Source organism: Erigeron canadensis, chromosome 2, assembly GCF_010389155.1.
Source record: "Erigeron canadensis isolate Cc75 chromosome 2, C_canadensis_v1, whole genome shotgun sequence".
Classification (NCBI taxonomy): Eukaryota; Viridiplantae; Streptophyta; class Magnoliopsida; order Asterales; family Asteraceae; genus Erigeron; species Erigeron canadensis.
In genome coordinates, this window is record NC_057762.1 from 9,691,074 (window position 1) to 9,763,162 (window position 72,089).

A 72,089-nucleotide genomic window follows, 5' to 3' on the forward strand; every position below is an offset into this window, starting at 1 on the left:
GTTTTAGCATAAAGGAGCTTGGGACTTTGAAGTATTTCTTGGGTATAGAAGTTGCTTATACTGGAGATGGAGTTGTTCTCAATCAACACAAATATTCCATGGACATTTTATCTGATTGTGGACAGCTTGGATGTCGTCCTAGTGATTTTCCTATGGAAAAAAACTTCAAACTTGATCAATGTAGTGAGAGCCATAAGGTTGATGCCTCCCTTTATCGACGTCTAATTGGAAGATTGCTTTATCTTCAAGTCACAAGACCTGACATTGCCTATGTGGTAAACATTCTTAGTCAGTTCGTTGCTGATCCTAGAGACGATCATATGAATGCTGCCATTCGTGTGCTTAGGTATGTTAAGTCCACACTCGGTCAAGGGGTGTCTATACCAAAAACTGGGGGTTTTGATGTGGTTGCTTTTTGTGATGCTGATTGGTTGGGATGTCCTTACACTAGACGGTCTAGGACGGGTTATTTGTTGTTGTTGGGGGGTGCTCCAATGTCTTGGAAAACAAAGAAACAGTCGGTGGTGTCACGTTCATCGGCAGAGACAGAATTTCGAGCCATGGCAACCACGGTTAGTGAGATTCTTTGGATGCGGTGGCTGCTCAAAGATTTCGCAGTCAACTTAGATCAAGCTACACCTCTTTATTGTGATAATGAAGCTGCATGACACATTCCAAATAATCCAGTTTTCCACGAAAGAACGAAACATGTTGAGATGGATTGTTTTTTTGTTCGGGAAAGAGTTGAGTCTTAAGAGATCTTGCCGATACATGTCTCAAGCAAACAACAAGTTGCAGACATTTTTACTAAACCTCTGGAAACACAAGCTCTACGTGATTTGCTTAGCAAGCTGGGTGTTTGGAATCTTCACACTCTAGCTTGAGGGAGAGTAAAAGTCGATATTATGTTTCCTAGTTTATATTATTCTATTTCCTAGTTTATGTGATGTATCTTTGGGGTTAAGTTAGCTTTGTCCCCAAGCAACTTTTCGGCTATATATAGCCTTATTATGAATGAGAATAATATACGGAAACATTAAGAAACCATAACCATTGTTTTCATCATGTTATTGTGTAGAGGTGACATAACTCAGTGAAAGGAGTACATTTTAATCCACAATGCACGCACGAGAAATTTCGTCGGCTTCTTTGCAATCTTTTCGCTGAGTGTTGAAAGCAATAGTTACTACGTGTTAGTTACCGAGGAACATTGAAGATAGTAGATAACATTAAAGGAGAATATCGAGGTAGCTTCTGGATTTGAATTGGATGATAAGTCATCGGTTCAAGTTGTTGGACCATCTAGATATCCATGTGTACACATAGAACCTCTTATAATCCATACATCCTTAAACTGGATGGCTGAAAACTTCACGGTTTGGATGGATTTTATCATATTCAGGGTCAAGGGTGACAAATATCACTGGAACTGACAGGGGTATTGCCGAGAAAAGAGCAACCTTTTGAAAGAAGACAAAGCGTAAGAGAGTGAGAAAATTCCGATTTGTATATTATCCGGACTGTCAAACTTGAGAAACGAAGTGGCAAAAAGGTTCGAGTAGGAGGGTAAAATGATTAATCTAATATACAGGGCAGAAACAGCGATCTGATACTCATTTATATGGATGTGGTGTCTGCTTTGGATGCTTCGGCAGTAAAAGCACTATTAACTAGATAAGAGGCATGCCGCTTAGTCCAATCACCACTGCTGTTAAAAAAAAAAACTAGATTTGTTGAATTGAGGCATGATGGTTAACTAACGGGAACCTCATCAATCCTTTTGAAGTTTATGCATAAAGATGGTGCACATACGGTTGCTGGATAAATGTTTTTAGACTACTCAGATCAGTGAACCAATTCATCCCAATCTTTAATTAAAAACTAATATCTCTGTTCCACCTATACAACCCAATCTAACTAAAACTTTTATGCATATTCATAACCCAACCTAAACTAATTTTTTATTATATTAAATTATTAATATGTTTTATTAGGTGAGCATGTGCCATGTGAATCTAATGAGAGGTGAGCATGTGCCATGTGAATCTAATGAGAGATGGGCATGTGGCAAGTGTGCAGGCACAATCTTAGACAATCTCAGATTGTTGTGTAAACTAGTTCATCTATGTGGGTGGTCTTAGATCGATAATCGTCACTAGGGGGATCTGGTTGGTGGCTAGGTGAGGGTCAGTTCCAACTTGTGTAAAGTTTTTTGGCTTAACAAATGCACAATATAATTTGATAATGGATATATAGATTGTCACTGCATGACATGAAAGGAAATATATGTTGTTTGATGTAGCAATAACTTATACAGTAATACTTTACGGAAAGACTTTAGGATGCTGTGTATTTTTCTTCTTTTTCTCCTTGTATACTTTTAATGAATCTGTAACACATCAGATGCGTCACAAAACTTGCAGAACACAAATTTGATTTTACAAGTCACAAAACAACCAGTACGGTCTCAAATATAATAGAGATCAACATAATTCCAGAGATGATAGATGCACTATTTGATCTGTCACTTCTCTTTTGATATTACTGCATTAATTAATACACAAAACTATTGCACATCTTCAACTCCAAACATGGACAAAAGAGTCTTGAGTATTTCGGTACATAGAATGGGTAGGTCGAAAAGTGTCATTACTAGATCTGTTCTTTTTGTTGAACTTTCACTCCTTCACACCCTGATCCCTGAATCTGAACTTTAAAAATCTTTATTGACAGCACTAGGGTTTGGAAAATCTAAAAAAAGTTATAGATAGTGTATGTAGACAGCCTTTTCTCCCACATTTGCCTTGTGTCACATTGACACAATACACCTAGACATTCAAAAGAAGCCTAAGAATCAGGGCATTGATCAGGAACCATGTGAACATATAGTTTAACCACCGGCTTAGAGTCTACATAAATAGAAGGATCCAATATTGCCGCTAAGTCTTCAACATAAGTGATCATAATGTTCTCACCATTTCTATACACATATTTGAGTCTAAAGCTTCCAAGCTTCAGCTGGAACCTTGTTGCAACCATCTCGTTTAACTTGAGCAATCCATCTAATGTGTTGAATGGAAACTTTATAGTATTCTTATCATATGTTACTTTTATTATCATGTTTGTAGGTTCGGCCTCATTAGGCATAGTTGTTTGTATACCATTTTTGGTAAGTGTAGCCTGATCATTACCTAATGGTTCATTGGAAGCCTCAAAAACTGGGGTAATTGCTCCTTCAGACTTATGGACAGCTACATCTGTTTCATCAATCTTCGTAAGGGGGTCACTCATGTCAAGCCCGTTCCTATATGGCCACCTTGCTATACCAAGATTCCTGCAAATGCGCTTTAATGTAGACCTGCTTACTACATAGATACAACATACGAAGTAAATATGAGAATGAAAAACAAAATACATAAATATGAACACCACCTACAAACTACAAAATCACCTTTAAGGTCGGCTGCGGCTTGATCCATCGTCTTCCCAAAGTGTTTCTTGATTTCCTTAGAAGTAAACAAACTCTCAGATCTCTTCCTTTTTCTCGTTGATCCCTTGGAAAGATGACTTTGTATTCTTTGTGTGTTCCCAGCATTATTGTCAAAGTTGTCGATCCCTTTCTCCCTACTAGGAACAGCACTCGCACCAGAGTTAGATGGCTTATTTTCCACGTTGTCATCCTTCGCCATAACTTCCGTATCTGGTTGTACCTTCCCTTTTCCAGTCAATAAGGTTATACGAGAAGGTGGAGACTCGTGGTTCCAATCTAAAGGAACTCCTCCGATGACTTGGAGAGGAAACTTGACATTTACTTCCATCCAAAAAGGACTTTTAAACTGTTGCTTTACTAATTTCATCAATCTTTTTATACCTGATGCGTTTGCACTGATAGTTGGTAAATAGAACTCTATGACATATTCAGCATTCAGTTCAAGACTCTTTAGATAGATAGCTATACAGCTGGCCAACCCACTTATACGGGCAGAGGGAACTAAAGGGTAGTCCTCTTCATCGAGTTCTGTTACATTTCTACAAAAACATGTACCACAAGACGATAATGATCTCCCTGCAACTCCTTGAGATTTTTGCAGGTGTCTCTCCCTGCAAGCTTCACGGAATCCCCACTTGCTCAAGTCGCGAACATAGAACGGCAGTTCAGCTGATGACATGCAGACTTTCCCTATACAACATTTATTAAAGCTACTGCAGCTCTGCTCCAGAATTCCAGATCTAGCCACAGAACTACTATATCCAGATAGAGCCCAAGTTTGTGCTAAAGGTAAACATTCAGAGTCACAAACAGTCTTCAAAGCACCAAAGATTCTATCAAGTTCACGTTGTCTTCTTTCATCTGCAACCTGAACATATAAAGATAGACCGACCGTAAGTATATACCTCAAGATCTATTTAACAACCCACTCACAAAAGCACACTCATACAAACAAGAGGTGGCAATATGCACGGTGTATGGTTTTGGAAAACTTGGTAGAAAGTCAAATCGGGTCATCCTTTGAAACATGGCGAACGGGCAATGCCAGGTTCACCTGTAGACATTTTAGTGGAAATGTGACCTTCAATCTTCATCAGTACATCGATGGACCAACTCATCTTAAATCCAAAATAAATGGACCTACTTTTTTAATGTGATCATTTAAGCCACAATCTGGTAAATGCAGAGTAGCAGAAACTTGATTTACTTCCAATTAAAAGCAACCAAACCCGAGGCCCTCTTTGACATTATCGTTTAAATGTCTTACAATTGGATAAAGATTATAAGTAGAATATGTAGAGTTAGGTGATCGGATTGGATGGTCAATTCCCTTTTGTTCCTTCTAATTAACTTCAAACGAATCTTGATAGTTTTTCCCTTTTTCTTTTTTAAATGGCCAGCAAATGCTAAAGTCCAGAACTCCATCCGGGGTGACCCAATGACAAAAGGTCACTACATAGCTGGCTCAACCCAACCATAAAGAGTTCATGCCAGTTGCACGATATCCAGAAAACCTGACAATAGCCAAGCTGCGGCTTAAAACTCCGGCCTCGTAGGCAAAACCTAGAAGCGTCACCACGCAGACCATGGATCATGGGCATCTTGACAGTAGTTATGATATAAAGCATGATGTTCAAAAGAAAAAACCTCTACACTTTTTGGTCAATTTTTCAGAAGAAATATATAAGTAATTAATGTATTTAAGAGTGACTACAAAAGTTGGACCTAACTCAGATTTGAGTTTAAATCACAAGTACAGAAATATGTACAAAAAACTACAAATTTGATGGTCCAGAGTTTTCTAATCACATGTGATTAGAATCAAACTAGATCCTAGATCATCCATAATTATTTTTTCTAATCAATGGGCTCTTATTGGTTTCATGAGTCATCTTTTTTAGTGGTTTCAGCCTTTCAGGTATAATCTAATTTCCGAATTAATACAATTTTGGAGGTTCTATACCTTAGAAACACGCTTCAGCATTTGACCCGTTCCCCTTTAACTTGGATATCTATTTGACCCGTTTTTGAGAATACATGAAACCTTTTCATAATTAACGAGTAGAAATAGCCACCTGGAATACATAAAACACTGGAGATTGAGATTCAGTTACTTGTAACACAACTCACATAAAAGCTTGGATCCTCAAACGCAATTGGAGACTTCAGATTCTGTTTCTGCCAAGTTGGAAAAAACTAATTAGTAAATCAACCAATAGTATGTATCACATTAAAAGGTTCACTTGTAGATTCTAAACACTAATATTGCAAACACAAGATATACATATATATATATTGAAAAGTTATTTTGAGAACTCTTTTTTTTGCAAGAACCTTTGAGAACTTTCAAATCAAGCCCAACCGATAATTATTCTTTACATGAAAATTGTTTTTTATTGTTTTCTGAAAAACTTATGTGTAATTTTGAAGTTTATAATTGTGTGGAGGCATGGATTATCATCCGTTATACAATTATGTGGAGATTTGGAATCTTGATCGTGCACATGTGATCAAGATTCCAAATCTCCACATAATTGTATAACGGATGATAATCCATGCCTCCACACAATTATAAACTTCAAAATTACACATAAGTTTTTCAGAAAACAATAAAAAACAATTTTCATGTAAAGAACAATCACTGGTTGGGCTTGATTTGAAAAGTTCTCAAAGGTTTTTACAAAAAAAAGTTCTCAAAATAACTTTACCCTATATATATATATATATATGTATTATTGCTAGTGCATCAACCTTTAGGGCTCTTGAGATTTCTTGAACCTCAAAAGCATAATCAACATAACTTGATGATGTTATGATTTCAAGAACCCCTACGCATGAATCACCGCTAGATTGAAATACTGGTAAATCAATATATCCATAGATATCGTAGCAACTATTCCCATCATTTATATCCAAACTCCATTCTGGCAATTTTTGGCTATAAACACGACCTGGTGGACCTAATTCTTCTTTGAACTCCCCATCCACAATGATTGCACGCAGTTCAGACTTGCGCCTGTGCAAATAAAGCCCTTCATCAGCCATACCAACACCGAAAGGTTGGTCCCAAGTCGTTAGCAACCACCGGTTCCGGACAGAAACAGGTGACCAAAACTGAACTAGCACGTGTCGCTCACGGAATCTTAAGACCTTGAGTGCAGATGTAATCTTTTCTCTTATCAGGTGCGGGTCTATGATACTTTGATCGAACATCATATTGGAGAAACCTATATATTATTAAAACAAGGTTTAGAACTAGGTTATCTATTGATATTACATCAATGAGAGATAAAGAAGAGCTCATTTGTTTATATATTAACATTTGCTTCTTACCTTTATCGATGTAGGAAATGGAATTACACCTAACATTACACTAACACACCAATTTTAAAAAAAATTAAAACAAAAAGTTGAAAACAAAACATTGAAAAAACTCGGAATTATCCTTAAACTAATCATTCTAATTACAAGATCATGCCACGTGGCAAAATTAAGGGATGAGATTAGGAAACAAAGTTAATGAAATCACATGTCATGTTTTGGTGATTTCTGGAGAATCTTTAGGAAAAAATTATTTTCTCTAATTTATTTAAGCATAAAATTTCTCCAGATTTCTTGTATCATTTGATAATTAACTTTTTCCCCTAAAATAAGCAATCAAAAATTAGGGAATTGTATCTAATGTTTGAATAAAAAAGAATTAAATTACTAGATTCAGTGTTTTCTTTTTCCTCTTTTATATAAGATCAACCTCGAATTATTTTTATATACAAAAAGAAATGGATGCCTATTTATTTTCCTCGGAGGATAAGTTTAAAAACATCAGGATGCTCTATGAATCTATTCATTTGTTACGAAAAAATACATAAAATTAATGAAAATAAAAGCAATCCATTAAAAAAATGAAAATACAGATCATAGATATATGGATGGAAAAATTCTAAAGTCAAACATGGACTTACTAGAGGGTAGAGGGGATTCTGGTCCATCCACTTGACGGGGTCCAAAAACCCAAAGAGACGGCAAGTATCTATTATCATCATCATCAAGTGTTGGATCAAAAGCAGCAGCAGGTAGAGTTAAAGGGTCATGAAAACAAGGGTATCTTGTTTTCAAAGTGTTTAATGATAATAACTCTGAATGACTACCTCCAACAGACATGTCTTTCCTTTCTTTTGGGAATTAAAACTTGAATTTAAACCGGTTAAATTATAGACCAAGGAGTAGCAGTTCATTTTTATTATATAGACCAAGGAGGCCATGAGAGTTACGTTTTGCTTAATTTCCTAACTTCTTCCTCAATCCTCATAGGAAGACTTAAACAAGTTCCTGGAAACTTCAACGAATGAACAAGGTGCAACGACTTGTATCATTGTGTCATGCTTTGAACCCACTCTCAACTACATGTATCATGACTTTGAACCCACTCTCAAATAATAGTGTCGTGAATTTTGTTTCGATTAATAAACACTTATATAACTCGAATCTTTTAAATATCTTGTCATTCAAATATCGAAAATGTTGGTAACATTTTGTTAAGTTAGTAGATTTTAGGCCCGTGTCAAATACACGGGTTTACATTATTATAAAGATTAGATTTTTATCAATGTTTAATTATATGCAAGCTAAAATGTCCTATTAATCCAAAAGAAAATTGGCCAAAAAATAATCATGAAATATATTAAGAAAGTAATTACAAATAAAAATAGATGTTTCGTACAAAAAGTTGAGCTTACATGCATGTTTAACTAGCAGAAACATTGAGTGGGTGGATTTTACTTGAAAGTTTGAGATTAATCAAAATGCTTCTTCTTCAAGTAGATGTCCAAAGTTTGGAATTAATGAATAGTAAAGTAAGGGTATATAGTTTTACCCTGTTAATAAATAAATTTAAAGTCAATTTTTAAGATAAATACATGTTATGAATAATATATTAATGAAAGTGGATTACCTGTTCATCTACCAATACTTCAAAAAAGGATAATAGTACAATTACTTTTAAAAATCTTAATATATTTAGATTAGATTTTAGTTATTTTTTAGTAATTAATTTTATATTTATATGATAGAACGTATAATTAAAATATATAATAGTTATTATCCTATTGATTATATATTAGCTATAATTTTATTAGATATAATTCAGTTATTATTCATTACCAATTATATTGGAATTAATGATTAAAAAGTATAAATTTGTGATTGAAAACAAAAAAGTATAGATTAAAATAAATATAAATTAAGTATTTAGTGAGGGTAAAAAGTGTAAATTATCGATGAAAAACAAAAAAGTGTAAACTAGTGAGATTTTTTCTACAAACATTAATATAAAAATAATATATTGATATATTTTGATAATGATTATTAAAATTTTTAAATTATAATTAAATTAATAATGACATCATCAATTTTCAATTTGATAAAATCGAGAGCTATGATTGGTTAATAAGCTATTAGGTCAGTTGTCTTTTAATATACAAATATATATATATAAAGATATAAAGGGCTATAAACGAATCAATTATGCTCGACAACTATTCAAATTCGATTAGTCAAAAACTCGTTTCACGAGTTCGAGCTTAACTGTTGAGTCGTGACTAATCGAGCCCGAACCTTAAATAATTACTCGATTAAGCTTAGGATCCTAAACAAGCTTAGGTTAATGCGAAAACTAAAAGTTTATCGAGAATCGCAAGAACCATAGTCACATAAAGGTAGTTTTGTATTTTGGATAAAATCTCATAAATCTTTCTATGTTTGGCAAAAGTTGTAACATCCGTGAATTTTGACCCGTTGACTTTAAGTGTAACTTAATGGATTATTGAAATTAATGATATCTTTAGGTCTATCTTGTGATTAAATGACTAACTTTATACTCGTTGGGTCGATTGACGGTGTGCTAGATGATATGTTGCGGGTTATGAATTAACTAGTTTTATGTTGATGGGTCAATCCATGGGTAAAAACTAAGACCCAAGACTTAAGCAAGTCAACCCATTTTCCCCCACCCACCTTATCTCTTTCCCTTTCCCTCATTTTTCTTATCTCTCTCTCTCTACTTTAACCACAAGAACACCCACACACTCTTTTTCCTCTCTCTCTAGATTAATTCTTAGTTTATGGTAATCCAAGCTTGGAAATTGCAAGAATAATAAACCTTATCATTATAATAACACCATATCAAAGATTTGGGCTCCAAGGTGCAAGAAAACATCCCATACGGGTCAAGATTCGGGTTTGAGTGCTAGGTGAAGATTTGGTAAGCTAAACTTGTTTCATAACCTTTATTTTATCTTGGTTTACTTCTTTCTAGTTGATGTCGAATGGATTCGGGTCTTGAATCGAGTCGAAAAGCTTGCAAGTGTCATTTAGGGTTTTAGGAAGTTAATTCAAGAATTTGAGTTTGATTTGAGTTATGGAATGGATTTGTAAGGTGGGTTATGTTTATTTATGTTAAGGTATGTTTAATTATGCTTCAAAATGAGTCTCGAAGCCTCCTAAATCGATTTCTAGGTCAAAAATTGAGTTTGGGTCGAGTTTGGTTCGTGTTTGGATGATCTGGAACTAAACTGGGCATAGGTGCATCGCACCACCTCTTTGGTGCGTCGCACCAGGGTCTGAGTGAGTTTTCTGAACAAAAAATGCATCGCACCACCCTTCTGGTGCGTCGCACCTGACCCCTGAACATCGCAAACTCACTTGTTTCTTAAAATAGTCGTATCTCTCAAACCGTAAGTCCAATCGAGACGTGTGACCTATCGTTGGATTCGTGAAAGAGTCTAGTTTCTTGTAATAACCCTCATTTGGGATGAAACCTCCCCCTTTTCAAAAAAGGTCGAGTCTTTTGTGTCTAAGTCCTTACACGGGAGAAGTTACTAACGCTTTGGTACGTGGTGGCTGACTTAAACTTGGTTTAGACCTCACCTAGACTTTCTAACAACTTTATCAAGTTCCGGGAGTCGCTTAGAATTGTAATCCTTCTTGATAACCTAGCTAGGATTGTTTTCGTTATGTGTTAAGACGTGAATGAATCGTGTTGATAATCAAATATGATACTAATGATAGGTGGTGGACGTGAAGTGAACGCAAGACAACTTTAGTTGGTTTTAATTCGTATTAACCTCTCTTAGCCAATCAAGGTGAGTTCGTATCTCCCTACTCTATTGAGATTCGGGCTGAAAAGTGTACATTGTGTGTTTATTTGTTTGAATTAGTTGTTTGTTGATTGAATGATGATTGATGGATGAATTGAATTGTTTTGTGTATGTTGGTATTGAGAAAGGTTATATTTAGGTTAAATGTACATACATGGAAGTCGACTTCGCTTTCAAAAGGTTTGAGATGTGGAGGGTTAGCCGCTGGTACACCCTGTATACAAACATCGAGGACTTTTTGAAAGCAAGCCCTCTCAAGTGTATTGTAACATCCGTGACTTTTGGCCCGTTTGACTATTTATGTAATGTGATTAGCGATATTAATGAAATGACGAGATTAAGTGAAGTTGTGAAATTTAAGACTAGTTATGCTTATCGGGTCGTGTGACCACGTGTTCGTTAATGTGAAACTAGATGATACAAGTCGATAAACATTTAGTTAGTGATTCAATTGAGTCAACCCATGGACTTAAACCATGACCCACAAGATTACCCAACCCCCCCCCCCATTCATTCTATCCACTCACTCTCTAACTCTCTTGCAAGAAAAACACACACAAACACTTATCTCCCTCCTTCTCATGAAATTCTTGCATCAAATAAGGTTAGTGGGTTAGATTAATCATAGAAACATCACCTCCCTTGTGAAATCACTTCATATCTCGAATTTGGAGTTTATAGTGCAAGGAAACTCACTCTTGTGGGTCAAACTCGGATTTGACTTTTGGAAGGTTATTTGGTAAGTCAAATTCATCTTAAATTCATCATTGTAGGTGTATAAATGTATTTTTAAGCTAAACCCATGAGCCTTGGTCGAATTTGAGTCCGAAAATGCATTAAAACGATTTAGGGTTATACTAGGGTTTTGGTTTGGGTTGAAATGATTTGGGAATGATTTTGATGTTGTGGGTCGAAATTTTGGTATGGGTTAAGTGTAAGTAGGTGTAATAATGTTTAAGTATGCTTCAAAACAAGTTTCAAGCCTTTCTAGTCGAATGGAAGGTCATAGTATGGGTTTTGGTTGTGTTTTGGGTGTATGAGCTCAAAAATCTGTTGCTGAACTGATCTGGGCTGGAGTGCGACGCAGTGGCCAGGCTGCGACGCAGTGGGCTGAACTGGATGGGCCGCGACGCATCAGAAACGCACTGCGAAGCAGTTAAAACCACGGAATCTGAAACTGCGACGCAGTTTTCTTGATGAGACGCATTGGGACCCCTCCAGCCAAAATACTTTCCTAGCTTCTTTTCTAATGTCCTAGGATCATCCCGACCTTTCCAGAATGTCCTTTTAAGACCTTATTGGTGCTCTGTACGCTGCAGACGAGCTGTTCAAAGTCACGAGTCGCTTTGAACCTAAAACTAGACATTAACATAAACTATATAAGAGTATAACTTATGGTTGAGAACGAGGTGACCTTGGGACGACTTCATATGGATTTCAAACTATTTTGTGACCTATTTAATGACCATGCTGACTCTAGGGAGTCCTTCAAAGCCATAAACCAAAACTAAAACCTAGTTAGAAAGTCGTCTTGATGAATGATGCACGTTTCGTATACATTATTAGGTTGTAGGGGCGTGGAGCACATTAATCACTTATAATCTCATCTTAGTGTGATCTTAACTCCTTTTTCCAATCAAGGTGAGTTCGTATCCCCCTACTCTATTGAGATTCGGGCTGAAAAGTGTATATTGCGTGTTTACTTGCTAAGTTTAGTTGTTTGTTGATTTAATGTCGATTGATGGATGAATTGAATTGTTATGTGTGTGTTGGTATTGAGAATGTTATATTAAGATAGATGTACATTCATGGAAGTCGACTTCGTTTTCAAGGGGTTTGAGATGCGGAGGGTTAGCCGCTGGTACACCCTGTATACAAACATCAAGGACTCCTTGAAAACAAGCCCTCTTAAGTGAATGTGCGTATAGTTTGGTTAATTGGAATTGATGGTTGTTGGAATCGCATTGGTGATGGTCTCGCCCTTGAAATGATTTGGTTGATGATGAGACGTTCATAACCCCGGGTATATAGACGTATATACACCGATGTTTTTGAGATGCCACATTGGTCATGGTGATGACATGTGAGTATCGTTGCATTGATGGCATGATGGCCCTACATATCATACGTATTTTGGTTTGGCATGCTTATCATTCGCGTCATGGCATTAGCATTGCATTTGTCTTTCTTTTACGCATAGTATGTTGTGATGCATTTGTTGGATGGCGTGTAAGATTACTTGTATGCGATGAATCGTTCTTGTTTTATGATATGTGGTTATTGTCGGTGGTTCCTCTTGGACCACCACTACGAACTCACCAACCTTGTGTTGACTTGTTAGTACATTTTCAGGTAATCTGGTGAACCAAGGACGTGATGTATGATCTTGTATAGCTTTTGGACTCGGGCATGGACTTCATGGATCAAGGATTCATTCGCCCACTTTTGATTAATGTTTAGGATCGATAGCCATCTCTAGAATTCCCTTTTGTAAACTTTGATGGTCATTTGCTCCTTGTGCATTATTTGAATATTTGACTTGTTATGGATTCACCAAATTCATTATTTTTCATTTAGTTGCCTACGATAATCCCTCCTTGTGCTATGTGATTTCCGTAATATCTCGAGCCCTAGCTCGGGGTGTTACATGTATGTATGTATAGTTTGATCATATTGTTGGTTATTGGATGTTGGATTGATGGATTGTTGGGCTTGTATTGTGTTGGTTGCTTTGAGATGATTTGGTTGTCTGTTGAGACAAATGTGTTTATCCAGGTATAGACGTATACACTGGTGTTGGTCATCCGGGTTTATAGACGTATATTCGCCGATGTTTTTGAGATGCCACATTGGTCATGGTGATGACCTGTGAGTATCGTTGCATAGATGGCATGATGGCCACACTTATCACTCGCATTTCGGTTTGGCGTACATATCATTTGCATCATGACATTGACATTGACATTGGCATTGACATTGCATTGGTTATTTTTATACGCTCATTATATTGTGATGCATTGATTGGATGACGTGTAAGTCTACTCGTATGCGATGACTGCTCTTGCTTTTATGATATGTGGTTATTGTCGGTGGCCCCTCTAGGACCACCACTACGAACTCACCAACCTCGTGTTGACTTGTAGAACACTTTTCAGGTAATCAGATGGTTCAAGGATGTGATGCATGATCTGGTGTAGCTTTTAGATTCGGGCATGGACTTTATGGATCAAGGATTCATTCGCCCACTTTTGACTAATGCTTAGGATCGATAGCCATCTCTAGAATTCTCTTTTGTAAACTTTGATGGTCATTTGCTCCTTGTGCATTGTATGAATATTTGACTTGTTGTGGATTCACCGAATTCATTATTTTCATTTAGTTGCCTACGATAATCTCTCCTTGTGCTATATGATTTCCGTAATATTTCGAGCCCTAGCTCGGGGTGTTACAAAAGTAACTTTAGCTAGTATGTTTGGCAAAAGTAACTATAGCTAGTAACTTAGCTTGTATTTGTAGCTTTTAGTTATAGCTGTAAGTTGTAGCTTTTAAAGCTGTTAGCTAGAGTTTTTATTTTTTAGAGGTATTTGGTTGGTAACTATAACTGCAACTTCAAAAGGTATATGTGTATTTGTAACAACTAAGAACTTCATCGAAAAGTTAAAGCTCCTGAAAGTCTTAAACGCTACTTCAAGTAGTGTTTTTAGAGCTTTTTCTTCTAAACAAAACTTTTAATATAATAGGAGCTTTTTGTTCAAAATTAAAAACTAAAGCTCCCCAAAAGCTCTTGTCAAACGATTAACTATCTTCGGGTATAACCATTCATCGATATATTATATTGTTATATAACGTATGAGAGTGATTATAGAGACCTAATTTCTCATAATCTTATAATCTCTCAAAAATAAAATATAAAGTTCATGTATTTAAGGAATAGGAATGAGTTTATATTTAAAGGTGAATTATGTAATAAGTAAATAGACAACTACCTTAGTAAAAGAAATAATAACACATATAACAGCTCCTTAAAAGAACCGCATTTTGTATCCTACAAAACAAAACATAATTTTTATCAACGAAAGTTGAAAATTTTATTAAATAATAAATCTTTTTTTAGAATATTAGAGAAAAAATAATAAAAATGAAAAAGAAAGTTAAATAAATATTGAAATCTTAAGATAAAAAATTAAAAAAAAAACATATATTTGTTTTTGATTTATTGATGATTAGGATTAAAATAGGATTAGTTGGATCATAACTAGTTTTTCAGATAAGTTCGGATAGTTTAGGATATTTTCGAATAGTTTCGGGTAATTTCGGATATTTTAGGATATTAAAAAATAAAATATTGAAACTTTTTTTAAAAAATAAGGTTTGGATTTTTTTCGGATATCCGAAATATCCAAAATTTTCAAAAATCACTATCCAAATCCGAAATTTCTGATATCCGAACTTAAGATAAAATCGGATCAGATTTTCAGATATTTGGATAACGGATTCGGATACGGATAACTTTGAACACCCCTAACGATGAATATGTGAATGATTAAAAAGGGTTGGTGAAGATAGTAAATGAAAGAGTATAGGTTAATGTTTTCACCTACATGAAAGAGAAAAAGATGGGGTCCATTTCAATTATTATTTATATTATATGTTTTATAGATCGATATTCATTAAAGTTATAAACAACTTTACTAGTAAAATTAAGAAATTTGAACATTGGATTAAAATTAATAGTCAAGATCAAAAATTAATAATTGGATCTTAACCATGGATTTTAATCAAAAGGTTATAATATATCTTACTTACTAAGAAAGTTATTGTTAACTTTATCTTCATCCATGTTTTACTTTAATTGGATATATTAGGGTATTGATGAAGCTTATAAATCTATAATATAACTAAAAGAGAAAGTTGATGATACATTTGACACCCCTAAAATCTTTTTTTAGGTCTAATATTTTCTCCTAATTACTCTAGAATTTATATTAATATTTATAGAAAAAGTATTATTAAATTACTTTTTTTTTGTTTTTCATCAATAATTTACACTTTTTAGCTCTGAATACTTAATTTACATTCATCTTAGCCATCAACTTGAGAAAATTTTAATCATTTAATTAATTAAAAAAATTTCAACATATGAAATATTGTCTACAAAAAATTATTCCAAAAGATGAAATACAATACATGTATTCAATGTAATTTTGACTTTTTATCATATAAATATATATAGATTACACATATAAATATCAATGTCAATGACTAAAGATAAATATTAGCTTATAAGTAAACATTATAAAATATTATTAATAGATACATATACATGTCGTACATTGGTATGTCAATACAATTTTGATAATTTCGTTCAATTTAAATATATTTTAAATTATATATTTATATATTATAAATATTAATAAATTAAATATTTAGTATAAACACAATATGAATTCTAGATACTTGTCACAAACACAATAACAGATGATGATATATAACGTCCTTATCCTAAACACAATAGATTTCACAAAACATGGGACGATTACTAAACATAACACGATTTATAATAGATGGTTACTTAAATGTTAAATCCAAATCAATATGAACTTCATTCAAATATCATTTTATCTCTCAATCAAAAAGGTATAAAATTTTCTCCAATTTTATAAAGATTAGTTTTGCGTATTAATATTTAAAGTTACAATTATCACTCAAATCAAGGGTTTTAAGTGTTATCAAAGAATATGAAAACAATACTATTTGTTGTCTATTTATCATAGTACAAGTAATTAAAAATAAACATATTCGTGTTATTGGCTCATATCATGAACAAAGACATATACTTGAATGTCAAGTACATGATCACAAGTATGTTTATATTTTAATTTACAATTATCTTTCATAATAATATCACATTGTAAATATATATATATATATACTACAACTAAAAAAAAATGTTGGGGGTACACTTGACACATCTTAAAACTCCTTTTAAGTTTAAACATCTTTCCTAATTACTCTAGAGTTCTCCTTTTTTATAGATTGTTTTAATTTTTATTTGCTAATTAAATAGATAACTATAATTTAAAACTCTATCATAAATCTTTTTCTATCAAAACAAATCTTTTTATATTTTAAAGCTATATAATATTCTTAAAGCTCCCCTAATAAATTATTATATAACACAAGCTAAATTTTTATTAATTATCCTCACTCATATTATTTTTTCTCCTTGCTATCTTTAATAAACAAATCAAGTTAAAAAAGTTTATCAACAAAAGAAACATACAGTTTTTTCTATATCACTTTAAATTTAGTTTTGGTATTTTGTTCGTGTTTGTTTATTATTTGATATTTGTTACATCGTTATTATGTTTCATTTTCTTTTAAATTAGTTTGTTGTCAATTATAGTTTGATTATGACTTTTTTTTTTCTACTACAAAAAAGGTTTATTATTTTAAATTTGTTTTATTCATATTTTGTTATTTTTTACATGTTTTGTTATTTATTATTTTTATATTTATCTTTGATATATATATATATATAGACTATCCATCTATCGGACGAGCTTGAAGAATAGTATTGATGAAGCTTAGTAATCTATAATATAACTAAAAGAGGAGGTTGAGGGTACACTTGACACCCTTAATCCCCCTCTTAGAACCTAATCCTCTATCCTTATTAATCCTCTAATTTTTTAATATTTATTTAATAGTTATATTTATTAAGGTTGGCCTTTATATTATTAATAAAAAAAGACTCCCAATAATTATTGTTATTTTATTATCTATATACATGTATACAACCTAGGAAAAAACTCTTGCATATTCTCACAAAAAAAAAACCTACGACCAAACAAATAAAAAGTTGACTACCAAAAGGTTCGACCTCCTCCTATACCAGGTAACATGTTTTTAATTTTTAAAGATTATCACTTTTATGAAAATCAATATATAATGAAACTAAATTATTATTATCATTATTAATATTATCATTAGTATTGTAGTTATTGTTATTAATATTAATATTAATATTATTATTATTATTATTATTATTATTATTATTATTATTATTATTATTATTATTATTATATCTCTTTTAATTTAGTTTGTTGTCAATTATAGGTTCATTATGGTTTCTTCTTCAACAACAAAAAATAAGACCACATTAGTTCATCTTGAAGATCTTAAGCCAACACATGTTAACCATCATCTACGACTCCGTGTTGTGCATGTATGGACTGTTTCGGAGTGGAACAACCCGAAGAAAATTAAAACGTTCGAGATGGTCTTTGTTGATGAATTGGTATTCAAGTTATATATTGTACACTTTTTGTTTCTTTTTTTTTGTTGTTGAGCTTAACTCTAAATTGTTTAGTCTAAAACTGTTGTTTGTTTTTGTAGTAAGTTTAAATATAACAAACTGCAAATTTTTTATTTAACTAAAGTTGAAAAAAAAAAAGTAAATTGAAATCAATATTTATATGGAGTTACTTTTTATATGTCCTCTTCTTTAGTTTTCGTATTGATTAAATTGTGATATTGGTCATAAGGATTTAATATACTTGAATTCTAATATTTTAGATTTTGATTAATATATTTTGAGACTACCCGTCCATTGAACGGACCTAGACACTAGTAAAAAAAGATATAAGTGAAAAAGGTACAAATGGTCTAATGATGAAGTCTAATACGTTTAATAAGAATGTTGGAGATAAACTTACATTGTTACCACAACCATTTAAAACCTTCCCCTATTCCCGAGACTAAGCTTAATAAGTAAAAAAGTAATCGTTATGTGAATTGCAGATAAACTTACTTTGTTACTCGAAAATATGAAAGACCTTGTGACCACAACCATTTAAAACCTTCCCCTATTGCCTATAGTGCCCACAAATATTATTTCCATATATATTGGGTCTTGGTGAATTTTTATTTTTAAGATTTCTAGATAATATGAATTTTTTTTATCAAAAGATTTAAGTTGTGAATTTATTATATGAGGATATTTTTTAACATAGACTCAATTAAATCAATGTACGTATATCTCGCTATTCACATCTTTAAAATAAACTAAACCTTATATCATTACCGACAAACCCAAAAACCTAATAAGATTACTAGGTGTTCGACATTAGGGGAATGCGCCTACTCCACTCACAATATGCTATGTGGCATTTACTAATGATGAGGGGCATTCCCGCATTTCCTTGGAGTGGGGGAATGCCCTTTTAAGTTTTAAGGCATTCCTTTTTTTCTTTTAAGTTAAAACATAATACTTTTTATTCAATTAAAAAACACACCACACTAAAACTAAAACATAATTAAAACTAAATAAATAAACTAGGTAAATTCATATTTTTCGCGAATGGTACGTTTCATTTGTTCTGTCATAAATTGCTCAACCGGTGGGAGATGAGATAAGTCGGTTGCTAAGAGTTTCAAGTCTTTAGCATATCGTTTTTGTTTTTTGAGTTCAAGTTTCTCTCGTTCGATCTCTTGCCGTTGCTGACCTTCGACTCACCATGCTCGTCGAATCCCAATTTTCCACTACATATCACTGCGAAAGTGCCCCTATGAACTGTCATTCTTTTAAAAATACAAACTCCCAATTGGTTAACTCGTACTCGCTCTTAGCACGACTAATTAAATTAGTGTCATACGAACCACTTTGATAGTTCGAACCAATAATCCGGGTGTATTTTTGGTCAAACTTTTGAACAGGATTTCGAATTTTGAACCACTTCCCCTGCAACGACTCGAGACTACGATACAACAATTAATTTTAAAATACTGTGATACGTTTTTAGAACTTTTGACCAAAACATTATTTTTTTTATGATAGAACTCTACAAAAAAAAGTTAGAAAAACTATATATATAAATGTGTATATATATATGTATATATATATAATATACTGCAATTGTGGTCTTCAGATACATTAACCTAAGCTCGACATAAAGTTATGCCTTCGTCTTTTTCCCAAGGCAATTGATTCTGGTTTTTTTCGGCTCATCGGTTAGTTTCTTTCTATGCTTTCGTCTTGTGGGTTTTTTTTATGGTAAAGAAATGCTAACTTCACGTTGCGTTTCTTGAACCGCTTCGACATCACCGTCCGATGATCCGACGTGCATGCCTTTGATCATATTAATAAAAGCGGGTCGTGATAAAGATTGGGATCACTAAAATCAGGTTGGGTGTTTGGACTCTATGGATATATTTTTCTAAATATAAGCTATAAAATGTATAGGATAAAAAAATGTAGAAGGATATATATATCCGCCGTGTTAGAAAATATAGTTGAATTAATACAAATGTTGTATACAATTAAGAAATGGCCCACCAATTAAGAAATGACACATCAAATAAGAAATGGCTCTAGGCTAAAAAAACAAGAGAAAATCACATTATTAGCCAAATTTCATTGCGATTATATCAAATTAGCCAAGTTTTTTTGAATTTTCACAAAATAGCCAACAAAATCGCAATAATTTGACAAAATCGCAATGAGATCTTCAAAATCGCAATGAGAACATCAAAATCGCAATAAGATTCTACAAAATCGCAATAAGAATATAAAGAATCGCAACGAGATTATGAGAATCGCAATGCGATGCGATTCTTCTGCATAATCTTTATAAGATCCTGCAGAATCTCTATGAGATCCTGCATAATCTCTATGAGATTTTCTGCAGAATCTCGTAGCGATTCTACAATATCTCATTGCGATTTTGAAGTTCTCATTGTGATTTTGTAGATCTCATTGCGATTTTGTCAGTTTATTGTGATTTTGTTTGTTATTTTGTGAAAATCCAAAAAATTTTGACTAATTTGATACAATCGCAATGAAATTTGGCTAATCATGTGATTTTCTTAATAAACAAAAAGGAACAAGATAGCTTTCACGTTCGAAATCAAATGGGGCAAACATTTTTGATATTTGAAACGCTCTTCGGGACTGAAGAGCGGCATTCCCGGGGGTATGCCCATGCATTCCATGGGCTACTCCGTTCAATCTAAAACAAATAATTAGTTGCTAAAATGTCGCTGTCAGAGGAAGCTTCAAACTAATGTGGAGGAAATTTCGAGGAAAGAACAAAAGAAAAGTCAGATAATAAGGTTAAAAGGTTCAAGGTTCAAAGGTTCTATATAAACGAACCACACCTTGGTTCATTTATATATATGTATATAAAATTATAAAAAAAAAAAAACACGGCCCGTGTTTTGTTAAAAAACCATACGCTCTCTCTGTCACATCTCAGGTGCAACCACTTTTCCCAGATTTCATATGGAGTTTAAATCTGGTCTTGGTTCAAGTCTGGAAAATCCAAATGGTTATTCAATCAGGAAAGAGAAGTTATTCATCAGAAACCTCCAAAATGAACTGCCGGCAGAACCTCAAGAGTCTGACACCATCACTAATGGTAACCTTCCGTTTCTAACTTATTGCAAAGTGTTTATGCCTGAACTGTTCATGTTAAGTTTTAGTCCAGAGATGAATCTCAACCAGATATATTATATATGATATATCATATACACACATTATTTGTTTAAAAGTGTAGTAACAGAGTTTTTTGAAATCAATATTCACTGAAGTCAACTCCAAGAATTTTTTTTTTCTTAAGTTCTAAGATATATATATATATCTTTTTTTTTTTTTAGTTTTTATACAAATAAATAAAGAGTAGAATATTAATAATAATTATCTCTAGTTTTGTGGGTTTAAACATAGATCACAATTCACAAGTGTGTCATCTTTCAGAATTAGGTTTATTTTTCTGAAAATTTCAGTTGAAATCTAATCTAGCAGTTAACTTATCGCTTTATGGTTTCTTTGATTTGACAGTTACAAAAACTCTAACCAAAATCTAAATTAAATCAAATTAATAGCAAACAAATGCCCCTTGGAAATTTAAATTTTGTCAAGAATTTTTAATTTTTTTTTATAGATCTATAAATTTTGCCCATTTTTAAATTTTATTTTCATGAATATATTATTCTTGACTCCTTTTACATTTTTTTTTTGACTTGGAAATAAACCAAACCAAATATGATCATTTGGTGTCTATTTAAAACAAACTAAACCATATTTTAATTTAGTAGATTTTTTGTTACTGAGTTTCCTTCAAAAATGTTTAACAAATGATAATCTAAATAAGTGTTATTTAGCACCAATATTCATTAAATGGAAAACATGTAATATAACTTCAAGGTTTTTTAAAATTACAATTATTCTTTATATAATATGTATCTTTATCTTTATCTTTACTAAAAGCTAACTTAAACGCTTATTGACCAATCATATCACTAAATTTCTTCAAATTGGCCTATGCTTATGTCATCAATAATTTTTTATTTAACATTAGTTAATATAAGTTAGATGATAAAATCAAAACTAATTCATATAAATAATCACCACACAATCTTTATCTTTATATATATACCAAAAGACAAGTAAGCTAATAGCAAGCTCTCGATTTTATCAAATTAAAAATTGATGATGTCATTATTAATCTAATTATAATATACTATTAAAAATTAAAAATAATAATCATTATCCAAATACTATTTATATTAGTAATTGTAGAATTTACTCTTTTTTTTCCATCAATAACTTACACTTTATAGCCTTGCTAAATACTTAATTGATTATTGTTGTACTTTGTAACCATTAACTTGAGAAATTTTTAATATGATTTTACCAACATTTTTTACATTTAAATTTACATATTTAATGATTTATCTTTATCTTAAAAATGTCATAAACATCTCGTGTATTTGACACGGGCATAAATCTAGTATAACATTATATTTAACATAAACATTGATATTACTTTAGCTATTTTTAAGTTGTTTATACTGACATTGATAAATTAAATGAATATTGAATTCACATATGTGGGGATTAGGGTGGAGGTATTTTACCGGCATCATATGGCTCATACGGGGTGGATCGATGGGTATCCAATTGTGATACCGGGGCTAGGGTTCCCTCCATTACCCTTTTTAGAAATTCTATAATCTACATTATTTCAACATTAGGGCCCTAATGTGCAACATGACATGACAATCTTACTATAGTCTAGTGTGTTATCCCCATAACCGCATAGTATTAACCATAACTGCTAACTTGATTGTGTGTGTTAAACCCCTCGGCTATAACAGTATTACAGATCAACGATGGGTGGGAACCTTTTGATCCCATGTAACGTTTTGGTACCCAGAGCTCACACCGCATAGATTTCATTCCCGGTGACTCACAATTCTCACACATGGATTAGAAGATATAGTTTCTCCACCTTTTTGGCAAAATTTGAACCTAAGTAGCCTTCACTGTGGGCCCATGTGATCACATAATTGCGTACCAGTTGATCTATGATCAATTGGTCTACCATTACCATATAATATTATGAGAAATACTACAATTAAGTTACTAATATACTGTTAAGGGTATCATTGTTAAATTTGACAAGAATAAATGGTTTGGACGGAAAGGACATTCTTGGTTTGGAAATTTTTGGGCACCATATAATATTATATTACAACTAAATGGTCTTTTTAAACAACAGGTTCCAAAAACAGAGTTGAAAATGTTGTGGGATGTCATGAAGAAGTGAATGATAAGATACATAAAGCATTGAAGTCCTTACGTTTACGTGAGAAGTGCAATCTTGTCCAGTTTTGGGCACCTTGTAGTAATGGAAATTACATTTTACTAAAAACTGTAGATCAACCTTTTCACCAAGGTAAACCTAATAATGGACTCAGTAGTTACAGGAGGGAATCAGAGCGCAACTGGTTTCTAGTGGATGAGAAATGTGAAGAAGAAGATCTTATCCCTGTGGCGCGTGTATTTAGGACACAATTGCCAGAGTGGACTTCTGATGTAATGAATTACTATTCGAAAAAATATCCACTACAGGATTTTGCTATTCGTTTGAATCTTCATGGATATCTGGTTTTGCCAGTGTTTGATCCTAATACCATGACATGTGTTGGTGTGCTTGAATTCATCACATATCTGAGTAATCTTGATTGTGCTTATGAGGTTCAAGAAGTTCATCGAACCCTCAAGGTTTTCATCCAATCTCTAATCTGTCATTTTGATGTTTTGTATTATACTTGACTACTATCTTTATGTGATTCTATTAATTTTCTTGTTTTCAACTTAAGATTTCTGTTTTAATCTTTTATTTTTAATGAAAAACTATTTGAGATCTCTTAATTATGGTTTAGTTATTTCTTAACACTCAATAGACTTGACTTTGCCCACTTTAATTTAGCAATTGTAGCTTCCGCGTTTCTATGAAACTGAGCTACAAGCTTTTCACAACTTGATGCATCTGACTTCAAATTTTGGGCATACTTTGCCTGCTGAAAAATAAACTTGAGCTGTCATATTAGAAGTGAACTATCCATATAAAAAAACCTGCTCTTGTTTTTAACAGTTGTACTTAAATGTATCTTAAGTTTTAAATTGTTATTATCATGCAGGCAGTGAACCTGATATCGCCACAAGCATTTGATTGCCCTGCATCTAATGTGAGTTCGCAGTGGTGATTATAATAATTAATAGCATTTATCCTTTTTTTTCTTTAGCAGTTTATGTAATTGCTACCTTCAATGCTCATGATAAATGCTTACACAGGTTAACAGCGAATATAGAAAGCATGAGCTAGATGAAATCTTCACGATTTTAAAAGAACTTTGTGACACTTACAGTTTACCACTTGCACAGACCTGGGTAGTGTCCTCGTGGAGTAGCTATACGGCAGTCGGAGATAAAGTAGAAAAGACATGTAGTTGCTTTAACTCTAGCTGCATAGGAAAAGTTTGCATGTCGTCAACTTCTCTACCATTTTACGTGCCTGATTTGCAGCACTGGAATTTTAGGAAAGCCTGCAGAGAGCATCACTTGCTGACATCCCAAGGTGTTGTTGGGAGGGCGCTGTCATCTCATGGTTCAAGCTTTTGTCCTGATGTAACTGAACTAGGAGAAGAAGAATATCCTTTGGTTCACAATGCACGCATGAGCGGATTACGGGGATGCTTTGCCATATACTTGAATAGTAGAGAACATGATCATAGTTATGTATTAGAGTTTTTTCTACCCGTCGACATGAGAGAAAGTGCAGAGCTACAAAACATGATGCAAAAGTTAAAGATGCATATTAGGTTTTCCTCTTTTGAGTGTGGAGACCAAGCAGGCACCGAAGTTATTGGAAGGGCTATGGAGGTAAGTCAACAATCATTATCAATTCAGCTTAATATGGACCCAACATCAATGTCAAAAGAAATAATTCAGCTAGATTTAGAAGACTCACAGACAGTAGGTGAAACTAGTGCTCAAAATGATTGCATTAGTTCTCAAGATCCATATCGTTTTACTCAAGTTTACCGCAAGAACTTGAGTAGCATAACTAACTCACAGAAAATGTCTGTGAATGATGTTAGTAGCAAGAAAATTGATGTACCTACCGAAGGCAAAGGGTTTACTTCTGCAGAAAACGGCGTTTTTGTCAAACAAAGTAGAAAACATAAAACTGATTCCCCTGGTTCTGAGCAAATTCAGAAATATATTGAAAAGTTGATAAATGAAGCCTCACTTGGGGACATGTCAAGAGAAATATTGAATTCTAAAGATTCAGGGCGTGTACATGAATTTAATGCTGAAACTGCTTTTTGCGTCGGTTGCCCAATAAACTGGAAAAATGCTATTACTAAGAGGGAGAATATGTTTGTGGATGATGCTACAAGCAAGAAAATTGATTTCGTCTCTGGAGAAGCAGCCTTAATGGAACATAGAATAAAACCTAAATCTGATGATCTTATTGCAGAACACAAACAAAAATATTCTGAAAAGCCAACAGATGAGGTTTCCAGAAGCTTTGGCTCCTTGTCGAGTGATATTTGGCAACTGTCTCAAAATGAACATGATTTAGTCAACAGTTACCACAAGAACTGGAGCAGTGCTGTTGCTAACACAGAAGAAATCATTGTGGCCGATGTTCTAGCCGCAAAATCTGATGTAGGTAGTGTGGAAAATGGATGCAATTCTGAAAGAAAAGGAGCGTATACTAGACGCAGACGAAAGCGCAAAATGGATTCTATTACACAACGGTCAATTCAGCAATATTTTGGAAAACCAATAGCGGAAGCTTCTACCAGACTCGGCGGTAAGTCCATATTTTTACATTGTTATTGGAATACCAAGTTATTATTACATGTGTATTTTAATTGAATACGAATAAAGAAGTATGCTAAAAAATGGTCGTATATTGAAAATAGCTAATAGTGAGGATGGCTATGTAGAGATGTACAAAGGTCGTGTTGTGCCGAGCCTAAAAAAACCCGGGTTTTTATATTTAATAAAAAACCCTGGCATAAGAAAGCTCTGGCCGGTGATAACCCATGCTTTGATTTCATGTAAATGATAATTTGAGATTTGCATATTTTTTGTTAGTGATTAAAAAGATTGACAATTATGTGATATATATTCCAGAAAAGTACGATTTTTATTGAAAATGTTGTCATAAAAGTATCTTTTGCATTGCCTTTTCAAAATATTTCTCATTTCTAACTAGTCTATATCAATATTACATTATAAATCATTTGTTTCTCTTTTTTTTTTTCCAACTAAGTAATTGATAATCCCAAAATGCCCCCCCCCCCTTTTTTTTTAAAGGTGCGGATAGAATATTACAATGGAGAGTCTAGACTATGTTATTTAAAGTAGGTCTACGCTAGAAAGCCCCCTTTCCCAATACCGAATTGGAGGATAACCCCCTAATAGGCCGCCTAAAGGCACGACAACATATCAAGGAAAACCTTAGCTTCTAAGACTGGAACCCGAGTCTCTCTAAATCCAAGCTCTCATGGAGGGATTTCCTTACCATTGAGCTATTAACCCAATGACCCTCCCTTGTATTCAATATATTAAACATCACCATTTTAAATATCTATAATATTTACTTCAAATACTTATAATACCTTTAATGAAATTAATTTACAACGTCTAACTGCTAAAATAACTACATTACCCCTTAATAAAATCAATTTACTAGTCATGCGTCTAGTAGATTGTTGAAGTTGATGGTAAGATGAATTATAAAATGATTTCCTAGTTTTCTTCTTTATTTAATTTGAACTTAATATACGTGTCAATTATTTTCAAAAATAAATTCAAATATAAATATACACTACAACTAATGTCATTCGCTCACACTTATTTTTTCACACTTTTAAAAATTGTCAAAAAAATTGTTAATTTGTTTACATTTATAAATGTGTGAAAAGGATTCACATTTTAAAGTGTGAAGAAATTTAAAAAATCAAAATTTTTTCACACTTATATATGTAGAAACAAAAGATTCACATTTAAGTGTGTAAAAGTATATAATTGTTCACACTTAGAAGTGTGAAATTAATGTGTCAACCAAATTTTTTCACACTTAAATTTCCACACTAAAGAGGAAGTGTGAAGAAATTGAGTGTGACAAATTAACTATCACACTTTTGAGTGAAAAGTGTGAACATTTTGTTTGTATATTTACACTATTGAATGTGAATAATTTTGAAGTGGGAACAAATTAACATATTTGGTCGCACTTTTTTAGAAGTGTGAGCAAATGCTATTTTTGTTTGATTTGATTTTTTTTTCAATCTTTTAATGACATAGGAAATCAATTCAATGTATATAATTGATAGATTAGCATTAGTCCTTGCATGACATTTTGTAGGAAGTTAAATATAACACGTATGTTAATGACGATGAGGTATTCAATGAATGTCAACTATGATTATTTTCACATATACATGTAGTTAGATTAGATTAGATTATTGATCAGTTTTTGTATAAACTAAACACATAATGAATTAAGGATGTGTACCACCTAATGATCCAGAAGCCATAGAGGGAAGACGACATGACTTAGTCGAGGGTCGGGTTATCATTTAGGGTGTGTTCTAATGATGTGATTTTAGGTGACATAGGGAAGGCCACAAAGAGTTTAGCGAGAACTTATAAGGGGGTGATTTCTTTTTTGGTGTTAAGCCCCTGTTACGATCCCCTATCGGGCAAGTATGGGATAAGTTGATGGTTTATAAGCGTAGGTGTCCCCTCTTCCTTTGAGCTAGCTTTTGGGAATGAGTTCTACACCTAGCTTATGGCATGATATGAGCCTACTATGGGATGGGTTTGTATCAATTGGTATCACAGCGAGCCCTACCTATCGAGGTTCCAACACTTAGAGTGGTGGCTTGGACCCGAAAAAGATGGGGTGCCAACCGTGACCAACATAGGTGTGATCAACGAGCTCGATGTGATCAACGAGCTCGAAGTGGTGGCTTGGACCCAAAAGAAGGGTGCCAAGCGTGACCAATATAGCCGTGACCAACGAGGATTTTGACTTTTCAAAGGGTAGCATATTGTTACGATCTCACATTGGCTAAGTATAGGATTGGTTGATGGTTTATAAGTTTAGGTGTCCCCTCCTCCTTTGAGCTAGCTTTTGGGAGTGGGTTCTACACCTAGCTTATGGCATGATACGAGCATACTATGAGATGGGTTCGTATCAGCCCCTAAGGTCTCTATTTATAACGCACCCAAGGGGAAACCCTAATTAACAAGTGAGGGTAATTATATCCATCAAATAATTACCTATTAATTATTTAGGGGTAATTAGGTCATTGATCATTATTAATTAGATAAATGATTATAAAGACCACATACATTAATGTATATAAATATTAAGTATATATATATATTCTAACATAGATATGCATTTATTTACTTCTAATTTCATGTTTTATAGTTAGTCGATCTACACTGAAGCGTGTTTGCCGTGAGCTAGATATACCCCGTTGGCCATTTCCGCAGCGCAATAAGAAACATTCTCATTTTAGTATATCTGTTGTTATTCGCCTGCTGATTAGAATTAAGCGGTGGAGTTGTTCAACTAGTCAGCACGGTTTTTCTGCCAAGTGGTGGATTTGTGGAAAACATAATGCTTTTGCTGCTAAATCAAATCAATTGTGTGATTCTCGTAAAGGAGAGTCGATTTGTGAGCGAATTTACTTGTCAAAGTCATTAAAAGAATCAGATGACTGCATAGAGACGTTGATTTCATATTCTAAGCCCCAGCAAGCATGCTTTGGTATATATGAAGCAGCATGCTTGTTGTTGGGCTTAAAGCGTTGGAGAAAGAGGACTCTGTTAAAGCATGCAACACAGTGCAATGATTACCTTATTGACGACGGGCATTCAGATATTAATATCTTCAATGTGTTTCCATACAAGAATATGGTTTACGGCTCAGAAACATGCAAGGTGACAGTGAAGGCAGCTTATAAAGATGATATTGTAAAGTTTGATTTCCCTTTTTCATTGGGACTTTCAAAATTAAAAAACCAAGTGGCTCAAAGGATTAAGCTTCAAGCAACAAGATTTCATCTAAAATACAAGGATGAAGATGATGATCTAATTCTCATTACTTGTGATGAAGACCTCTGCAGCCTTGTGCCATTTTCGGCTACTTCAGCTAGTAAGAATACCATAAAACTAATAGTCAAAATGGTTAATGGTTAGTTTCTTAACGTGAGAGGAGCCGTAAAATCTTTAAGAGAAAATAACCCAGATAACCAAAAACCATCCTAAATATAGTTTTCACAAAGTACCCACAAAATCGTAAAAATGGCTGGTGATATAGATTTTTGAAGCATTTCTCCACAAGCGTAAGTATGCAAAGAATTGGAGGAAAAAAATGATTCCAAGAGCCATTAGTTGGAATAACACTATATTAAAGTGGCCTAGGCCAGTGGAGATTATGCCGATTGATGATGCAAGTGACACATACTTATTTAAAATGGTTTGTACATGTATTATCAATATTTAAGGGCAACTTGTTTATATGTTGATACGAGGTAGGTCACTACTGGCATTACAGAGGATGAGGGTGTGACTGCAAGTAATTGGTGGCAAGCTAGCAGGCGCCTTTTTATTAGGTAGATGATGTGGATAAGTACTTCAGGTTCGCACCTCAGCATCGAGATCTATCACCACCACCTCAAGTTAATCATCCATCCAATTATCTACCATCATCACTTCTTAACTCTTATCTAGTTGACTCTCCACGATCACCATCTCCTACGAGTCTGACAAAGATACCAGGCATGTATTATTCTTCCCTCTCTCCACAGGGTAAACGTGTTATATCTACATACCCTGAGCTACATGCTTTGTGGGATGAGGTACATTTGTTACATGAGCTTGTGTCACCAATACGACAGGAGATGTACGACCATTATGAGATGAGGTGCGTTCTTTGCGGGAGGACGAGGTAATGTTTATTTCAACATTTTGTAATTTTTCTTTTACTTTATAAATGCAATATAATGTTTATTTTGATATTTATGTATTTATTTAATTATCTGTAGAGAATGGATGACACTTGTTATGGGACTAGCCTTATGCATTTGATGTTCGTTTTATACGACAACGGGGTATACACCAAGACGTCTTGGAGCTTCCATGAAGTTTCCTTACACAACATCACATTTTGGGCGAAGTCACAAGAAAAAGCCAAGACGTCTTGGAGCTTCCATGAAGTTTCCTTACACAACATCACATTTTGGGCGAAGTCACAAGGAAAAGCATGCTTCTACTATTGAGGACCATGTTGGTCCTGTTCCAGAGGCAAAACCATTCCTAGTTCAGAGGCACATGTTAGTCCCGTTCAATTCGAGAGGCACCTCCCATAATATAGGCAAATGTTATTCTTGATTTTGAATCATGATTGGCCAAGGAGTATAGAAAAATTGACTACTTACAAGAAATCAATTGGTCTGCATATCAATTACCATGAAGTAGCATCAACAATAGTGATGGGTTCAAGTTAGTAGAGACGTTTGAGGATGACTCCCGTTGCAAGAAAACTGCAATCGACTTTTATCTATATGAGCTGGCCAGGGGTGCTACGTCGACTTTTTTCTAAACACCGACTAAGTCATATTCGTCTTGGTCGTCAATGTTAGGGTATTTTAGTCGAGGTAGAAGAAGTTGGTTATCTTGAGACCAATGTTAGGTATTATATTATATTTTATGTTACATGTCTTTATTTTCTAATTAATAAGATGTACTAATTAATATATTTTTCATCATATATCGACTTTTTGATTAAGAAGATCAGAGAACTTGTTGATGCAAAGAAGTTGGATCGTGAAAAGCTAGATCAGATTGTTAGAGAATCATGATGACTATCATGCCCTCTTCCTTTCTAATTTGTGAGTTACCTGTTGGAACACTCAAGTCATATATTCTCGCGGATGGCAAGTGTGTAAGCTTCATCCTGCATGGTGGATGGTCGATAAGGTTAGCATACAATCTTTTCAATAAACTTATATGTATGTATCAAATCGATTATTATTTATTTAGAGGTCTGTTTGCACGTGTCATATGTGCAAAAGTCCATTGGTTTCTTATTGAGCTACAACTTCCGTCATTTAAGGTGGTAGTTTATGACACAACTTAAAGGTCCACTTTACCAATAAGGAATTGAACAAATAATAGTGCCAAAAATGAGTGAGCATTTACCAAAATACTACATACCGTCTATATTGGGCGATGTCGGGAAATAAAGAGTCAGAAAAGATGCAGATTAAAAGTATTAGAGACAAGAGTGTGCCATAACAAGCAAAATCTTGTGGCAGCATCAAGATGGGGCAGATTGTGAGGGTGGGCTGGGTAAACGGGCTAAAACAATCCATTTTTTCATTCTAGGAACATGTTGGTAATGAACCAAAGTTTATTCAGATACTTGCGACCTTTTTTCATTCTATCCATACCGTTTCAACATGTTACCTCACCTTTTTTGACCTGTATCAATAATTACTTGTTGATGGTTCAATAGCCTATTCAACCAGCAAAGTGATAGTTAGAAACAACAATTTACGCCCATTCATTAACTTAATAACTTGTAAGGTTTCTTGTAATGGAGCTGATAACAAATGGGCTGATCAAATTAATGGCGAATTATTGTTGTATTTTAATTCAATAAGACCAGTCAAGTTTTATAGGGTGTGTAATTGTTAGATAGTGGAATGACAGTTTGAAATCTTTTAAAATATATCCTGCAATACCATGGAGGTTATAAAGATGAAGATCGTAATGGTTATGGTAGGGATAAGGAATAGGGTGATGGTAGAAATGATCGTGATGGTGGTTGTAAAGATGAAGATCAGTATGGGTGAGATGGGAACATACAAGGATGGTAGATATCGTGGACAAGGGGATGATTGGACTTTGATATGAGATGCTCTTGCTTCTAAACTCAGAGCTAGCTTCAACCCTTTGCTATATATGTTCTGGAAATATCAATAGAACAGTTCAAATATGGTCAAAGAATGTAACCACTGAGTATGAGGGAAAAACATATGTTGAGCTTCTTCAGGTAAGCATCATCATGTAACCATATCTAAATCACGTAACCATATCTTTGAATACTTTTGGGGTGTAATTTTGGCCCAACTACTGGTCCATTTATGCATATTGTGTTGGGTTTAATCTTTTAGATTTAAGTGGTTTTATTTTAGTTAGTATATGTCTTATTAAGTAAGTAGATTAAAGTTAGTATGTTTATTATGATTAGTAGTCAGCAAGTTATTTAGTAAGGTTAATCATGCTTTAAATAGTTAGATAATTGCAGAAAGTCAAGAAAGTTGACCGAGTCTTGTGGAGGAAAAGAACGTGGGAGAGTATGGCTAGAATTAGAAGAATGTGGGTTTGTCAGTTAGGTCTTTGTAAGGCTATTTATGTCCTCTGTTTGTTTCACTTTAATGTTTAATCACAAGACTCCTTTGCATAGTTCACTTCTTTTTTACAGAAAGTCCTTGTCACTTTTCCACATACAAAAAATAGATGTTTTGTGAGTGTATAATTGGGGCCTGATACCATCATAGGATACTCTTGTTCATAGGAAGCTGGTATATATAATGCCACAAATATTACAGAAAAGGACATTAAGAAGCTGAAGCTAAAGCTTCTTATAAGTCACATCGGGCTAGTCCAGCAAGAACCAGCTCTTTTTGCAACACAGATATTAACATTCTGTGGGAAAGGAGCCTTGGAAACATGTTGCTGTTGGTTGTTACGGGTATGTAGCTTTGATTGCATTGAACGCAAAGAAAGGCGCATACGAACCACTTTGCAGTGCATTTAAACGAGACCCAGATCATATTGTCAACAAGCAATAGAATGTAAATTGTAACATTTTGATTCTATTGAATTGTGTTATATTTTCACTACTTTACTATCTAAAAGTCTGAAAGTAACATTTTGTAAACATAAGTAAATAATTTCTTTGTTTACTTGTTTTATTTTAAAATGAAAAATAAATAGATAAAATATTAAATAAATGTAAGGGATAAGTATCGAGAAATGCAGTCAACTAATGCTTAAAAGTTATTGTGTGCACGAACTTTAGGTCAGCTTTATTGTATTCAGAAAACTTTTTCAATAGTCCTATAGCATGCAAAAGTGACCGGGCCAAAAGTTAGTCGGTCACCACTTTCATGTTGACCCATTGACTGCTTACGTGACATGCACACAATAACTTTTTGGGATTAGTTTATGTACACAATAACTTCTTGCGATTAGTTGATGCACAATTTTATAAAACAAATTATTTTTTTTCAAACTCGCCGGAAACTGCAAATACTCGCCGGAAAACTTAAAAATCCGATTAAACCTTCGTTTCTTCGAATTAGACCACGAAATTGGCACCAAAATACTCAAAAATCAGCCGTAAACAAACCCTCGGCAAAAATTAAACCAATTGAGACTCGCCGGATAATTAATCAACTCGCTGGAAAATTTAAAATCGCCATAACTTTGTTGTTTCTTCGAGTTTCGGACAACAATTTTGAGCAGTTTGGTGTTGGTTTCAAGTCGAAACTCGAATAAACAACAAAGTTATGGTGATTTTTATTTTTCCGGCGAATTGGTGAATTTTCCAGCATCGGTTTAACTTTTGTTGAGGGTTTGTTTGCGGCTGATTTTTGAGTATTTTGGTGCGAATTTCGTGGTCTAATTCGAAGAAACGAAGGTTTAATCGGATTTTTAAGTTTTCCGGCAAGTTTGAAAAATAAATAATATGTTTTTTTAATTGTATGCATAAACTAATCCCAAAGAGTTATTGTGTGTATGTCACGTAAGCAGTCAATGTGAAAGTAACCGGTCTCACATAGCCATAATTCCGTTTTACGTTCACAATAACCAAAACTTCAAGTTTCGTGAACACAATAAAGCTGACCTAGAGTTCGTGCACACAATAATTTTTGAGCATTAATTGACTGCATTTCTAGGCACTTATCTCTATATGTAATAACCTCAAATAAAAAGTTAAAATTGTGAAGTTTTAATTAGATGACGATTGTAAATAATTAAAGAAAGGGTGCAAATTATAAATTTAAGGGACTTGTATGTAATTAGTATAATATTATGATGATGTGGATAGCTTGGTCTAGATAAATTTGAACTTTAACATAAATGTATCGTATCTAAAAGCATGTCAATTTTCCTTTGACCATCTATTTTGACCAAACCAATTGTCTAGGAGTAAGACTACCCGCATTCCTTTTCTAAGAATTTAACAAATCCATCATAGGTCATCTAGGAAGTGTAGAGATAAGCCGTCTCGTTAATTTTAAAGGCCCCGTTCTATATTTTAGCCCATTATATCTATTTTTTTTTTAAATCTATATATCTAAAGATAGTTATATAGAAATGTAAGCTTTAACAAATATCAAAACAGTAATTAAACAATGAGCTCATAATTCAATAGACCATCACATAATTCATATATTTAATTAAACATAAATATTATTCTCTTAGCTTTCCAATTTCATTAAAGCTTATTTTCTAAAGATTATATGAATATAAATCTAACTTGTTAACATACATGAACTTAAAATTTAAAAATCTCAAAGCAAACATACATCAGATAATGAAACTTATAAACACAAATATTGAATTACATAAAATGTAAAATGGCTACAAAAAAATAAAAAGACAATTTTACTGCCTATTTCATGGGTTACTTATCAGCCTATTTACTATATTGAAATTTGGAAAATTGTGAAATGTTCATTTGAAAACTTAAATTTTAATGAAAACTAGAAAACTGACCAAAACACACAGTGATATGAATTTAACACAATGTGTTTTAATTGTGTTTTTTAAAAAAACAATGTGTTTCTATTGTGTAATCCAAAAACACACCGTGTTAAGTTTTAAATCACGGTGTGTTTTTGATAACGTGTGAAAATCAGACAATTGTTCAAACACACTGTGTTTTATAAAAAAAAACATTTAAAAATACATTGTGTTAAATTCATATCACAGTATGTTTTGCCCAGTTTTTTAGTTTTCATAAAAAATTTTATTTTCAAATGATCAAAACCCTGAAAATTTTATATAATTTATATATCGGATAGTATTTGTACATTTATCTTATAATAAATAGGTTTTATTATATTTCTTGGCCCTGCTCCTGGTTGCACACCCTTTTCTCCAACCTCACATTGTTATCAAAATGACGTTATTCATATCAATAACACATGCATGATGTTAGTATTAGATCATACTCTTTCCCTATTTGTATTATTAGTAAACTATTTTCTAACTTTAAATTTGATATAATGGGATGTAAAAAGCACTGGTTGCACTTTCCTCCAGCCTCACATTGTTATCAAAATGACGTATTCATATCAATAACATATGCATGATGTTAGTAATACATCATACTTTTTCCCTATTTGTATTATTAGTAAATTATTTTCTAACTTTAAATTTGACATAATGGATGTAAAATTGTAATTGTTATAGATTTAAATTTATATAAATCTTTAAATCATCACCGGTTAGCGGAAGATACTTTGTTTTTGTATTAGAACCTGGGTTCAACCCGGGCAGTTTAATTAAAATTATAAAACTATAAAATATGCATGTAATTTTTGTTATTAATTATAAATCGATATGGAGATGATGAATTGCAAAACATAATAATTATAAAAAAAATAATAATAACATAAACTTTAAATAAGTATTTAGTGAGCTATTTTTAATTAAAAATATTTTAAATTATTTATAACATCATAACTAAAATAAAGACCTTTTTAAAAAATAATGTAGACTTGCCACATCACAATTTTTCTAAAATTACTTTTGAAAGACAATTGTCTTTTATTTAGTATAGAGATTTTTCATAACTTTCCTTTCATATTATTAGAGTTGAACCGAATGAACATAAACGAGACCTTGTAAAGAAATATTCAATATTAGAAGTATAATTGATTAAGTATTTATATATATAAACGAACATAGTCGAACGAATGTTCACGAACAATATAATCAAATGTTTATGAACATAAATAAACGAACGAGAGTTTTGTTCATGTTCATTTATTTAACTTGAGTAACTAATTTTTGTCTTCATGTTCGCTCATTTAACTAAACGAGAACACGAACAATCTTCTTGCCAAACTGTTCATATTTGGTTTACAGTCCTATAGTCACTTACCAAAAGAGCATGATTCTTTTCCGACTAAAAAGATCTCCGCCTTCCTTTCTTTTCCTTTCCTTTATATCCTTTTCTTTTAATTGGGAATTGGAAAAGCCAGATTACCTCCTTTTCTTTCCTTTCCCTCATTTTCTATGTAACAAAAAATAACATAATAATAAGGTTAAGTGCAAAAGTCGTCCTTATGGTTTCTCAGTTTTGTAGTTGCATCTCTCCGTTAACTTTTTGACCAAAATTATCTTTGTGGTTTGCACTTCGTTCCTACTTCTGTTAAGTCCCCCTACGTGCAAGTTACGTGAGGACATTTTTGTCATTTCACTATGTTTTCCCCACTTCTTTAAAATCACCCATGTGGTTGGTTGTTTTTGGAGTTTTTCATCCCCACTGTTAAAAATTTTTATTCTTTTATTTAATTCAGACATTTGATCAAACACATTGTCTGCATAATCTTTTAATTATATACATATAAAGTTGTGAATGTTATGATATGTATAAACAACAAATTCCTTTCAAAAAAGCAGAGTCATGTTTCGCTCTGCATCTAAGAAGGCTTGTAACCATCAAATTTCAAGTTCTCGTCGACACTGAAAGTACTTAATGAATAAACAAGTTGATGTTGTATGATAAACAAAGTATCAGAGGCTAGGTGTTTGATAAAAGATGTTAATGATACTTTGTCTGAATTAAAAAAAAATTATCACCCATCTGTTGCTGATATTTTGTCCTATAACATGAACTTGTTTATTAATTCGATACTTTCTGTACTAATGAAAACTTGAATTTTGAAGTTAACAATCCGACATAGTGAACCATGACTCTGCTTCTTTAAATGTGACTTGTTGTTTGTATATATCATAACATTCACAATTATATATGTATATAGATAAAAGATTATACAAACAATGTTTTTGATAAAATGTTTGAATAATAAAAAAAAGAGTTAATTGCACAAATCATCCCCGTGGTTTACGTATTTTCATGGTTTTCATCCCCTCCAATTATTTTTAGTGGATTTCGTTCTTCGACTTTACATTTTTAGTGGATTACATCCTTTTGAAGGATGAAAAACACAAAAAATGTTCAAACTTTTTTAGCATATTACATCCCTCAAAAGGATGTAAACTACTAAAAAGGTAAAGTTAAAGGACAAAATCCCTACAAATAACTTGTAAGGATGAAAACCACGAAAATGTGTAAACCACGGGGATGATTTATGCAATTAACTCAAAAAGAATTAATTGCAAATTTAACGACAATGATGAAAATTACAAAAGTATCAAACCATAGTGGTGATTTTAAAGAAGTGAGAAAGAAGTTGAGTGAAAATGACAAAAATGCCCTTCACGTGACTTGTACGTGGGGAAACTTAACAAATTAGAAACAAATTACAACCACAATACCAGATGGATGATTTTAGCCAAAAATAAAAAAAATAAAAAAAAATAATGAAGGGATGAATACTATAGTGATAAACCACATTGACGATTTTACTAAACGAGAACATGAACGAACTTTCGGTTCATATTCCAGTTTACAACACAACAGTAAAAAAAAGAAAGATAATTGCTCACTACTGCGTTTGACGGGTTTTTTTTCCCGAACATTCAGTCGGTATGCGACATTAGGGAAACCTCACCGTATAATGGTGAAGCCTTGCACGTACTTTAGATAATGAGATGTTGACCATGGACCATTACAAGTATTCGGAAGAAAAAATCTAAGACTTGTCATCCCTAAGAATCGAAATCAAGACCTTGTCTCTGACCAGTTGGAGTAGTCATCAATGACGCCTTTTACGGGTTTGAGCTCAATACCTCGACAGTGTATAGGGAAAGTTAAGATGAAGACAGATATTACCTCTACAAAGGTAGACAGACTTTTTTGACGGATTTTAAGCCCCAATACGTTAACAAGAGCGCAGACATTAACAACTTCCGCGGGTTTTGAGCATTAACTTACCAAACAAAAAAGCTTGATTCCTTTCGGCTAAAAGGGCCTCCCCATCCCTTTCCTTTCTCTTCTACCCTTTTCTTTGAATTGAGAATTGGAAAAAGCCAGATTACCCCTTTTCTTTCCTTTTCCTTCCCTTTCTATCTAATTAAAACTAACTTAAAAATATTTAAAAAAATGAAGTGTCGCTTTCAAACCAGAAAGATTCATGTCACACGCAACTGGATCAGTCCTATTACTATATTTATCGTAAGATCATTCCTTACCGCAGCTCCGACGTCGATTTTTATTCGCCGGCGATTGCTTACCCACTCATTACACATTTTAAGAGTATCGGAATCACGTAAGTGAACAGCAGATTATATTATTAGTTAATCATTTATAAAATGCTCATGATTCCAATACTACTACAACTGTTTAGTTTTTATAATCTTTTTTTAATCATAATTCTTGATCATTTTATTAGTTTTTTATGATAGTTTTTGAGTTTATCCCTTTATTGCTAAAAAAAAATTAATTGTCCCCTTTTTTTTTTTCCCTAGCTTGTTTGTTAATTCTATGTTTGTGGATAGGTTTTGTTCAAAATATTTTATATTACTTTATTGAATGTAAATATGTGATATTAGAATTGTACTGTATTTCCAGTTAATGTATCATGATCATATTCTTTTGGGATTTAGTATTAACAACATAATTGTATTTTAATGCAGTACAATGGAACCTGTGTATGCTTCATATCGTTTCGTTATTAATCAGTTGAGGATATTATTGCCCATTAGTGTATGCTTCGTGTTTCCGTGTCAATTAGTTGAGGACATTGTTTCTCGAGTGTTTGAGGAATTTAATTTTTTCCAAGAATCAGGTTTACTTCAGTTTTGGAAATGCACCGTATCTGATGTTTCAGAGGACAGTGGGTACAATGTTGTTTTATTAGAGAAACCTTTTAGATTGACTGATCAAAACCATGAAGGACTTAAAAATTACAGGAGGAAATGTCATGATAACGTTGTTAGATTTGTTGGTAAACAAATAAAGATTAATGGAAACTGGTTTGCTGGGCGTGCAGCTCAAACCGAGATTGCAGATGAGAGGACAAAAGATCTTGTATGTAGTCATCATTATCAACAATATGCTGAAGCAGCAGGCATGGGGCAGTGTGTTCTGCCTGTGTTTTATGATAAGGGAAATGGGAAGGAACTCATTGGAATCATCGAGCTAGTCACAAGTGAACCAAAAGAAAGTTATGTCGATGATTTAAATCAGTTCGTGCACTTACTGAAGGTTGGTTTTTTATTTCTTTTTATAAACTTAGTCCCAACTTCTTCGAGTTAACTGATCTCAGTCCCAAGATATATATGACATTTGAATTAGACGCTACAAAGGCTACACTTACCCTATCTGCAAAGTATATCAGGGTACCCGAAAGTAAGTTTCTAGAGTAATAGTTGGTCTTATATAATATCAGTATATATATAGTGAAGGGATCAGGTGAGAACCAACAGATATGGTGAGAACCGTGAGAACCACTATATATATATGTATATATTTTAGATGGTTGTGACTATTTCCAAATATTTTTTGTCACTATAATAAGATGATCTGAATAAAGTTAGCGACTTGGTTTCTTCTAATTACAGAGATCTGCTTCTATCCAATATGAAGGTCTGTGATTTTGTTGATCCTTATAATCTGAAATTTCGATCTACATTTCAAACATTAGGGTTGTTGATAACCATAGTGGTTAACTGCCTTTTCCATAACAAGCTTGCCATAGTTGCTTTCAACTCATGTGTAAAGTTATAACTGGCAAAATGGAGCCTGGCTAGGTTGATAACATGTCAAAATCAATAGTTAGTGTATTTTAAACAGGCATAGCTTGGGTAACATCCAAATCTGTTGTGTTTATTTCACGGTTTTTAGTTGATGCCTGTTTAAAATGTGATTGCAATGACTATATTACTACTATTTAAGATCAACATCTTAATTTATTGATCAGATGTTAGCTCTTTGCCAGGAAACATAGAGCATCTTTAATTACTTTAGAAGTGTGATAGTATTATTATATTATTATACAGCAATATAATATAGAAAATATTGCAAATCAAAATGCAAGATAGTAAGGAATCACTTTGTCACAATACAACCAAATTATGCTACACGTCATTACCAAAAACAGTTAATGCAGTTGGGTGTAGAAAATCTAGGGATGGCAGCAAATACCTAACCCGAAAGGGAAACTCGAATCCAATACAACTAGGCAGGAGTTTGGGCAGGTTATTCGGTTTTGAGAGAATTTATTATTACTAACAAAAAATAAAGTGTTGTTCTGGTCCTGGATTGGTATTAAGTCAAACCCATCCAATTACCCGATTACAAACCTGGACCTGATCTCCTAAACCACATTTGTAATATAATAGATGTACACATATACATATAAATATACATACATCTGACACATTTATCATATCATATCATATTATCATTACATATTTAATAGCATGTGTAAGTAACTGAATACATATGTCTGTAATGTAGTTTCTGGTAGATGATGACCCCGGGTTTGGTAACCCATTTTATAATCTGGTTCAGGCCTGGGATTACCCAAACCCGGCCCATTGCCATCCCTGAGAAAACCAAGTCTGTGGAGCCACTTCTATAACCATTTCACTTTATTTAACAAGGTTACAATAAGACTTCTTATAAAGATGCCTGACCTTTCCTCTTTGCATGGTCATCAACAAGCTCCCCTAATAATGAGTGTGAACAAACCTCACTTTCCTGATATCAAACTACTATTGCTTTGAAATCATCTTGAACTGGATATATGTGTGAGATTGTTGTCAAACCTGATGTTACAAGTAATCTCTCTGCCGACTTGTGACTTATCTTATCTCAATAACTGTTCTTGTTGAAATGACATATTGACATAGTATTTATACCTGTGTTTGCGAAGACTCCACAGAGACTTCTATTTTCTACCACCATTCAACACAGCAAAAGAGTAATATAACGAAACCTCTTTTGGTTACCTAGATTCTTACTAATACCAATCGACTGGCTCAAGAAGTTTCTTGAATGATGTTGCAACAAGATAATGAGTTTCACTGGGCGTTGATGCTCAGATGGATTGTTAAACCTTGTAGTTCATGTATGATTTATTGGTAGCCTGTTTCGGCATCTATACTTTTAGCTCTATACATACCCTATACATTCGTCTCTATTCCACTCGTTTATCCAAGTTTGACCCGTTGACCCATTTTTTTAGTCCGAGTAAGGCTAACTCGAATTGCCAGCCCCCCAAGTCACGAGTCGTGCCCGAGTAATTGGCCAAGCTGGTTGATTTTCACAACCTTGTTCTTTAGTCTTTTTAATATAGTAATTTATTTTGTTATAATTTTATTTCCTTTTTCAAACTTGTTGGATGCTCTTATAAATCCTGCTAGTAGTAGCAGACCCCATGGGACATCTACAACGGTCAGTTAAGAATAGATTTAAGTAGTTTGAAGAGGTTCATTTTTTAATTATAGTGGATCTGTGATTAATGCTTATGTGGCATTAAGATGTTTATGTTACAAAGTGGTTCATATTATACTTCTAGCCTCATAGGAAACACTAGTTTATGATTGTGGATGCTCTTATGAAATTGTTCGATCCATATTACCTAAAGTAGTTTAGCTATTTTGGTAGGTTTCCACCAAAACATGAATGAAGGTTTGCTTTACTCCTTTGCAGGGTAGGGGCTTAAAATCCAGTTATATGGGGAAGACGATAAAAGTTCACTATGATGGTTTTGGTATAGTCAAGTTTACGCTACCCATTTCAGCCAAGTTCACAGACCTGTTGAAGGAATTGAGAGAAAGGCTCCCATTGAAGGACAATTATGGCTGTATCAAGTACGAAGACACTATAAGCAACCACCGGATTTCTAATGATGAAGACCTCCAGAAGTGCATGAAGAAATCCAGTTCAAAGGGGGAAGCATGCATCAGAATGTTTGTTGATCACGTAGATGGTACTTGAGATTCCACTTTGGGGTAGATTATTTGATCAAGATATTTGCAAAACTAGTGGGAGTAGAATTCATAACTTCAAGACAGTATTTGAGAGCAGGAAACTGTAATTAGTATCGTATCGGAACTACATATCTCAGGCAGGGGTGAAACTACATTTACTTGAAACTACATTTAATGTAGGGTATCCCCGGCCCCACGCTATGGGTACGCTCAATCCATGTGGTGTCCAAAATTTTGAAATACGTTGTGTTCTTCATTGGTGCTATAGGTCAAAGAAATATGGAATACTGGTAAATGTAGTTAACTCATAACTTTTGAAGATGTTCATTGCAATGAAATTTATAGAGTTTTTGTGCAACGGAAGAAATAGAAAGTACCAAAATTATTGAACAATTAAAACTACTAAAAACGTAACAATCTACTAAAAACGTAACAATCTACTTGTTAACTTACTTTCTATGAATGACTAATTGACTATACAAGGCTAGTGTCGAAAAGTTTGTGCTAATTAATTACAATCCTGGTTTAATGCAGGTATATAAAAGATATCAAGCATTTTTTGCTTCATTTTTTCAACTTTTAAGGAGTTGAAAATCATAAAATATCTTTGTTACTTATTCATAATATCCTTAAAATAAATTTCAATAACTCATTTTTCTATCTCTATTTAAATTTTAACCACTCATTTGTCTTTCTTCTCCATAATTATTTTATTACTCTAATTCATTCAAAAATTTAATCTCAATAACCGTATATCGATAAATTATAAAAATTTTATGGGTGTTCTTAAAATTTCATGCTCTTTCATTAAAGATGTCATTTGATATACTTTCGACGAATTTTTAAATTCAAGGGCGGAGTCCGTACGAATAAGGCATTTAGCAATCACACTCTATGACCTATCACCTCCTATAACCTATCACACTCCATATCACCGCCGCAATGGGCGTGTACTTTCTCTAGTCTTTAAAATGCATCTTCAAGACATATTTAAGAGCAATAAACCATTACTTGTGTTAATGTATATGTATATGTGGAATGGACCATATAACTTTCTAAAACATGGCTTTGACAAAGAGTCCACATAGCCGAAAGTTGGTTTCAAGTTTGGTTGTACAGTGCCGATTGGCACCAATATTGAAAACATGGCTTTGACAAACAGTCAAACCGGTATTAGAACCGAATCCTCGATTTCGGTATTTCAATAATCTTACTCATCCCCACCAACACCGTCGTGGGCCAACAATCTTAAAAGAAGGGGGAGGGGGGCTCAAAATTTATATTTTGTCATTTATTTATAAATTTTTCATAGATTTTTAAAAGTTTTTTAAAAGTATTTGAATATTTTATTTTTTTTAGATTTATTTTTCATGAATTTTGCTCCTTCCAAGATTTTTTTGGTACCATCTCCAAACAATCTTACTCGCGGCTGCACACTGTCAGTGAATCAACAGCAAACAAATATAATTCCTCGTATCATACGACAATGTCATACAGTAAGTTTTTAAAGAATCAAATATACAAACTTGACTTTCATAATAATCAACTTTAACATTTGAAGGTCGTGCCACTTTTTTGTATGATCGAATCGATGTCACAAACTATCATTTATATCAAGAATTATAGTATTACGAGTATATAGGAATGGTTATTTAAAACCCACAAATAAAAAATAACTCAAGAACAATTATAGACCACTCATTTTTTTTTTCTCTCTCTTCAATTAAATAATAAAATTCGCCAAAAAATTCAAAATATTTTATCTCACAAACCGTAAATCGTTAGATGAAACAAAAAGCATGAGTAGTCTTAAAATTTCGATATACTTTTGATGACTTTTTGATTTTCCTTTTTTTTCTTCTTCTACTTGTGTACTTACACATGTGTAGGATCATTGTTTTCACATATAAATTAGTAAATGAACATATATACACAACAATGAAGGTTAAGGGCAGAGCCCGTCAATCCATGGCGGAGCCATGGTGGCCAAGGGAGGAGCCCATCAGTCCATGGCGGAGCCATAGCGGCTAAGGGCGGAGCCCGTTAGATAGATCACCCATCACCGGTTACCCCCTATTACCTATCATCATCTATGACCTATCACCCTATGACCTATCATCCCACTAGCATTGGTTTATGAATATCGTTAAGGGCGAAGCCTGTTCCGAATCATAATTTTTGTTCAACCTACACATGTGTAAGTTCAACCTACACATGTGTAAGTTATGTGTAAGTAAAAAAAAAAGAAAATTAAAAAGTCATCAAAAGTATATCGAATTGGATCTTTAATGAAAGAGGGCGAAATTTTAAGACTACCCATGTTTTTTGTTTTGTCTAACGATTTACGGTTTGTGAGATAAAGCATTTTGAATGATTTGAGTAAATTTTATTATTTAATTGAAAAGAGAAAAAAAAATAAGTGATCCAGCATGATTTTTAAATTTTTTTTTTTTTTTATGAGTTGTCAAAATAACTCATCCCTACGAGTATATATTTAATATTGCCCACATTGAAGACCCGACCCCATGCGCTACACTTCACATTTCAAAGACCGTCACCAATGGTACAAAAGTTATCCTAAACATTTAAAAGGTTTTATATAATATTTTCTTGATAGAATTAGTTGGTTCACGAAATTAAGATAGCATATCAACATTTTTAATAGAAAGACAAACATATAATGTCATCGTAGAGATAGAAAGCATCTAACCGATCCAATTGTTTCAGAAGTAATATAAAGTGTATCATTAATGTGTATCATTAATGTTGATATGTAAAGTAACAATAGATAAAAGATGTTAAATTTTTATAATATAGTAATTTAAGTATAATTGCTAATTTCTTTTTATATATATTAGAGATACTGATTACTAACATGTTAAATTTTTAACTATAATATCGTAATTTAACAAAAATTGATAAAAAGATGTTGAAAAATAGTAATCTTGTCACTTTTACAAATTTTCTTTTTATTATTTTAGTTATTCTAGACACCGTGTATATATCGTTAATATTTTTTTTATTTAAATATCATAAAATACTAATAATGTAAACTAAATACTACTTATAACTAATATTTTTTATTATACTAAAGCACAATTGCTCTAATAATTTATCGACCAAACACAACTCTTAATTTTTTAAAGTTGACTTTTGTTTTTAGTTTTGAGTTTTATTTTACAATTTTTTGTATCCATCACAAATTTACATTTTTTACCCGATAATTTTAATATAATAAATAAATAACAATAGCTAATATATATCCGATAGAATAATAACTAATATTTATCGAATAGAATAATGGTAACTTATATACACACACATACATATATATATATATATATATATATCAAATAGAATAATAACTTACATATATATCCAATAATATGTTCTATCATATAAATATATCTTTCATCTAATAATAAGATATTATTTCTAATAGTGTAAAATTGGAATGTAATACATCATGTGTAACCATAAAGCAAATAAATGATAGTGACCTATTATGATTTTTTTTTAATGTTCAAATATCGCTAAATATGCCACACTTTACAACTTTGATGGACATCTTATATTTGTAATATTCAAATAAATCTAAGCATGTCACAGTAAACAACTTCGATGATCATAATCTTAAAAAATATTTCAACATAAAACTCAAATTGTTGATATATAGATCAAGTTCTAATTACTCAAAATAGTATATTAAATTTTAAATCATAATAAATTAACATCAAATATTAATAACGCCGTAAGTCCCGTCTGTTAGACACATACCTAAAATCTAGTTATTACGTTATATGATAATATGTATTAATTTGATAACATCGTACGACATAAACAAAAGAAAATATTATATAAAAAATCAATATATAAAGGATTATAGTATAAATTTATAAATTGTTTTTCATAATTTTATCATCAAAATAATTAATTTCTATAATTGCAAAACGTAGAAATTATTTTTTATATTTAATTACCCTATTTGACTGTTAAGTTAAAATTAATTATAAAAAGTATATATGACAACGTCATATTATCTATTGTTTTTAATTAAAAGTTGAACTTCATTTAATATTACACTTTTTAATTTATTAATTAAGGTTTTGTTTTATTAGATATTATATAACATGCTACATTTCAAGATAAAAGTGTAATAATTACTATATGTACAAACATAACCTTATGTCAAAATATTGATCTGTAACCCTTATAAACAGAATTATATTAAAAGATTAAGCATATTTTTTGTTTCCAAAATGCCTCTTTTAACATATTTATGGTTCTCAATATACCTCCTACACATTATAACACTAAAATATCATATAATTTTAAAACAATTGACGAATCTTATAATCTATATTTTTGAAGCTTTGTAATCAATGCATTCATCCAAAAAGGTTTGAAGCTTTGTAATCAATGCATTCATCCAAAAAGGTGGTTATAATTTCTTTCTTGGTTATAATCTATATGAGTGAGGCTTGACACGTAAATGTTCTAGCAAATCATATATAAATTCCTACAATTTCATGTCAGGAACAACTAGTAGTAGCTCAAAAGATTGACATTACTACATCTATACTATTACCATTTCAAAGGCACTTTTCATGTGAGACTTCACCTACGAAGTACCAAAATACCAACCACTATTTTGAACCCATATAAAGCACACCTTCGGCCATCACCACAACGTAACAGAAGGAAACCTCTCTTTTTTCTTCATCCAATAACAAGTATTAATATCGATATTGTATTAACAACGGGATTAGTTTCCTGGAATGTAAGAAACTTTAAACGAATGTCTATTGTAGGAAAAAACTAAAGTTATGTGTATTGTATGTAAACAACTCGAAATAATGTTTATTGTATGTAAGAATTTCGTTTCAACCAATTAAAATCTGACAAGTGACACCTATATATGGTTGCCACGTATGTTTTTTTTACATACAATAGACATTTTTTCGAGTTGCTTACATACAATACACCCATCTTTAGTTTTTTGCTACTATAGACATTCGGTTAAAGATAGTTACATAACATTACAAGAAACTATTCCCTATTAATAACTGTATAGTCCTCGACTAAAAACAATTGATTCTTGGTCGACATCGTCTCACCCAATTAAATAAAAGGATTAGTTTTCTCGAATGTAAGAAACTTTGAACGAATGTCTATAGTAGGAAATAACTAAAGTTGTGTGTATTGTATGTAAACAACTTTGAAATAATGTTTATTGTATGTAAGAATTTCGTTTCAACCAATTAAAATCTGACAAGTGGCACCTGTATATGGTTGCCACGTATGTTTTTTTACATATAATAAACATTTTTTCAAGTTGCTTACATATAATACACATAACTTTAGTTTTTTCTTACTATAAATATTCGGTCAAAGATAGTTACATTCCAGGAAACTAATCCCTTAAATAAAGGGTTTAGTATCTGGGGGTGTAAATAACTTTTACACTTTTCCTATTGTGTGAATGTAACTTTCATTTGATTCATTGTATGTAACTAACCCACTAAATTGAACGATTAATGTAAAAGTGTATACGTGGCACACCATATGAGCTGCCACGTAGAAGTTTTTGATTGGTCAACGTAAAAATTTTACATTAATCATTCAAATTTAGCGGGTTAGTTACATACAATGAACCAAATGAAAGTTACATTCACACAATAAAAAAATTGTAAAAGTTACTTACACTTCTAAATACTTAACCCTTAAATAAATGATTAAACGTACTATAACTTAAACTCGTATTAGATAAAACTATACAACTACGGCTTAATGTGTGTGTACATTCATCATCATGTTCTCCGGTTTTTTCTTATTTTGAAGTTCAAAATTCTTCATTAAGGCTGGCATAACAGGTCACACAACCTATTAAAATACGAATCTGTTAAGGTAAAACACAAACATGACCTGTTAATTAATCGTGTCATTTTTTTCAAACACGAACACGACACGAAAATTAACAGGTGCACCTGTTAAGAAACCTGTTAACATATATTTTATAGAATTCTTGACTAATTGTAACACCCCAATAATTTTAAGGTAATAAATTAACCCTTTTTGTAGTTTTGACATTAAAATAAGTTCCTAGTATTTTATTTTTGGATATGGGGTTAATTTAGTTGGATCTTTAGTGGATAGCGGGTAAAATACCCATTAATTTTGAGAAAAGGGCGTCGCACTTATTTGAGGATGTGCCAACCATCCTTTTTCCCCCTTAGTCACCATTCCATTATCAAATCCCCCATCTTCTCAAATCTTCTTCTTCTTCTTCTTCTTTTCTTATTTCTATAAATCAAAGTATAATTTCTTTGTACTCCAAGAATCATATCAATCTTATATCATTCAAGAATTAAAAGTTAGGGTTTGAGTTAAATTGGTGGTGGTGGCTGAAAATTCAAAGAGAAAAGGGGGAGGAGAAATTTGTGACTTAAAGTCTTAAATTAGTCTTGAATCCCTTGAGGTATTGATTTCTTAACCTAATTTCTTTTTTTCTAGGAATTAGGGTTCTTGTTTTGGGTAAATTGGGGGGTTTTTGCTAGAGATGAGTTATGTATGAATTTCCCCCAAATTCATGTATATTATGTTTTAGTTATTGAGTTGCTTATTTAAAATTAAATAATTGTTTATAATGAGAATGTTGGTAATGAAACTTTAACTATGAAAATGATGATTTGGCTAGTTAATTGATGTAATATTGATGATGATAATGATTTCTTGATTTGATATGAGAACTTTGTAAGAAAGCAACTCAATGACTTAATGGGGTGATTAGAGGGTAGGAATGCTAGTCAAAGGTTAGAGTAGCTATGTTGAAATAGCTAGGAATGTGAATATTGCCTTATATGAGTATAATGATATGTTGATAGGTTGAAAGCTTAGAAAGCTTGAATTGTTGCTATTGCGGTTATCTTGACTTGTTTGTTGTGTCGCGAAGGAGGTGAGTATACTTGCATATCCTTGTATATTCGTCGGGTCAATTACCATACGATGTTGAGTCGTGTCCATGTGTGGTAATTGATTTGGCGTTGGTCCCATGTTTATGGTTGAGCTTGATTACAGGCCAAATTGGTGGCCATAGGCTCATGTGGAGCATTGTTATTGTGATATTTGATTTGTGATTGTAATCATTTGTTTATATGGATCCATGTAATGCCTGACACAAAGGTGAGTATTATGGATATGACACGAGGGTGTCATAGTCTATATGCAACAATCCTTTGTGCTTTGCCCTCCTTCGTTTATATGATTATATGCAAGCATATTCATTAAGCATTCGATTACCTTTCAGTTGTTTACCATTTTGTTTTAGGTAGTTCTGGAAGAAGGAACTATGTTTGGTTGATTGGAAGCATTGTTTTGAAGTTACTAGTTGATCTTGAAGGTATATGGCCATTTCCGGAATAATGACAATCTTTTGATTAGAGACTTAGACAGCCCTCCTAGCTTTGGCTCATGGTACATTTCTTTAAATGGTCAAGTGAAGGTCTTTTGAGTTTGTAAGTTTGTATATTTTGGTTTGGAAAGTGTCAAAATGGGTAATCAACCCATATGGTTATGTAGATGAATGTGGATCATATGGATATGGTAATTATGTTTACAATCATGTCAAATGCTAGTCTAAATCTCTGAAATGTGTTTTAAGAAGTTTGGTTTTGAAATTGGAAGTTCATAGATTTAATCAAGTGTTGAAATGAGTTTTGGGTTGCTAATCGGGTGGCCACTGCGGTGCAGTGGAAAATTTCGGGTCCAGGGTGCACTTTGCTCCCACTGCGGCGCAGTGGGGGTTGCCTCCACCCACTGCGGCGCAGTGGGTATATTCTGTAAAAAAAAAAATATTTCTCATTTCTTTTATTTACCGAGGCTAGTCGTTTCACTAATATTAAAAAAAGAACCTTAATGATACAAAAATTCTTACAATTCTCAACTATTATATAGCAATAATAATCCTTACATTACAAAAGTTCATGGACATTTACCTTATATAAATCATATATCAAATCATAATATCAATTCGTAGTATTTTATATATATGTATAATCTTAATAGGTCTTAACAGGTCCGGATCTGTTAAAACACGAATCTTAACAGGTCTTAATAGGTCCGGATCTGTTAAGACACGAAACCTGTTAAGGTCAAACACAAAACCTGTTAAAAACCAGTCGTGTCGTGTTAACAGGTTCCTTGTCAAAATTGCCAGCCTTATTCTTCATGTTCATAATAACGTGTACTCCGTACTATCTAATGTTTTTGACACTAAACGGGGGTACGGGGGGCCCTCTAGACCCAAGTAAGAACCGCCCCACAGTATGACACGAAAGGAAATGCAAACTGTTTAATGTAATGTAACTAGCTAATACAGTCGTAAACCCTAGTGGCCAGCGTAAACCCTAGTGACACTAAACGGGGGTGAGTTTACCCAAGGTCTCAAATTCGAGTCTTGGGGTTCTCATCTCAAAGGAATTTTCCATGAGAAGGGGGTTGGAGGTCCAAAAAATCTCTGTTGCAACACGTCTAAATCGAGACTCACTCTACACACACAAAAAAAAAAAAAAAAAAAAAAAAAAAAAGCAGCTAATACAGTAATACTTTGTGACAAGACTTAAGGATGCTGCATTTTTTTTTACAAGTCCTGCCATCATTGGATGCTGTCACAAAACTGCAAGAAAACATGTTTTATTTTATGTCACAAAGCAACCAGTAATGTCTCAATCATATATACAGACGATATTATGGCATTAATACACAAAACTTATTCACCTCTTCAGGTACAAACATGGACAAGAGAGTCTCGAGTATTTTCCGTTGAACTTCTACTCCTCACCAATCAACCCTGAACTCACTCCTTCACACTCTGCTCCCTGAATCTGAACTTTAAAAATCTTCCTTGAAAGCACCAGGGTTTGGAGAATTAAACAAAATTCATACATAGTGCATGTAGGACAGCCTTTTTCTCCAACATTCGCCTTTTGTAACATTGAGACAAAACATCTAGGCATTCAAAAGAAGTCTAAGAATTGGAGCTTTAATCAGAAACCATCTGAACATATAGTTTAATCACCGGCTTAGAGACTGCAAAACTAAAAGCATCCAATATTGCCGCTAAGTCTTCATCATAAGTGATCAATGTGTTCTCACCATTTTTGTCCACATATTTGAGTGCAAAGCTTCCAAGCCTCAGCTTAAACCTTGTTGCAACCATCTCGTTTAACTTGACTAATCCATCTAAATGGTTGAATGGAAACTTTATTGTATTCTTATCATATGTTACTTTAATTATCATGTTAGTAGGTTCCATCTCATTAAGCAGAGTTGTTTGTTTACCATTTTTGGTAAGTGTGACCAGATCATTGCCTAATGGTTCATTGGAAGCCACGAAAACTGGGGTAATTGCTCCTTCAGACATATTCACAACTACATCTGTTTCACCAATCTTCATAAGAGCATCACTCATGTCAGGACCATTTCTATATGGCCACCTCGGTATACCAAGATTCCTGCAAATGCGCTTTAATGTAGACCTGCTTACTGCATAGATACAATGTACAAAGTAAATATGAGAATGAAAAAAAAAAAACACACACAAATATATGAACACCACCTACAGACTATGAAATCACCTTTAAGGTCAGCTGCGGCTTCATCCATCGTCTTCCCAAAGTGTTTCTTGATTTCCTTAGAAGTAAACAAACTCTCAGATCTCTTCCTTTTTCTCTTTGATCCCTTGGAAAGATGACTTTGTATTCTTTGTGTGCTCCCAACATTATTGCCAAAGTCATCACTCCCTTTCTCCATTCTCGGAGCAGCACTCACACCAGAGTTAGATGCCTTATTTTCCACGTCATCCTTTGCCATAATTTCCCAATTTGGTTGTACCTTCCCCTTTCCAGTCAATAAGGTTTTACGAGAAGGTGGAGACTCGAGGTTCCAATCTAAAGGAACTCTTCCAATATATTGGGGAGGAAACTTGACATTTACTTGCATCCAAGAAGCATTTTTAAATTGTTGCTTTACTATTTCCATCAATCTTTGTACGCCTGATGCGTTTGTGCCGATTGTTGGTAAATAGAACTCTATAACATATTCAGCATTCAGTTCAAGACTCTTTATATAGATAGCTAAACAGCTGGCCAACCCATTGATGCGGGCAAAGGGAACTAAAGGGTAGTCATCTTCATCGAGTTCTGTTACATCTCCACAAAAACATGTACCACGAGATGATAATGATCTCCCTGCAACTCCTAGGGATTTTTGCAAGTGTCTCTCCCTGCAAACTTCTCGAAATTCCCACATGCTTAAGTCACGAACATAAAACGGCAGGTCCGCAGATGACATGCAGACTTTCCCTACACAACATTTATTAAAGCTACTGCAGCTCTGCTCTAGAATTCCAGATCTAGCCACAGAACTACTATATCCAGATAGTGCCCATGTTTGTGCTAGAGGTATACATTGAGAGTCACAAACCGTCTTCATAGCGTCGAAAATTCTATCCAGTTCACGTTGCCTTCTTTCATCTAGAACCTGAACATTTAAAGATAGACCGACCATAATTATATACATAGAGATCTCCACGCCCACAAAAGCATACACATACAAACAAGAGGTGGCAATATGGGTGGATGGTTTGGGAAAACTGGATAGAATGTGAAGTCGAGTCATTTTTTGAACCACATGAAAGGGCAAGGCCAGGTTCACATGTACACTTTTTGGTGGAAATGTAACCCTCCATATTCCTGGGCATAGCCCGTTAGGCCGACTTGTGTCAAATCTTTTAAAAAATGTGGCTACTATTGTTATGTGGTTATTCCACCACAATCTGGTAAACTTGGAGTAGCAAAGCCAGAAACTTTGTTTACTTCCAATTAAAAGTAACCACACCCAAGGCCTTCTTTAATATTATCGTTAAATGTCTTACAATTGAATAACCATTAGAAGTGGAATTTGTAGAGTTAGTTGATCGGATTGGATTGGAGCCTCAATTCTCTTTATGTTTCTTCAAATCCAATAACTTTAAATGCATCTTGATAGTGGTTTTCATTTTAAAATTAAGCATGCTGTTCAAAATAGATAAACCTGTACATGTTTTGGTCAACTTTCCAAAGAAAAGTTATGTCTTTATGAGTGATTACAAGAGGTGGACCTAGATCAGATTTGATTGTGTTTAATCAATTTGACCCATTCATAATTCTTTTTTATGACAGGGCTCATATTGGTTCTATGAGTCATCTTTTTTAGTGGTTTGTGAACCAAGTATAATCTAAATTCCGAACTAGAACGATTTTGGAGCTTGTATGCCTTGTAAATAGACTTCAGCGAACTCATTTGACCCGTTCCACTCTTAACTCATATGACCCAGTTAAGATAAAACACGAAACCTATAACCTATTCATAACTAACTAGTAGAAATTGCCACCTTGAATACATAACGCAGAGTAAGGGAAAGAGATTCAGTTACTTGGAACACAACTCACACGAAAGCTTGGATCTTCAAACACAATCGGTGACTTCAGATCCTGTTCCTGCCAAGTTGGAAAAAACTAACCAGTGAATAAACAAATTGTATGTATCATATCAAAAGGTTCAATTGTGCATTCTGAGCACTAGTATTGCAAAGATCAAGTATATATGTAATATTAAGAGTGCATCAACCTTTAGGGCTCTTGAGATTTCTTGAACCTCAAAAGCATAATCAACATAATTTGATGATGTTATGATTTCAAGAACGCCTACGCATGAATCACCGCTAGACTGAAATACTGGCAAATCAATATAGCCATCATTTATATCTATGCTCCATTCTAGCAATTTTTGGCTGTAAACACGACCTAGTGGACCTAATTCTTCTTTGCTCTCCCCATCCACAACAATTGCACGTAGTTCAGACTTGCACCTGTGCATGTAAAGCCCTTCATCAGCCATACCAACACCAAAAGGTTGGTCCCAAGTCGTTAGCAACCACCGCTTGCGGACAGCAACAGGCGACCAAAACTGAACCAGCACGCGTCGCTCACGGAATCTTAAAACCTTGAGTGCGGATGTAATCTTTTCCCTTATCATGTGGGGGTCTATGATATTTTGATCGAACATCATATTAGAGAAACCTACAAATTTAAACTAAGTTATCTACTGATTAAAAAAAACAGTACATAGCTTTGATTATGGGTAAAAATAGGTGGTTATTTTAAATAAGGAAGAGTTTGAAATGAACATGTGATTTAGGGGTAGCCTGAACGAGATCCCTCTCTGTGTTTCTAAGTCTAGTATTTATGTATCAAAGTGACGAAAAAGGAAGTCTCTAATATTGTCATCAAGATTACAGTTATTAGGTTCATATATTAGCCAAACAATATATGCCAACATGGCAACATATATGTCCAACAAGTAAAGAGTCTATCTTTCATCTCCCCCCAAAACACAAGGTATCCATCTTTCACCCCCTTTTGAAGCAAAAAACAACTACACTCCCCCTCCTAATCCTTTCCACTCCTTCCCTTTCCACACTAAAAAAAATCTTAAGAATGTAATTTATAATTTTCCCCTCTCTTCTCTTTTCTTTCCCACCTCTAAATAAACTAAACAATACTGTGTCAATGTTTTTTATTCTTTTTTGAAAAATAATTTAAATATTTCATTAAAAAATAAATAATTTGGCCCCCAATTATTATATTATACATACCTAAAAGGGAGGCTGAGGTAGCCAACAACTCCACCCGTTTCTCTCCTTCTTCGAAACACACTAGGCAAACAACAACACAGTCCCCTTAGAAAACATTGTCTCCCCCCTCCTTCCCCTACTACTATTCATATTAACTATCTTAAGGAAGCTTGCTACCAAAACACCAAAATTTACGCCCCCGACGACAGTATTTCAGCCGGGGCCGATGCGACCGCACAACTTTCACCCACTCCTCCACCCTAATAACCAATCGGTAATAGAGAGGCATGGATTTACATATTATTTTTATGTGAGACGTGGATTTGTCTAATCTATTTACATTTCGATAAAAACACTTGAAACATAACAAGAACAAAATTGGGAATTTGTCTAATCTATTTCACCAGATTTGATAACTAATTGTATCCATACAAATAATACAAATAATGAAGATGCAGATGAGAGATTGATGAAAAAAAAAATTAAAAATCCTAATTTCAATCAAGGACTTACTCGAGGGTAGAGGGGATTCTGGACCATCCACTTGACGGGGTCCAAAAACCCAAAGAGATGGCAAGTATCTTCTATCATAATCATCATCTTCAGCGGCAGCAGTTAAAGGGTCATGAAAACAAGGGTATCTTGTTTTCAAAGTGTTTAATAATAACTCTGAATGACTACCTCCAACAGAACGGTAAGACATGTCTCCTTGTTTTGGGGGTAGAAGGAACATTGATTTATAAAAAGAGGTTATAAAGCTTGGTCCAAAAAGATTTAAATTTCGAATTTGAACCGGTTATCTACATTATAGGCCAACCAGTAGAAGTCCATTTTATAAAGGACCAAGGAGGGTTATTTCCTATGCACTTTCCTAGAGAGAGACTTCAAACAAGTTTCCTAGAAAGTCCAACGAATGTTCGATATGCAATGACTTGAATACGGCAAATATCAATATTGACTACTTAAATAATTATATCATGACACGAGCTATGTCATTCGGGTAGAGACATTAAATTTATTAAAGAGTTAATTGTAAAATTGTTCCATGTGATTTATACACTTCTGTAATGACGGTCTTTTTCAAATATCATTGCAATGAGGATCTTTATTTTGATAAATTTTTTCAAGATTGGTCTTTTTTTAACTGAACTGTTAACAAGTATCGTCAAGTTTTCACGTAGCCATCACATGCAGGGCAATATCATCATTTGACATGTAAATATAATGTTGGGTGTAAATCCACATCCCACATAAAGATAATATGTAAATCCATGCCTCTCTATTACCGATTGATTATTAGGGTGGAGTGGGTGAAAGTTGCGTGGTCGCATATTATAGGTATCTAAATAGAAATATATAATTTAATGAATTACATCGAGTGACTTTTTTCAAAAAAAAAAAAAAAAGAAAAGAAAAGGATAGCTCCTTTATTAAGAAAAATAGATATTGATAAAGTTAATAAATAGTTCTTCCCTGACTTAAAAATTTTGAAGATGAATACAACGAAAGTATATAATATATCAAATGCAACAACAACAAGAGTACTTAAATCAAATGTCAGAAACAATATAGAGTGAATATATATTGTTCCATTCAAGTGCCTCCAAAAACGAAAAATAAAATAATAAGTCGAAAATGAAAAATGAAAAAAAATATATTAAAGTAATAAATGGAAAATAAAAAAGGAAAAATGAAAAAACTTAAGAGTAAATATCATTTTACAATATAAAGAAACGGATGAAAACAAACGAATCTGTTTAAAATGAACTATGGTTGCTAAAGGTTTCAAAGTAACCATGCCTATTGATAAGCGAATTATGAAGATGACCTACCATGACAAGGCCAAAAGCGATTTTTTTCAATCAATGCATTTTTGGAGGCCCGAGCACAATGCAATCCTCCCCGGTCCAGATTAGATACATGTGATAAGTTATGTATGTTTCTTTTAATTAGGATCAGAACCCTTTACACATTCACAAATTTACGTATGAATATTATAATGCAAAGAAAAGATGATGAAAACTTTTGTAAAGAGTAAAAAGTGCCAAAAGCTATATCTTCATTCAAAGAAATAAGACTATAAATAGCCTACGACTGCCCAACATAATGTGTATGTAGAGTTATGTATTTTATATTTTGTAGGGTGTTTATCGTCATTAGTTGATAGTAGGTAGACTTAGCTCGTAATGTATTTATTTCTTTTTGTATTTAAGCCCAAAGATGGCTCATTTTTTTAGTTAATGAAAATTTCATCATTCATCAATTTCTTTCTAGTTTATTATTTTCTCATGGTATCAGAGCCATTTTTCTAATCCATTTTCAATATCAATCATTATTCAATCCTTCGATTCATATTCTAGTTTTGATCTTCAATTCGTTGTTGCATTTATTCATTTGTTCGATCCACTTTCATTTTCGTTCGTTCCATTAGATTATTAATCAAGTTGGTAGAGAAGGTCGGTGGGTATGGTAATTCTCAATTTCCATTTGCATCTTGCTTACTAGTTTTCATGTAATTGATATATCCATTTGATTTAAGTTGCCACTGTCCATTCTTCAATTATTTTCTTCAATCCTAGCCGTCACTTGATTCCTAGCCGCCAACTTCTTGATATATTTTGTTCATTCACCTAATTCACATTGATCAATTTCAAAAACTATTCATTCAATATTAATTCTTGTTTGATTCTTTAGCATCCCAATTTCATCCGATCCAATTCATTATTTTCCATAGCTGCCATCACGAAGCCCTCCTATTTCATTGAAATTCAGTTTCATTGAAGTTAGTTTTCTTTGGACTTAATTCTCTTCGACCTCGATTTCCTATGACATAATTTTCTTTGGACTTAATTTTCATTGAGCTTAATTTCTATTATATTCATCACGTTACCTCAATTGAAGTTGTTTTCATTGACTTTAATTCCATTGAAGTTATTTTTATCAACTTTATTCTCCTCATTCACCTTATTTTCTTTGAACTTAATTCCTAAATTTCATCGACCTTATTCCTTTATTGACATTATTCTCTTTGAACTTACTTTCAGTAAAGTTAGTTTCTATGTGGTTATTTCGTTGAACTTAATTTCATTGAAATTAATCTATTGAACTCAAATTGATTGAATTTAATTCTTATAAATCTGTTACGCAATTCTTTTGTAAAAATTGGTTACGCAATTCTTTTGTAAAAATTGGTGATATCAACTTCCATTGCAATTCTTTTCAATAGCTTAATAGCTTTCACTTTGGTCAAGACTTCTTTCAAATATGTCGGATCATGCACAATGGCTTCATAGTTGGTACAAAGTTTTGGTTAATAATGAAGGGGTTCTATTTGTCATAGCTCCCAATGGGAAGAAATCAATATTTTTCTATACAAATTGTCGTATTTGGGGTCACTACATTGAAAGATGTTTCAAAGTTCATCCCAATAATCATGAAAAGAAAGATACACCAAGTGTTTCTGTACCCGCAGTGGATACATCACCCACTGCTACGAAAACTATTTCTTTTTCTGCTCCGGTATTTAATCAAGAGCAGAAGCGTATATTAATTACTATGATGTCACAACATAATTTGACTCCTAGGACTGGCACATGAGTAGATTTATCTACATCTTATCTAGCTAGTAAACGATTATGTTTTGTTCCATTTTGTTTGAAAAAGAGTTGGGTTGTTGATAGTGGTGCTACTGATTACATGACACCAGATCTTCACATGTTTCTTGAATACACAGTTCTTGCTAAACCATGTTATATTGAAATGCCGAATGGCCAAAAGGCAAGAGTTCATCACATTGGTTATGTTCGTCTAAATGAACATGTCATTCTCAAAAATGTGTTTCATGTTCAGGACTTTCAATTCAATCTTCTGTATGTGTACAAAGTCTTACATCAGTATAATGCTTCCATCACATTTACTACTGCTTGTTGTGTTCTTAATATTCCTACGATGCAACAACCTCTTGTTCTTGGGAACGTTCAGCATGGGTTATACTTTGTAGCACCTTCTGACAAGGTCAAATCCACTTCACTCTCTTACTGCTTCCAACACTAAGTGTTCAGCTCAACTTTGGCATTGTCGTCTCGGGCATTTGCCTTTTGATCAAATCAAATGTATTAATTCTTTGCAGTGCTCTTCTTTGGTTCCTTCAAATATTTGTACTACTTGCCCAAAAGCACAAATGAACAGACTTTCATTCCATTCTAGTTTTATCAAAACATCTGCCATATTCGAACTAATTCATGTTGATATATGGGTCCTTATTCAAGACCTACTCATAATGGTTTTAGGTATTTCCTAACCATCGTTGATGATTTTTCTTGGTACACTTAGACACATATACTTGCCACTAAGAGTGTTGCTTTTCAAACTCTTGTTGGTATCATTGCTTATATTGAGAACCATTTTAAGACGACCATTAAAAACATTCGAACAGACAACGGAATTGAATTCAAAGATACGAAAGAAAATGAATTCTATTCAAAGAAGGGAACCATACATCAAACTTCATGTAATGCCACACCACAAGAGAATGGTGTAGTTTAGCGTAAACACAAACACCTTCTTGAAACTACACAAGCTCTTTTCTTCTAGGCCAACCTGCCAATTTCATATTGGGGAGATTGTATTCTGACTGCTTCGTATTTGATTAACCGCTTTCCCTTGTCAGTTCTACACAACAAGTCACCCTATGAGATGTTAACAAACGAAGTGCCTTCCTATGAACACATTCGCTCTTTCGGTTGCCTATGCTATGTTTCTACCCTTCAACATGTCAGGCTTAAATTTGAGTCTCGTTCTATCCCATGTGCTTTCTTAGGATATCCTTTTGGTAAGAAAGCCTACAAGTGTCTTAACCTTCAAACACGTTAAATCATTTATAGCGGTGATGTTGTTTTTATGAACAACACATTCCTTTTCACTATTTACCAAAGCATCCCGACACAATCATATTTCCATTACCACTTGAGGACCCTTCTCATAATTTTGTCCCTAAAAACACTACCTCTATTTTACCATCTGATTCAGTTTCGCCATAAATTCCCGATAACACCCCTTTACAAGATGAACTTTCTGCACTCGTTTTTTAAGATAATCCTGCTTGAAATACTTCAGATTCTGTAAATGCTTCCGCGCCTGTTACTTCTGAACCTGTTACTTCTGCACCACTCAGTCAAACTAATGCTGAGCCAGTTCCCGTTCTTCGCTTTAAGCGAATTCCCGTGCAACCTGCTCATCTAAAAAATTTTGTCTGTCCCAAATCTACCATTCCCAAACACTGGTGTAATTTGGTTTCTTTCTCTAGTTTTCCAGTTTCACATCAAGCCCTTTCAGTTCATGTTAGCACTTTCACTGAACCTAGATCTTATAATGAGGCTTCCAAAGATCCTGATTGGGTAAAAGCTATGAATAAAGAAATTAATGCTCTTCAAGCTAATGGCACTTGGGAAGTATGTGATCTTCCTCCCGACAAGAAAGCATTGAGTAATCGTTGGGTTTACAAGGTTAAACTCAAATCTGATGGTTCATTGGAATGTTTCAAAGGCAGATTGGTCGTTCAGGGTAAGTGGGTAACCATCAACGGGAGGGCGTTGATTATTTTGATACTTTTTCTCCTGTTGTCAAATGACAACTATTCGCAGTTTTCTTGCCATTGCTACTTCTAAGCATTGGAAAATACATCAGATGGATGTCAACAGTGCTTTTCTTCATGGTAATTTTGATGAAGAGGTTTATATGAAGATGCCTCTTGATATTCCTAAGCTTGAAAACAAAGTTTGTCGACTTCAAAAATCTCTCTATGGTCTCAAACAAGCAAGTCGACAATGGTTTCGAAGCTTCTGCACTTCGAAAACCTAATTTGGTTTCTTTCTCTAGTTTGCTAGTTTCACATCAAGCATTTTCACTGAACCTAGATCTTATAATCAGGCTTCCAAAGATCCTGATTGGGTACAAGCTATGAATAAAGAAATTAATGCTCTTCAAGCTAATGGCAATTGGGAAGTGTGTGATCTTCCTCCCGGCAAGAAAGCATTGGGTAATCGTTGGGTTTACAAGGTTAAACTCAAATCTGATGGTTTATTTGAACGTTTCAAAGGCATATTGGTCGTTCAGGGTAACTGGGTAACCATCAACGTGAGGGCGTTGATTATTTTGATACTTTTTCTCCTGTTGTCAAAATGGCAATTGTTCGTAGTATTATTGCCATTGCTACTTCTAAGCATTGGAAAATACATCAAATGGATGTCAACAATGCTTTTCTTCATGGTAATCTTTATGAAGAGGTTTATATGAAAATGCCTCTTGGTATTCCTAATCCTGAAAACAAAGTTTGTCAACTTCGAAAATCTTTTTATGGTCTCTAACAAGCAAGTCGACAATGGTTTCAGAAGCTTTCTTTAGCACTTCAAGATCAAGGTTTCACACAGTCCAAGAATGATTATAGTCTTTTTCTCATGACTATTAATGGTCAAATGAATTTTGTAGCAGTGTATGTTGATGACATCTTTGTTACCAGTTCAGATTCTACTTCTGTTTCTCAACTCAAGGATTTTCTACATCAGCAATTCACCATTAAAGACTTGGGTTTTCTGAATTTTGTTCTAGGCTTGGAGGTTCATTGTCCTGACGATGGGATCAATCTGACTCAAAGGAAGTTTACTCAAGAATTGCTTGCTGAAACAGGTTTCTTGGATGCTAAACCAGTTGTTACTCCTCTTCCTCAAAATATGAAGTTTTCTAACCCTTGTAGCCCTTATGTAAAAGACCAGTCTACTTACCGATCATTGATAGGTAAGCTTAATTTTTTGACTCACACACTGTAACACCCCGAGTTAGGCTCGAAATATTACTGAAAAGATATAGCGTATGCATGGGATTATCGTAGAACATGAACTATATGAAATAAAGGGGATTCGGTGAATCCAACATCAACAAACAAGTAGATAATGCATAATGCAAATTAAGGGCAAATGAAACCCAAGCTCTATCACAAGCATCAATCAACCGACACATCTTGGATTCTCCTGAATACCTGAAAAGTGTACTAAGCAAAGTCAACACTAGGTTGGTGAGTTCGTAGGAAAGGAGGAACAAGAACACGTATCGATGTCAACCAATACATAATTAACATCAAGCATGGTCTAAGATTGCACGCTTGTACCCAATGTACTTAATTGCACGTTATGTACCCATTGTACTCAATTGCACGTAATCTATCTCATTGTACTCAATTGTACGTAATGTACTTCATTGTACCCATTTGCACGTAATGTACTTCATTGTACCCAACTGCACATCATGCATCTCATTGTACTCAGTTAACCAATAACACCATGTGTATATACTTTGTACGATACTACTTTTGAAAGGCCTTTGATGCTTATATATAGGGTCACCCGCAGCCTTCCCACCACATCTCCAACCTTTCAAAGGTATTACCGTCCTCCATATATACACAACTAACCTAAAACAACTCAACATACATAAACAATAACCATACAACAAATCACATGATTGCACATCGACAAAACCGTCTCACAACATGTAAATTACAAATGTCCTCATAACAACCATGTACATCAGTGACCCTCATACTTATATTCCCATAATGAACTACATCAAGATATTTGGAGTACGCATAGTAAGAAAGAACAAGTAATAATGATATCAACAATTATTCTAACAAGTCCTATGTTTTCATGCATAGCACACATTGTCCCTCAATTATCCTCTTGTCCTTCATAATGTCATCAGCCAAGACACTCAACATATGCTTAATCAAGTCACGTCATCAATAAAGAAAATCAAGCGTATGCACAGTTGAACTATGTCATAAATCAACGCAAACATATAATTGCACACTCAAACAAGTCAACACACAAAAGCTGCACACATTTCAGCCCGAATCTCAATTGAGTAGGGAGCTACAAAACTCACCTTGGTTTCCAAGCAAAACGACAAGATAATATCGAGCTATAAATGTCCAACAACCGTCACATGTCCACAACCTATCAACATATATCATAATATCATCAAATTCAACTCTATAACCCTACACAAGTTGGTTAAGTAAGTTTAACTCAAGCCAAAATCCTACAAACACCTTAATGACTCTCCTGAGCATGAACTATAACAATTTGACCCAACATTTTAGAAATGCAGAAGAATTCAGCCAAAATGGATAATATCTTAAGAAAGTAGACTCTCATACGATTCCAACGATAGGTCATAAGTTAAAAACGGAGTTACGGTTTGAAAGTTAGAGCCGTTTAAAAATGTTATCAAAATCAGTCCCTAACGGGAGTTACAAAAGTAACGGGCGTTACACGCCTTCAGTTACTAACGGCAGTTACAGAAACAACAGCCTAACAGCCGTTAATACCTTAACGGGCGTTAAGGCCTGCAGATCTGCACAAACAAGCCCCAAACACGATTTTGACACTTCCAAACACCCAATTTTGGTACCTTAATCGATTTTTAAAGTTTAAATACTCAGTTTAGGACTTAACGAACATTGTTTAAACCATTTGAACACAATATATCTTTCAATCATTGCATCAAAATATCATTTTCCATGCCTAGATTCGGCCATGGCTAACCCAAGAACACCAAAACTCGATTTAGACTTCACTATGACTTGAATCCACTTCAAAACTCATTCTTGCACATAGAAAGACAAAACCCACTACATAATTACACTCCATAACACTTATTCTTGCTCAAATTCGTTCATAATCAACCCAAACCCTAATGAAACCCTAGTTTCAACCCAAAACTGTTTTTGACATAAAAATCAACCAAGACTTGTTCAATTGTGCTTAAAATCAGATTATACATTACAGTGAAATGAACTTAAGTTAAGAAGTACTTACAAAAACTTGTACCAAGAGCTAAGTCCGAATTTTTAAGCCATTTTAGAAGATTTCTTGCATAAGAGGACTTCAATTCTTGATATGTTGTTAAGGAGATGATGAGGATGATGAATCTAACATAAATCTTAAATGATTTGAAATAAATGAGGGATGAATTTAGAGGGAGAGGGAGTGTAAGGGTTTTTGTCCTTGCATTCTAGGTAAAGAGAGATAGAGATAAGAATTGGTTGGTGGAAATGAATGGAAGAAGATTTGGTGGGATGGGGATATGGTTGGTTCATGGGTTGGGTATAACCCATGGATAAGATTCATTTTTCATTTACTAGTCGGTTTATATGTTTTCAAATTGTAAGCACTGATTAGCACGACTAACGACCTTGACTAGTACATAAGTCCCGAATTGAACGATAAATTGATCTATATGAACAGATTGCACTTAAATGAACTCCAAATTGCACTTGAACTATATTGCCCAACTCAATAATTATTTAAATTGTACATGCAGGCAAACGGTCAAAGTCACAATTATTACACACACGTCCAGACTTGTCTTTTGTGGTTTAGACTTTAAGTCAATTCATGCAAAACCCACAACAGATTCACCTGGACGATGTTCATCATTTGTTAAGATACTTAAAGGTCACCAGCGGTCAAGGTATTTTACTCAACGGTTCAACAAACTTGAGTCTTCATGCTTTACTCAGATTCTGATTGCAGCATATGCCCTATTTCTCGCCGATCAGTCACTGGCTATGTCATTCTATTCGACGGATCTCTAATTAGTTGGAAATCTAAAAAACAGTCTACTATTTCACTTTCATCCTTTGAAGTTGAATATCGCGCAATGGTTGTTACATCTGCTGAACTTACTTGGTTGATTCGTCTAGTAGAAGAGTTGGTTGTTTCTGGTTTAAAACGTGTCACCCTTTATTGTGATAATCAATCTGCGTTGCATATTGCCAAGAATCCTATCTTCCATGAACGAACAAAGCATATTGAAATTGATTGCTATTTCTCGCGTGAAAAGGTCATGGAAGGTTTGATCCAACTTAGTTACTTACCAACACAAAACCAACTTGCTGACGTCCTTACCAAGGTGTTACCTTTCAATCAGTTTCACCAGTTGTTGTTCAAGCTGGGGATGTCACAATCTTATCCTCCATCTTGAGCCATCTTGAGGGGGGGGGGTATAGAGTTATGTATTTTATATTTTGTAGGGTGTTTATCATCATTAGTTGACAGTAGGTAGACTTAGCTCATAATGTATTTATTTCTCTTTGTATTTAAGCCCAAAGATGGCTCATTTATTTGTTTAATGAAAATTTCATCATTCATCATTTTCTTTCTAGTTTATTATTTTCTTATTTGGTATATATGTATATACTTAGAGGACTGAATAATTAGTTTGTAACCTATATCTATAAATATACTGATTGTATTATTTTTATCTTTGAGATCAATGACATAACTCTTCACTTTTACATGGTATCAGAACCACCATTGATCTCCAATATTCACTTCAATTTCAATCACAATCTAACAAAAAACCGTTCAATGTTAACCAGTACAGGCCATCCATTGAATTGTGTTTGGGATTGAAGTTAGACATTGAGTTACAGTTTCACATTTGCTCACTGGAAAAAAAATTGTTGTTACTGAAGATAGTATCAGAAGTTAGCTCGAGAAGATGACTAGAGTATAAAGTCGTCTAGAGTAACTCGGTAGCATACATCGAGTGAACAAAACAAAAGGTTCTTACATCAATTTAACACTTTCGTAGGTCACTACATTACATAACCATTCGCTCATAGTTGGTTACACTCCAGTGCCTTAATCCCTATTTTTTTTTTACGTCCAACGTGACATTACCGGTTACAAATAGGATATTAACCGGTAGGATACATAAAAAGAACAAAAAATGGAAGGTACTTACATCAAATAGCCAGTTTGAAAGGTCACTACATTACATAACCATTGAGTCATAGTTGGTTACACTCCGGTGACATAATCCTTTGTTTCAATTTGCTTTCATTTGTTAGATTCCATCCATATTTAATTTCAATTCAACCTATATCCGTTTTTTTTCTTTCTTACATCACGATTCGTATATCCTATTCGTATGTTCTTCAATTGAACGGTTTCTTGACTGGTGTATTCTTTTCATATCCGCGACGGTTTTGATCCTTTATCAACCAGATCTGAGACAGTTTCTTCTTCGCATCATTTTCTTTCTTTGATTCCTTCTTGATTTTATTGAATCCATTAGTTCCATTCGGTTTCTACTTTTTGGTATTTTTATTTCTTATACTATTATTAAAAAAGGAAAAATCTTTCTGTTTTTTGGTTTCTCATCAACTTTGTTTCTTTTTCGTCATTCATTGTTCTGATGACTACGTGTTCGGCCACTTTGTTCTTTTTTGTGACGTTGTTGGTGATTGTTGCTCATTATTTTTCCTTGGTAATATGCTAATTCAAGACCAATTCAACAAAGTTTCCATTAGTTGATGTCTTACAACGGTTATACAATATGTTAGTTAAAGTTGGAGATGTCAAAATTATCATCCTCCAACTTGAGGAGGGTGTTGGTATATATGCATATACTTAGAAGACTATTCTTGTAATTAGTGAATAATTAGTTCGTAACCTAGTTCTATAAATATGCTGATTGTATTATTTTTATCTTTGAGATCAATGACATAATTCTTCACTTTTACACAATGAACCCTTGTTCTCCTAATTCATAGCTATCGACCCACGTACATATCCACCTAATGAAACTAAGTGCCATTAAATAAAGAGATAATGACATGTGGATGTAGTGAACCATGACAAAATGTCTATGTTATGTATTGATCTAATCGGAGGTTAATGTTATGTAATGAATTTACCAAAATTGTCTAAGTGATGCATGTTACCGGGTAATCTACAGGTAGTCGGTTACCATCCAAAGGGATAATGACCTGTGAATGTAGTGAACTATGACAAAATGTCTATGTTATGTATTGATCTAATCGGGGGGTCTATGTTATGTAATGAATTTACCAAAACTGTCTAAGTGATTAATGTTATTTATTGTTTCCAACTCCTCCCGAGTATTTGAGAACTAGTATTTTCTTGTTTCCATTTTGTTATTTATTAATATCCCGAAAAGAGAAATGATGAATTCTGAGGTCAAGGGGATTTGATCATTTCAGCTTTAAGCTTATAATGCATTCTTCTAAGTTTGTTGTTTTGTTGTTTTAACTAAAATCTAGCAATTAGTTATTCTTTTCCATTTCAATTCTAAGTTATGCTTCAAGGAACCATGTAAGAATACGTCTCATAGTCTCTCATTGTTTGTTTGTGTGGGTTGTATATATATGTACCCTTAGATTTGTGTGTGTCAATGTGTATATGTTTGAGAATATATGTAATTGGTTTCAGGTTCTTGACCTTATAAGGGATCGTAATCTTCATATGCGATTTTAATTTTTGAGATCTTTGACTTTTTGGTATATGATTGTGTTAGGGTTGATCGGAAAATGGGGAGGTAGGTGGCGACCAGGAGATATGAAGGTGTTTACAGTTTTTATATAATTACAGAACTTATATACATATATGTTTCCATAACTTATATTTATTTATATATGTTAAATAAATTAATTAATTATTAAGATTAAAAAATAAAAGGAAAAAAAATTGATGACCAACTTTAGCCTGTAACATGCATCCCTTAGACAGTTTTAATAAGTTCGTTATATAACATAGACTTCTGATTAGATCAATACATAACATAGATATTTTGTCATAGTTCACTACATCCATAGGTCATTATCCCCTAAAAAAATGGATGGTAACCGGCTACCTGTAGATTACCCGGTAACATGCATCACTTAGACAGTTTTGGTAATTTCATTACATAACATAGACTTCCGATTAGATCAATACATAACATAGATATTTTGTTATAGTTGACTACATCCACAGGTCATTATCCCTTAAATAAAACCATCTAAATGACTTGCCAAATAGCCAAACAAAACTTAATAAAGACACTTAGATACTAGACACATGCTAAATTAAAACGGCCCATTGACTTATTGACCCGTCAATATTATTCCATCATTCACCCCATAATCTTGACATCTCGATCTGGTTACCCTTCCGTCTTTCTCTTGTGACGTGAACATGCGGTCTTTATAAGTTCGGTCTTTTGATTTTTAGTTCTTACAAAACTCATCATTAACTTGAGCATTTCCACTGTACCAACAATCCTTCACTTTAATTCTTTAATTTTTGCTTTTGAAAATTACAATACATACTCTCCATCTATCTTCCACCTTTTTATATATGGACTATATGCATGATCATTTTGGATGCCACTTCTCACGTTTCAACCTTACAAATTACATGGCGTAGCCTTCTGTTTGCTTTTGAAAACCAACTTCAACCACTTTTCTTCTATTTTGCTCGTCAATTATACCAGTAGCACCACTCTTTAAATTTCAAGGAGGTTTGTACACCCCTATGTTCGAATATGTTGAAAAGCATCAAACGTTTGTCTTTACTATTTGTACATGCTTTAATGCTGTATAGTTGGGAATAACTAACATTGTCTTGGATAATAAGCCGAGAAAAAAAAAGACTTCTTCCAACTAGGCAACAACACTGACCAAACAACAACACACTTTAATGTGTGTGTGTTTGTTTTTTCTGCGTCTCTTTTCAAGACCATGGCTTCGTCTTTATATACACGAAAACTGAATGCCATTATCAATATCATTAACCAATTTTAATTATGATTGTTATTTGTGATGCGTCATGAATAACCCGTTTAGAAAAAAGTCTATTATATAAGCAATTTTGCAATTTGCACCAAACAAACATACTTGATTTGACATTTCATTCACATCTATCCCAATTTAGACAAAGGCTATATAACCCACAAAAGGTTATCAATATATGTATCATTTACTTTAATGATGTCCAAAGTTGGAGAAAACACACATTTTCCAACACATGTTTCGTACATGTAGTATACATTCACAACTCACAACCACCATAATGAATACTTAGACATCCTTTGTCAGTCACTCGGTCATGCTGATGAATATTCACAAATCAAAACCACCATAATGAAGCTGGCGCAACATGATTATGATTAGAACTACTTCAATTTTAAAATAGAGGCCAGAAGTCAGCACTTAAGACTAATCTACTCGAAAAAACGAGTAAAACATCCATGATTACTTAAAAAAAATATCATTCTTCGTTTCCTTCTCACAAGTCAAACATGCACAAACTTAGCAAATGAAGCTACAACTCAGAAATATGATGCAAGATTTTCAGACTCAGTAAAGAGGCACTGCAACACAAACTTTCGATGGAAAACCCTATAACACAGACTCAGTATGGTTTATTTCAGGCACATGAGCAAGGGTCACTAGATCTACCAATGAAACACATAAAACATGACTTCTACAAGTATTTCCGTGATTTATTATTTGCCCTAGGGGTCATCGTTGGGGAGTACATTGATGAAGACAAACGACCACGAAGTTTGGCTTTATCCTTGTTAAACGCTCTTTGGACATTTTCTTTAAGCTCAACAAATCTAGTACTTCTGATTTCTTGTTCTTCTGAGGTATCCTTCTCGAGGTCAAAAATATCTTGTACACCATCTTCCATAAACTCATCGAGAACTTCAGAACAATGAGGGAAATAACGTCTACCTATATCCACTGCATCCACACAGAAGAATAAGCAGTCCTTATTATCAGCAAGTCCGTAATCATGATTTCTAGGCTTACCTGAACAATTTAGTACACAACTTTCGACCTACTATATAAAAACTGACCAGCCAAATATATACTTGCCATATATGCATCTTAGAACAAAAGAGCAGCCACAAAACCAAAGACAAACATAAATCATAGGTTATCTTTTCCATGTATGCCAGTTGCCAGTTGCCACGTAGAGGTGGCAAACCCACAATTCTGACCCATTTACTTATGAATGGGTTGATAAAGGTCTTGTTTTATCCCTTGATACGTAAACAGGTTAAATGAGTAACATTAAGATAGCAAGAAAACAATCAGGTCAAAATAGTCAAATAGGGCAACAAACACCCAAAGTGAATTTATATTGTATAGAACCATTGATTCTTAAAACCAGATTATTACTGAAGAAATATAGATATATGTTGTATCAAATCTGATATCCTAATAATGTTTTGAAAAGTTAAAAATTTTGGAAAGTAAGTGAGTTGCGTCAACCAAATCCAAACCGGTTGAACCATCAAAAATGTTTCTAGTTTATCCGGCACCAAACCCACCCGAGCTGTCAAATTAGTTACCTCTAGAAGTTAGTAAAATAGTATGGAAGATCTACCTGTCTTTGAAAAGGCTTCTATTCTTGAAAGCAATATGTTGTTCTGTACCAATGGTGTCTCATTCAAATCCATTTCCCTCAGATTACCATTTGATCCTTCTGATGCCAATAAACCGGGATACTGTGAGGTTGTTTGTGCCTGCGAGATTTCCAAGGCTAGTTTTGCTTCTGAAGGGAACAATACTTGTGCTAATGCCACTGCAAAACACATATACATAAAGTTGAAATATTTCTTTCTAATTGGAGAAGTATAAAAAGAAAAAAACTCCAATTGACTAAAATATACTTTAAAAATACTGGTTTTCTAATTGTAGAGATTTTTTTTGTTAACACTGCCATTGGTATTCTGGTTTTTTCAAAAAGATATTTCATATATACTAATCTGAAATGGAACAGAAACATAGAGAAAGACTAAATACTTTATCACAATAACAAAATGTATTAATTTCCGAAGTCATAATTGACATTTATTTTTGCCAACTACTCTAGGAATAAAACCATGGCATTTGCGGGGGAAATGCATTCATATGGGTATATAGACAAGCTCAACTGCAACTTATATTGTACTACCTCATGTTTCCAAAACTTTTGCTCATTCGTTTTGCTTCCCAGGCATATATGTTAAATCTTTATAAACAATAGTATATGGACAGTTTTTCCGGGTTGACTCATTACCTTTTTTCACAAGATGGGCAAAAAAGTTATGGAACATGGAGTTGCATGTATTTTGCTAGAATAATTTTAGAAGCAATTTCCTAAATATGGTATTACCAAATTTGAATACAGATTTGATATCCCTAAAGCTTCCTAATATAAGATTAATTCACACAAAAACACAGAGGTCATGCAAACTATTTTCCCACAAAAATCAATAAAAAACAATGCAAACATAAGCAGTGGTAAGAAATTAACCTCGCTTTTCTAAGTAGAGCAACTTTAAGTTCAAATCATCTGGATTCCTCTTAGATTCTCGATCCAAAACATCGATACATATACGATCTTTATTTGTTTCTTTCCCATGCTCAACTTTTAGATTATAATCCTTTGGCCTAGTTAATCTCCTGCAAATACTAACCGCAGTTTGCCCATCAACAGTAGTATCCGACACACGGGCCCCTTTGCTTAAAAGAGATATAATTATGAATGGCTCTTTACGCATTGCAGCAACATGAAGCACCGTGTACCCTAGAGAGTTCCTAAGATTAACATCCGCTTCATTCAGATCAAGAACTTCCTTAACAACTTTTTGATCACAATACAAAACCACATAATGAAGAGCACAAGCTTCATCCAATGTAATATTGGATTCACCTAAGATCATTCTCACGAGTTCAACATCATCACAGTCTAATGCTTTATGAATGCTTCTAATTCTTCTTTCACGTAAGGAGACTTCTGATTTGACTGTGTGTTCATCATCTTCTTGGGAGTTGGCGCAAAGAGATTTAACATCTTGGACAACTTCAAATGGAAGTTCTTTCTCAAGAGAAATGGAATCAAGATTTGACCGTGCTACTCGATCAATGCACCAAGATAATACATGAACTAGTCGACAATGGAAGGCTACTGTAAGAATTGGGAACACGTCTTCCACAAGAGCCTTGTTCACAAAATTAAGAAGACGACGCTAAAAATTGAAACATAAAAGTCATCAGATAACAGAATTCCTATGCAGGTCAATAAAAACTTGGTTGGGTCGCCCCATAACACCTTTCTCCTTATTTTTATAGCATTCAAATAACAATAGAAAGGACATCCCCCCATTCAAGAGGTCTTGTGTTCAAGCCTTGGGGTGGACATAGGAAGTCCCTATATGAGGGTTCTAGGTTCAAGTCTGAGGGGGCAAGGTTTACTTCAAGGGAGCTCTCGCTACAAATCATATTGCATTTTGTTCACACTTTTAGATGAGTATGAACAAATTAAAAATTTTGTCACGCTTTTTAATGTGTAGAAATATATTGAATTAAAACTGTGTGGAAATTTCTCCGCACTAAAAAGT

At 33.5% G+C, this 72,089-nt stretch overlaps 4 protein-coding genes, 1 long non-coding RNA gene and 1 pseudogene across 5 annotated transcripts; 3 read left to right on the forward strand and 3 right to left on the reverse strand.

Annotated features, from left to right (window-relative positions):
• Positions 1-2,477: 2,477 nt before the first annotated feature.
• LOC122587675 (protein NLP6-like) lies at positions 2,478-7,651 on the reverse strand. The gene is made up of 5 exons (XM_043759843.1): positions 7,453-7,651; positions 6,242-6,717; positions 5,621-5,668; positions 3,452-4,358; positions 2,478-3,365 (listed from the first exon to the last, which is right to left on the reverse strand). The coding sequence occupies exons 1-5, from the start codon at positions 7,649-7,651 to the stop codon at positions 2,848-2,850; spliced, it is 2,148 nt and encodes a 715-aa protein (XP_043615778.1). The 3' UTR covers positions 2,478-2,847.
• Positions 7,652-20,843: 13,192 nt separating this feature from the next.
• Positions 20,844-32,937, forward strand: LOC122587082 (protein NLP6-like). Its single transcript, XM_043759157.1, has 9 exons — positions 20,844-21,062; positions 23,208-23,713; positions 24,133-24,180; positions 24,287-25,814; positions 28,452-29,180; positions 29,564-29,975; positions 30,073-30,719; positions 30,820-31,006; positions 31,742-32,937. The coding sequence occupies exons 1-6, from the start codon at positions 20,927-20,929 to the stop codon at positions 29,587-29,589; spliced, it is 2,973 nt and encodes a 990-aa protein (XP_043615092.1). The 5' UTR covers positions 20,844-20,926; the 3' UTR covers positions 29,590-29,975; positions 30,073-30,719; positions 30,820-31,006; positions 31,742-32,937.
• A 5,344-nt stretch (positions 32,938-38,281) lies between these two features.
• On the forward strand, positions 38,282-42,533 carry LOC122589130. Its single transcript, XM_043761373.1, has 3 exons — positions 38,282-38,505; positions 38,873-39,443; positions 41,895-42,533. The coding sequence occupies exons 2-3, from the start codon at positions 38,877-38,879 to the stop codon at positions 42,180-42,182; spliced, it is 855 nt and encodes a 284-aa protein (XP_043617308.1). The 5' UTR covers positions 38,282-38,505; positions 38,873-38,876; the 3' UTR covers positions 42,183-42,533.
• Positions 42,534-48,501: 5,968 nt separating this feature from the next.
• LOC122586357 lies at positions 48,502-49,875 on the forward strand. Its single transcript, XR_006321964.1, has 3 exons — positions 48,502-48,653; positions 49,060-49,130; positions 49,503-49,875. It is a non-coding gene; the product is annotated as an uncharacterized LOC122586357 (long non-coding RNA).
• Positions 49,876-50,850: 975 nt separating this feature from the next.
• Positions 50,851-55,635, reverse strand: LOC122589127 (protein NLP6-like). The gene is made up of 5 exons (XM_043761372.1): positions 55,362-55,635; positions 53,843-54,294; positions 53,665-53,712; positions 51,811-52,714; positions 50,851-51,718 (listed from the first exon to the last, which is right to left on the reverse strand). Exons 1-5 carry the CDS (start codon positions 55,579-55,581, stop codon positions 51,216-51,218), a joined length of 2,127 nt encoding a protein of 708 aa, XP_043617307.1. The 5' UTR covers positions 55,582-55,635; the 3' UTR covers positions 50,851-51,215.
• Positions 55,636-68,946: 13,311 nt separating this feature from the next.
• Positions 68,947-72,089, reverse strand: part of LOC122586983 — an 11,265-nt pseudogene continuing 8,122 nt past the window's right edge.

Excerpts from the sequence above, each read along its gene's own strand:
- LOC122587675 (XM_043759843.1), bottom strand. The coding sequence starts at position 7,651 with ATGTCTGTTGGAGGTAGTCATTCAGAGTTATTATCATTAAACACTTTG. Across the intron at positions 5,669-6,241 it reads AAATCTCAAGAGCCCTAAAG|AAACAGAATCTGAAGTCTCC; the intron begins GTTGATGCACTA and ends CCAACTTGGCAG. Across the intron at positions 3,366-3,451 it reads AGCCGCAGCCGACCTTAAAG|TAAGCAGGTCTACATTAAAG; the intron begins GTGATTTTGTAG and ends GTATCTATGTAG.
- LOC122587082 (XM_043759157.1), top strand. The coding sequence starts at position 20,927 with ATGGAGTTTAAATCTGGTCTTGGTTCAAGTCTGGAAAATCCAAATGGT. Across the intron at positions 21,063-23,207 it reads GTCTGACACCATCACTAATG|GTTCCAAAAACAGAGTTGAA; the intron begins GTAACCTTCCGT and ends TTTAAACAACAG. Across the intron at positions 25,815-28,451 it reads AGCTTCTACCAGACTCGGCG|TTAGTCGATCTACACTGAAG; the intron begins GTAAGTCCATAT and ends CATGTTTTATAG.
- LOC122589130 (XM_043761373.1), top strand. The coding sequence starts at position 38,877 with ATGGAACCTGTGTATGCTTCATATCGTTTCGTTATTAATCAGTTGAGG. Across the intron at positions 39,444-41,894 it reads AGTTCGTGCACTTACTGAAG|GGTAGGGGCTTAAAATCCAG; the intron begins GTTGGTTTTTTA and ends ACTCCTTTGCAG.
- LOC122589127 (XM_043761372.1), bottom strand. The coding sequence starts at position 55,581 with ATGTTCCTTCTACCCCCAAAACAAGGAGACATGTCTTACCGTTCTGTT. Across the intron at positions 53,713-53,842 it reads AAATCTCAAGAGCCCTAAAG|GAACAGGATCTGAAGTCACC; the intron begins GTTGATGCACTC and ends CCAACTTGGCAG. Across the intron at positions 52,715-53,664 it reads TTGAAGATCCAAGCTTTCGT|GTTCTAGATGAAAGAAGGCA; the intron begins GTGAGTTGTGTT and ends TTAAATGTTCAG.